Source organism: Drosophila sulfurigaster, chromosome 2R (genome assembly GCF_023558435.1).
Source record: "Drosophila sulfurigaster albostrigata strain 15112-1811.04 chromosome 2R, ASM2355843v2, whole genome shotgun sequence".
Classification (NCBI taxonomy): Eukaryota; Metazoa; Arthropoda; class Insecta; order Diptera; family Drosophilidae; genus Drosophila; species Drosophila sulfurigaster.
In genome coordinates this window covers 133119-205207 of record NC_084882.1, presented here as the reverse complement: position 1 = coordinate 205207, position 72089 = coordinate 133119, and the positions used below count along the sequence as shown (strand labels likewise).

Below are 72089 nucleotides of genomic sequence, written 5' to 3'. Positions count from 1 at the left end.
AGCTCATCCGCTTGGACCACGGTAGAGCTTGGAACTGCCAACTTCCGACTTCTATCGATGAATCTGAGGATATAGGCAGACGTGCGCAGTGCCTTGCCAAACTCAGAGAACTTAATCAGGAAGTCAGGAGTAGGAGGTAACTTAGCGACGTTGCACTTAATCCGTTGCTCCAGCAGAGTCTCCGGAATGGGACTTGGAGACGTTGGCCATTGATCTGACGGGAGATGAAGCCACTCTGGTCCATGCCACCACAAAGGATTACGCATCAATTCTTGTGGCAGGACACCTCCGCTTGCAAGATCTGCCGGATTGTGCTCGGATCGCACATGCGACCAGTTGTTGGCGTCGCTGGCTTGGACGATTTTGGCCACACGATTGGCCACAAAGGTTGTCCATCTGCAGGGTGGCTTGTTCAACCAGGCGAGAATAATTGTTGAGTCAGTCCAAAAAGAAAGTCTGGAAACTTTCTGCTGGCAGATTCAGGAGGAGGGCTGCAGATAACTCAGCCAACAGGACTGCGCCACAAAGCTCGAGACGTGGCACTGAGAGAGACTTGACAGGAGCCACCTTTGTCTTCGCAGTAAGGAGATGTGTGGAAACCTTGTTCGCCGTCTCCACACGGACATAGATCGCTGCTCCATACGCCCTTTCTGATGCATCACAGAATCCGTGGTACTGGAGCTTCACTCGTGTCTGGAATTGGAATCCCGGATCCTTCCCAGAGCAGGATAGCTCTGGAGATACTCCTTCCATTGGAGCGAAAGATCCGTGGGTAGATGCTCGTCCCATTCGAGCGTTCTCAGCCAGATCTCCTGCATGAAGATCTTGGCTCGGATAACGAAAGGGGCCAGCCACCCGACTGGGTCGAAAAGCTTAGCGATTTGCGAAAGCACTTCCCTCTTCGTGTAGGAGTCCTGATGGGCAACTTCTGGTGGCATGAACCACCTGATGCCCAGAGTTTTCGCCGTACTGGAGTCTTCGAGTTCGAGGAAATCTTCTCGAAGTAGATGGTCCTTTGGAATGTCCTTCAGCACGCTCTTATGGTTCGACGTCCACTTCCTCAGCGGGAAGCCAGCGCTGTCCAGGGCTGCACACACTTCCGCAATGGTCCGGATGGCCTCTTCTTTCGTGTGTGTCCCCGCCAGGACGTCGTCCACGTACATGTTGTTGGAAATGACTCGGCTTGCGAGAGGATACTCCAAGCGTATGTCATCAGCCAGTTGCTGGAGGACTCGTAGAGCCAGGAAAGGCGCACAGTTGACACCGAATGTCACTGTGTTCAACTCGAAGACACGGATCTCACCGTCCGACGTACGGAACAGAATTCGTTATAACGGCGTGTGCTTCGAGTCCATGAGGATTTGACGATACATCTTCGTTATGTCCGCATTGAACACATATCGATAGTATCGCCATCTGAGGATCTGCAACGTGAGATCCGATTGGAGAATGGGCCCTGAATGAAGGATATCATTCAGACTCTTGCCATTTGAAGATGGACAAGATGCGTTGAAAACGACCCGCACCTTCGTTGTGGTGCTATCTGGTTTGAACACAGCGTGGTGAGGCAGGTATAAATTAGGAGTCGTGACAATCGCCTGCGGCGATATGTGTGTCATATGACCCAAGTCCACGTACTCCTGGAGAACGGCATTGTACTGTTCCTTTAGAGAATCGTTTCTTGACAAACGATTCTCGTTCTTGAGGAATTGAGCCAGCGCTATAGATCTGGAATGACCCAGTTCAATGCCATCGGGCTTCCGGAATGGAAGAGTCACCCGATATCTGCCACATTTGCTACGAGAAGTATTCTTAATGAAGTTTTCTTCGCAAACGAAGTCTGACTCCTTTATCAGCTTCGCTGGAATATCCTCCACCTCCCAAAATTTGGAAAGTAGGCTGTCGAGCTGTTCGTCTGCTTGGTGGGCGACTCTTGTCGAAAACGCAGAAACAGTTGTCGACATACTCTGGGAGACGGGGCCGGTAAGAATCCAGCCAAACACGGTTTCCTGCCCAAGGAGTGAGCCACAAATGTTTTGCCGGGAGCCGCTCAAGATGACCGACGGAAGGATATCCGCGCCAATTAGAATATCAATCTGAGCGCTCTTGTAGAAGTGTGGATCTGCCAGTTCTATCGCTGGTAGATCCCTTAGGAAAGTTCGCGGCATATCGAAGGAGGGCAGTTTGCCTGCCAACTGTGGAATTACGAATGCCGAAGTCTCGATATGGAGCCTCGGCTTCGTCGGAGAACCAATGCTGAAGTGACATAACTTCTGCGATTGGGCCGCAACTGCGTGATTTAGCCCGGATACCTGGGCTCGCACGGACTGGAAAGGCAACTTAATGCGTTGGAACAGACGCTCAGAAATGAAGGTCGCTTCGGACCCGGAATCAATTAGCGCACGTGCGGTGTATGTAGTGCCCAAGTGGCATACGTTGATGACCGCCGTGCCGAGAAGGACATTCTGAGCATTATTGGCAAAGAAGGACCAAAATGTGTAGGGGGGCGTCTTCAGATAAATAATAACACAATCACTTTGGAATTATTGTATATTTGTAAACTTTACAAAGTCTTTTATTGCACTCTTGAGAAATGCACTTGTTGTGCCGGTCAGAATAGTAGAACATATGTTGTTAGGAAAAAGCACTAAAAGAGGGCAGGGTGACCAACGTGAGGATAAACTAGATCAGTGTGACTGCGCGTGTGACAAGGTCACTAGCTTTGTCACTATCGATATCAATTGATCGCGACCACACTGTCAGCTGTTTTGAGTGGTCACACCTGCCATCATCTGGCATCGACAGGGTGTTATTATTATTTTTAATATGGGTTGGAAAACGTTCTGGGTGTGCTTCAATAATGCTAGCCATGATACAATAATACAAGGAATTCCCGTCGGCAACAGCTGGTACCTTAGTAATCTTGACAATGAGTGCGAGTGAAAGGGTGGCAGCGTAGTAGTGTGAGCGAGACGACAATGAATTTGTGCATTAACCCTTAGACGATGCAAGGGGATTAAAATTGCCAGTTATAAAAAAATTTTCAATTTGTTTTATAATTTAATTTTTCATAATTTTGAATTGGAAATTGGACGTTGCTTTTGTTTTTGGACAAATAATCTTTTGTTTAGGTTCTTAATCCTAAAATAAATTCCAATTTTAAAATAAAATTCTTTTATGCTTAAATTAATATTTACATTTTTTTCAGCTACTATTAATGTCTCCTTGATAATATAACTTAAAAATATATGTTCTAATTCTATTAGTTTTTGAGTGAATTTGACATATGGTTTTTTGAGTCTTTCGTGAGAAACTTCATCCACATACGTAAAAGTTTCATTTCCAGCCAACTCATCAGAAATGTTTAATTTCTTTATTATGTAGCCCGCAATATATTCCATCGCATCCCCTGTGAGCTCGTCTAAGTTTTGATTTTCTTGTCTGTTATGAATATCTATAACAAAGTCTTCAGGCTCATTTTCTTTGTCATGGTCATTTTTTGGAAAGATCCATATCTTCTTCTACGTCCCCATTTCCAGACAACAATTCAGTGTTCTTGGCTAATTAAGAAATAAAAATATTAGTAAATAATAATAAAGAAGCCATACAAAAAAACATTTTGGAGCCCTTTTTTATTGTATGGCTGCTTAATAAAGTAAAAACATAAAAAACATAAGACAACACAAAAGACAAGGCAAACCTAAAACAATCACGAGCTAAACATTGGATTAGTATTAGTTATTATTATTAGTTATTTTTGTAGTGTCTATAATAGGTATATATATTTTCTTAATCTATACTTAAATTGAAGAGCAGTAGGATGGTCAAACTGACCACCTCTTGCTCGGATAGCTCCAAAAAAGTTTTCTAAAATGTCTTGGTTAAGCCGACTTTTTAAAATATACTTCAAATCATATTTGCTGGTCAAATAAGAAAGTAAACCATCCAGCGAAGCATTATTCAGCAAAATTCCTTTTTGAAATGGCAGCATTTGTCCTTTGCCAACAATATCCCTGCACATAATATTACTCATTTCCATTAAAACGGCTCTTTGCATCTCGATGTGTTTCCCATATGGCTGAGTCGTTTCGAGGGTGTTTGATGTTGATAATTTAGAGTTAAAAATGTCAAAACAATCGTTCATAACTTTAAACAAATCCGAGGTATCACATGCATTCTCTACTTCATAGCCCAACTCGTAGCATAGCCTAATGGAATTCGCTGTCGTGTTGGAAAACAATTAAGTTGCAAAACTTCACTTTTTGTATAGCGAGCGACGACATTTAACATTTAAATGGTTATCCGTAATCTTAAATAAGATGGACAGATCAGACTTAGAGCTGTGACTAAGTGCCTGTTAAACTGTCTTCTTTGTTAATTGTTTTCCGTTAATAGCCAATCCGGTGTCGATGTAATGGCTACGAACCAACTTTATTAAGTGTGGTGTATCCGAAAATACATGTATTTTCAACTGATCATCCGCTGGATGACTAAACCAGGTATTTTCTAAAAAACTTTTGCATTTACACTTGTGTTAAATATTAATTTCAAACTCACTTTCCGATATACCCAGTTGTCTCCATAACTTTTGGTTTCCCGGTCCCAAATCAGACACAATGGCTACTACTGGATAACCTCTTCTGTGGAGTTTCTTTACAATGTCATTTAGGGTATCCGCATCCATCTGAGTATCAAAGTCAAAGAAAACTGTCTGTTTTCATGACTTTTTCAACCCACGAACTATAGCCAATTGTACGTTATTACTTGGTTTATAGACCACATCGGCTGAGCTGTCATATTCGAAACTAGCAGCAGTCGAATGATAAAACGCATACCTTATCCTCTTCAATCATATCATCGTCGTGCATAAGGTCAATGACAACATCCAGGGTACCCGTTTTAATTGTGACTTCTGCTAACCACCTATACAACGTGGTTCGACTGGCCAAAGGATAACCTTTCTTGTAAAATGGTTTTACGCACGAGGCCCGCTGTATGCAGACAAATCGCAGCAGAAATGTCGCTTTCCTCCGTTCTCTAATATTTTCAAATGGGTCTCTGTGAAAATGTTGCTGAGAGACATATCAATTGCTTATATTCCTCCAGCTGCTGACGTAAAGACCGAATTTCCTTCTCCATTTCATGGTTCCTTTGCTTAAGACTCTTATTTTCTTTGAGCATTACAAAAGTATTTCTTTAATAACATCCACAATTTTTATTTATAACTATTGTAAATACGATTAAAAAAATTTGTACCCCGAGCGGGCTCGAACCCGAGCACCACAACGTGCTCGGCTTGCACTCCACCACCAGAGCTATCGCAGTGCCTCTATGTATACATATACAGACATCGTCAAAGGTGGCAAATTTCGACACTCAACTCACACCCATAAATTTTTGAGTGCCGGTGCTACTTAGCACTCGCAAACCGAGTGAGAGATACACACTTGCTCAAAATCATGCGAGTGCTGCGAGTATGAGTCATTGTCATAGTCAGGCCTTTCTTGCACTTGCCTATTCGGCACCCGATCATTTTAGGCACTCGGCTTGTACACACTTGTGTCTTGCCGGTGGTTGTTCTTCGTGCACCCGATCATTTTAGACACTCGGCTTGTTGACACTTGTGTCTTGCCGGTGCATTATGGTCCGAATTCCCGATTTGGTGGCATAAAATCGAATATTGCATCTATCGAGCTGAAACTTGGCATACTTCATTAATAGACAACTCTAAATATTTAAGCAAACTTTCAAGTATGTTTGACCACGCCTACTCCAATGCCCATATAGACATCATGACGTATACGTGATATTTTATTTAATTTTTTTTTTTTTTATTGTTCTCTTTTTTGTTGTCACTCAGTGTACATTCATCTATTTGACCAAATACAAGTTCAACCAGCGCGGAAGAGTGGCGCCCGCTGTGCATCCACACGTCCAGCAACATGGCGTGACAGAACTCAAGCACATCTAAATAATTAAAGCATCGGAAAAGCCGCAAACCGGACTGTTATTACAATTTAATATAAAGTGCCTACTATTGTTTAACAAACATTACACAACGCACAAATACGCAGAACACCTTTTTTTCCTCTACAGAAGATGAACACTTTTGTCAGCTTTTTGATTTCCTTGGACAACACAAAACAGTACACATACATATATAACGTTAATCAAATTACCACACAAACTGTGCTCATTATTCGTAATTTACATACCTCCAACTTCAATATCCATTTTAAAAAATAGAAAAATATTATTTAGTTTGGATTTGCCAAGTGCTCAAAGTTATTAAAAGTTTCCCGCCAATTTTGTCACAAAAATCAGCTGCTTAATTACCTGACTTTAAACATCTGTAAAAATTGCAAGGTTGCATTTTTGACAAAAATATACAATAGTGTTATAAACAGGTAATACAATTTTACGGATATTGATGAATGTCAAAAACCCAAAAACTCATAAAACAGGTAAAATTACACTTAAAAACCCCGATTTTCCACATTTCCTATTGAATTATAATATTATTTAGGTATGAATGGGCGTTACATATTGTCGGGTCAGGTCAGGTTGATAAATGTACTTGTTAAACCTTTTGGAATTTTTTAAATTTCTTTACCTAAAAAACAATAAAATCGTAAAAAATATATGCACTTGTCACCAGAGGTATTGTTTTATCTCGTTTTCAATCCTTTCGTCAGTTCGAATTGTGCGTTATGCGTAATCGGAATATAAAAACCCAAAAACTCATAAAACAGGTAAAATTTCACTTTATAAAACCCGGATTATGAAAAAAGTCATTAACATTGTCAGTCTTAAAACATGATTTTCATTACAAATAAATAAGTTAAACAATTTCTTACGTGTTGTGAACAATTTGCAAGTGATAGTTTGTGAAAAGAAGTGAAAAACTATTAATATAAACAGTCCTAAAAGTGATTTTCATTGCGGTTAATAAATAATTGCTTTACGTGCTTTGCGTTCATCAATAAAAAAAAAACATTCGAGAAACATTCGAGTGCATTAAAAACAAAGTTGACAGTGAAGTAGAGCTGCAAAAACATCGATGTTTCCCTATATTGATGTTTTCGATGTTTCCCAGACACAACATCGATACATCGATATATCGAACAACATTTTTGAATTTATAAAACGACCAAAAAGTAAACGAAAAAATGAAATAAATGTATTTCAAAAACAAATTAAAATGAATATAACGGAAAACTTTTTTCAGTTTCTTACAAACTAACAATTCATTTTTTCTTATAAACTACATTTAAGGAGATCAAATTAAATCTATATTTTTATTGAAAAATAAGAGAATGTTTACGTGTTTTGCCTTTAGCGCTGCTCTACGCTCTGATATTAGCTGTCCAGCTTTGCTGAAGATCCTTTCAGATTCGACTGATGTGGCTGGGACACATAGAAATCGACGAGCGAGTGGTTTTAGACCATTGTCATCACAAAATCGATGTCACTTTCGCACTATCGATGCTGAAATTTTTCAGGCCAACATCGATGAATCGATTTTTAGACCATTGTCATCACAAAATCGATGTCACTTTCGCACTATCGATGCTGAAGTCTTTCACTCTACCACATCGATGAATCGATGTTGGCTCCGATGTTTTTGCAACTCTACAGTGGAGCATACCATCTTTGCAATATATACAAGGGAAAAAGTTTAATTTGGAACATTTTACGGGATATTTTAAAAGACGATGAAACCGTAGTCAGTAGTTGGAATATCACATTTCTATACAAATCAAGTTTCTGTGCAAGGAAGTGCTAATTAGGGTCACATGTCATTAATGTCAATTTAGGGGTAATAAAGATGCAATTTAATTAGGGTCATTATTGAAATGTCAAGTGTGAGTTAATAAAGATGCAATTTAATTAGGGTTAGCTGTGGAAATGACAAGTGTGGGATTTGTGTGACGAATCGTACGCGACCCGAGACGGGGCGATGAAAGGATCGGGATCGGGGGCGTTTCGTCAGACAAATCCTTCGGAGTCGGGGTCGGGGTCGAGGTCGCTTGTCCCGAGACGCCCTCGAGGTCGGGGTCGCATTCGGTCTCGCACTCGGGGTCGCAATCGAAAACGATTCGTAGATCGAGGGCGAAAACGTATGACGAACACGTGCTACGATACGCTCTCGAGGTCGAGACGAGACGGTGAGGGATCGGGGTCGGGGTCGCAGTCGAAAACGATTCGTAGATCGAGGGCGAAAACGTGCAACGAACACGTGCTACGATACGCTCTCGAGGTTGTGTGTCCCGAGACGAGACGGTGAGGGGATCGGGGTCGCAGTCGATTCGTAGATCGTACACGAAAACGTGAGACGAAGTCGTCCTACGAAAACGTGATACGCTCTTTAACGAACGTAGCGTATGAACGCGCGAACACCCACCTCGAAAACGTAGGTCGTGGGGCAACGCATCATACTAGATCGAAACGTTACGAAACGAATGGACGGAAACGTGACGCAGCGCCACATCCAAGACGATCGAATACGTGAACGTCTAACACGAATCAACGTTACGAAACGTGACGAAATATGTTCGGAAGCCCAACGCTACCTGAAAAACGATCGAAGGCGCCTTGCACGTGACGCATCGCTACCTGTAAAACGATCGTAGGCGCCACGCTACCTGTAAAACGAACGAAGGTGTGACGCCCACTTCTCTCATCAATTCGAATGTATTCGAAATCGGAGCGGAGGAAGGAAGACGTGATGAACATTAAAAAGGATGGGAACGTGATGTAATTCAGACGAGAGTACAACACCATTTCCAAGACACTTGAAGATAAAATATAAAATCTGAAAGAAAAACCGAATAGTGCTGTAAAAATACCATTTCCCGTAAAGATATAGTAGTCTTCTTTGCATGTTCTGTATGTAACATAATTTTATTTCCAAATACATTGTTTAAAATCGATTCTCTAAACTAACATACATTTTTATAATTTTTTTTGATTTTTGAGAGCGAACAGTATAGAAATGACAGCCACATGTATCGACTCCATCCTCCACATCGTTATGAGCCCAACAGCAGGATGCGAAATGTTGACCATGAACATTAGAAACCAATGGTCCATCACATATTCTATTATTAAAATATTTCAATGATTCTGATAAATATTCCATGTGTTCAGGAAAAATTGTATCGTTAAACATTTTCATAAAATTATTTATTCCAGTTATAAGTTGTTGTATCGAAATATGAGTTGTGGAGTTGGTCTTGTTTTCAATCAATATCATTTTAAATTTCTTTCGATCTGTTGACGTCTACTCGTAATGATTTCCAAAAGGTGAATGAAGAAATATTTTGAGAAAAAATTATACGATACGTTGAACTAATCCGATCGTGAATGAGAAGACAATATACCTTTGTATTCAACTCACTTGGTACTCTTAATTCAGTTGAAATTTTAACATCAATTGGCCTGATTTGACCGACTCGTTTTGATATGAAAGATCAACAACAACAATAGGAGCCTTTGACTTGAAGTCTAGTGGTGATAAAAGTGGACGAGGCTCACGGTTGTAGTAACTCTCTTGGAATTTCACGTACATATCATACAAGGCAGCAAACCGATTTTCATTGAATTTTACATTTAAATCTTCATATGGATAGACTTCAGAATTTAAATACACAAACCTTCTTTGTTAATTGTTTTCCGTTAATAGCCAATCCGGTGTCGATGTAATGGCTAGCTTAACGTTCCATACATGATGAGTCCCCTGTACCAACGAGGGATTTATATAACAATCCCAGCTGCGGAATGAAAGTGGAAGTGTAGCTCCACTTTTGACTACATTGAACATTTTAATTTTAGTAGTATCGCTTGGAACAATGTGGGGTACTTTCCAACTAATGTTCTGTATAGCAATTTTATATTCAACACCTCCGACCGTTTTTTCAAACATATCATTCATATTTTTAGCTAGCAAGAGAATGAGTTCATGCTTACAATTTAATATAACTTTTTTATGATCTTCAGCGAATCCCATTAGCATTTTTAGTGGTATTGAAAAGCTGAAATGACCTCCGGAAGATATACTCTCTCCTCCACTCCACCCGGCATTACGATAACATAGAGACTCCTGTCGACCAATGGAAAGAAAGTTTTTCAGAGTAGATGTGATTCCAGTAAACCGTGTTCTATCCAGTTCGCATCCGTTTAATTCATATCTTATTTCATCCAAAAAATAGGCCATGCAATTATTTTTAAGCAAGTATATATATTCTTGATATGCGTCAACAACTGAGACGATCTAGCCATGTCCGTCTGTGTGTTGTAACGTGCAACGAGAAGAAGCACAAGGCGACAGGGCTATCGGCATTTGCGGGGCACGCTTTAGAGTCCGGCTCTAGCTCGTCGGCTTTGGGGGTTGTGGTCTTGCTTTTACCGATCTGCTCATTATTATTAATATAAGATCCGAAATTGAGCGTGCTGCGACGAAGAAGGGATTGCTAGAAAACTAGCCGGAAAGAGAAGGAAGATCCAAAAATGTCTCAAAAATAGAAAAAAACAAAGAGAGAAAGTGAGAGAGAATAAGAGAAAGAGAGAGAGAGAGAGAAAAAAAAAGAGAGCGAGAATTGAGGCAGGCCATCACAGCTGTTCAGTGATGAATGTCCCCTCCCCTTCGGCTAAATATGGACAGAATTATTCCATGGTTAATACAATTTAATTAATAATAAAAGATAAGTAGTGCATTATAACAAGAAAATAAATTGTATAAAATCTATAATAATATTATATGAGGACAGTTGCAATATAATAATAGTTTGTTTTTAAATCTATATATGTGTTTTAATTTCAGTGCTTTGTTTTATCTAATGTAAAGATTTGTTTTTCTTTTATAAATTCTATTTGAACATTTTTTTTAATACCTAATAATTTGATTTTTCGTATGCTCTTTTAAATTATATTTCGTGGTGGTACATAGCGAATAAAGGTGAAAGTGATAATATGTGTTTTCGAAATAAACAAACTCACCAACAGAACTCCTGCGGCGGCGATCGATCTCCGGCGAAGTTATGCTGGAACCGAGCTAAATATAAATAAAAATAAAATTTTCACCAAAACACTTGTTGTATATTCGCGATATAATTGCACACGTTTTAATTTGTATTTGTTTTTTTTTTTTAAATTGGCACTGATTTTAAATTCCTATCATTCATTGTTTTAACTTAATGTAATTTAATTTATTGAACAACATTTCTTTTAATGTGTACTTGTAAACTTGTTCACGATTATGCTTTAACTATTATTTCATTTTAACTATTCAATTCATTTTAATTCTTGAAACCAGTATTATAAAGTAATACTTTACTTTTAATTTTTGAATAATTTTAAAATTGTACGATTCAGCAACGCTTGGCTTTTTATTGTGTTGCAAATTTTTAAACTGTTACCATTTACAAACGTTTCGTTTTTTATTTTTGTTGTTTTTGTTGTTTTAATTTGAACTTTTAAATATTCTTGTGAACAAGCGAACTTTTTTAATTTTTAAATAATTTTTAAACTTTTAACTTCTTTGTCTTCGTGTGCATTTTTCTTTCAAAATTCAACATAAATTACTTTTCAAATTTTTTGTGCAATTTGCAACTCAGCGCCACTAAATTCCAATAACATTTTTCTTTTTTATAATTTGTGCTGAACGGCGCTACACTGCTAAATTTTAATCTTTTACATTTGTTCTTTTTATTCTCAATCAGTGTAGCGCATCATTTTCTTTCAAACTTTTCGAATTATTTTTCTTTTAATTTGTCACGTATTCAGTTTCACTTTTCACACACAATGTTTTATATACGCGAACTAGTCGCTGATGAGAAGATGCGTAAAGATGAGATGAGCTGAAGATGCTAAAGATGCTGCTGATGAGATGTGGTTACAGGTGCAAATCCTGGACAAGAAGACGAGGCGCAGGGGTGCTGCGCTGGCGGCTCGAGAAAGATCGCGGTAGCCAAGATGGCGCTCGAAGGCGCTCCGCTGGCCGCTGACGCGGTAACCAAGAAGACGCGCCTGGCGCGTATGCAATTATATAAGCATTTACAATAGTGTTATAAACAGGTAATACAATTTTACGGTTATTGATGAATGTCAAAAACCCAAAAACTCATAAAACAGGTAAAATTACACTTAAAAACCCCGATTTTCCACATTTCCTATTGAATTATAATATTATTTAGGTATGAATGGGCGTTACATATTGTCGGGTCAGGTCAGGTTGATAAATGTACTTGTTAAACCTTTTGGAATTTTTTAAATTTCTTTACCTAAAAAACAATAAAATCGTAAAAAATATATGCACTTGTCACCAGAGGTATTGTTTTATCTCGTTTTCAATCCTTTCGTCAGTTCGAATTGTGCGTTATGCGTAATCGGTTATGAAAAAAGTCATTAACATTGTCAGTCTTAAAACATGATTTTCATTACAAATAAATAAGTTAAACAACTTCTTACGTGTTGTGAACAATTTGCAAGTGATAGTTTGTGAAAAGAAGTGAAAAACTATTAATATAAACAGTCCTAAAAGTGATTTTCATTGCGGTTAATAAATAATTGCTTTACGTGCTTTGCGTTCATCAATTAAAAAAAAAACATTCGAGAAACATTCGAGTGCATTAAAAACAAAGTTGACAGTGAAGTAGAGCTGCAAAAACATCGATGTTTCCCTATATTGATGTTTTCGATGTTTCCCAGACACAACATCGATACATCGATATATCGAACAACATTTTTGAATTTATAAAACGACCAAAAAGTAAACGAAAAAATGAAATAAATGTATTTCAAAAACAAATTAAAATGAATATAACGGAAAACTTTTTTCAGTTTCTTACAAACTAACAATTCATTTTTTCTTATAAACTACATTTAAGGAGATCAAATTAAATCTATATTTTTATTGAAAAATAAGAGAATGTTTACGTGTTTTGCCTTTAGCGCTGCTCTACGCTCTGATATTAGCTGTCCAGCTTTGCTGAAGATCCTTTCAGATTCGACTGATGTGGCTGGGACACATAGAAATTTTCGAGCGAGTGGTTTTAGACCATTGTCATCACAAAATCGATGTCACTTTCGCACTATCGATGCTGAAATTTTTCAGGCCAACATCGATGAATCGATGTTGGCTCCGATGTTTTTGCAACTCTACAGTGGAGCATACCATCTTTGCAATATATACAAGGGAAAAAGTTTAATTTGGAACATTTTACGGGATATTTTAAAAGACGATGAAACCGTAGTCAGTAGTTGGAATATCACATTTCTATACAAATCAAGTTTCTGTGCAAGGAAGTGCTAATTAGGGTCACATGTCATTAATGTCAATTTAGGGGTAATAAAGATGCAATTTAATTAGGGTCATTATTGAAATGTCAAGTGTGAGTTAATAAAGATGCAATTTAATTAGGGTTAGCTGTGGAAATGACAAGTGTGGGATTTGTGTGACGAATCGTACGCGACCCGAGACAGGGCGATGAAAGGATCGGGATCGGGGGCGTTTCGTCAGACAAATCCTTCGGAGTCGGGGTCGAGGTCGCTTGTCCCGAGACGCCCTCGGGGTCGGGGTCGAGGTCGCAGGTCGGGGTCGCTCGGTCTCGCACTCGGGGTCGCAATCGAAAACGATTCGTAGATCGAGGGCGAAAACGTATGACGAACACGTGCTACGATACGCTCTCGAGGTCGAGACGAGACGGTGAGGATCGGGGTCGGGGTCGCAGTCGAAAACGATTCGTAGATCGAGGGCGAAAACGTGCAACGAACACGTGCTACGATACGCTCTCGAGGTTGTGTGTCCCGAGACGAGACGGTGAGGGGATCGGGGTCGCAGTCGATTCGTAGATCGTACACGAAAACGTGAGACGAAGTCGTCCTACGAAAACGTGATACGCTCTTTAACGAACGTAGCGTATGAACGCGCGAACACCCACCTCGAAAACGTAGGTCGTGGGGCAACGCATCATACTAGATCGAAACGTTACGAAACGAATGGACGGAAACGTGACGCAGCGCCACATCCAAGACGATCGAATACGTGAACGTCTAACACGAATCAACGTTACGAAACGTGACGAAATATGTTCGGAAGCCCAACGCTACCTGAAAAACGATCGAAGGCGCCTTGCACGTGACGCATCGCTACCTGTAAAACGATCGTAGGCGCCACGCTACCTGTAAAACGAACGAAGGTGTGACGCCCACTTCTCTCATCAATTCGAATGTATTCGAAATCGGAGCGGAGGAAGGAAGACGTGATGAACATTAAAAGGATGGGAACGTGATGTAATTCAGACGAGAGTACAACACCATTTCCAAGACACTTGAAGATAAAATAGAAAATCTGAAAGAAAAACCGAATAGTGCTGTAAAAATACCATTTCCCGTAAAGATATAGTATTCTTCTTTGCATGTTCTGTATGTAACATAATTTTATTTCCAAATACATTGTTTAAAATCGATTCTCTAAACTAACATACATTTTATAATTTTTTTGATTTTTGTGAGCGAACAGTATAGAAATGACAGCCACATGTATCGACTCCATCCTCCACATCGTTATGAGCCCAACAGCAGGATGCGAAATGTTGACCATGAACATTAGAAACCAATGGTCCATCACATATTCTATTATTAAAATATTTCAATGATTCTGATAAATATTCCATGTGTTCAGGAAAAATTGTATCGTTAAACATTTTCATAAAATTATTTATTCCAGTTATAAGTTGTTGTATCGAAATATGAGTTGTGGAGTTGGTCTTGTTTTCAATCAATATCATTTTAAATTTCTTTCGATCTGTTGACGTCTACTCGTAATGATTTCCAAAAGGTGAATGAAGAAATATTTTGAGAAAAAATTATACGATACGTTGAACTAATCCGGTCAGTGGGGTATATTCAACTAGACGATCGTGAATGAGAAGACAATATACCTTTGTATTCAACTCACTTGGTACTCTTAATTCAGTTGAAATTTTAACATCAATTGGCCCTGATTTGACCGACTCGTTTTGATATGAAAGATCAACAACAACAATAGGAGCCTTTGACTTGAAGTCTAGTGGTGATAAAAGTGGACGAGGCTCACGGTTGTAGTAACTCTCTTGGAATTTCACGTACATATCATACAAGGCAGCAAACCGATTTTCATTGAATTTTACATTTAAATCTTCATATGGATAGACTTCAGAATTTAAATACACAAACCGTGGACGTTCTCTATTTGCAGCTAGCTTAACGTTCCATACATGATGAGTGCCCCTGTACCAACGAGGGATTTATATAACAATCCCAGCTGCGGAATGAAAGTGGAAGTGTAGCTCCACTTTTGACTACATTGAACATTTTAATTTTAGTAGTATCGCTTGGAACAATGTGGGGTACTTTCCAACTAATGTTCTGTATAGCAATTTTATATTCAACACCTCCGACCGTTTTTTCAAACATATCATTCATATTTTTAGCTAGCAAGAGAATGAGTTCATGCTTACAATTTAATATAACTTTTTTATGATCTTCAGCGAATCCCATTAGCATTTTTAGTGGTATTGAAAAGCTGAAATGACCTCCGGAAGATATACTCTCTCCTCCACTCCACCCGGCATTACGATAACATAGAGACTCCTGTCGACCAATGGAAAGAAAGTTTTTCAGAGTAGATGTGATTCCAGTAAACCGTGTTCTATCCAGTTCGCATCCGTTTAATTCATATCTTATTTCATCCAAAAAATAGGCCATGCAATTATTTTTAAGCAAGCCGGCAACATCATTTGTTGTACTTGTGCCCGAATTTTGGTTAGTAATTTTACTAAGTGTCCCTTCAAAGTGGAGGAAACTTTCAGACGGCAACACATACAAATCTTGGTTTTGTATTGTAATACGAACTTCATCATTTGTTTTGAAGTTCTGCTGATATGGGTAATAAGTGTGATATTCTTTTTTCGTGATACTCTCATCATTGTGAGGTTTATCTTGCACAAAAAAAATTTCATTCATTTGAAATGAAGGTAGTAATTTTACTGAATATTAAATCCAAGTGATTTTAAAATCAGTTTATTTTTTAATGATACCGCAGGTCGTGGATATGATGGTCCTCGAGATGATAATGATGATGGTGTTTTCACTTCACCTTTACATTTAGTAATGGGAGTTGTGAGGTGATGTAACGACCTTTTATTATAAATAATCATTCTGTTGCTCGTAAATGAAGACGAATTGATATAGTTTCCCCTCGAAAATTGATTAATTCCCCCTCCTGATCAGTTATCCGTACTTCGAGCGTGCTTATTTCTCTAGTGTTGATAGGTAAATAAATCAAGTTTCGTGGTGTAATACTCATTTTATATCCCGGAGGAACATTGATTCCAAATTCATGAAGCACATGATTTGGTCTATTACCTACATATGAGCCACTGATAATGTTGCATTCCAATCTAATTGTATTTACTTTTAAAATATTCACAGGATTATCTGAGACATAAATTTCAGTATTGTGCGGTTTTAGAATACGTGCACCAAATCCAAATAGCTTTCCAATACTTCGTTCACGATTAAAATATACTGTTTCTTTTTTAGTGGTAACTTGAACTTTCAGCGTATTATTGTTGGTTTCTATTTTTAACACATCATAAGAACCATACCCCTTTAGGACATCAATAATATATGTTGCAATCTCTTCGAGTTCATACGATCCAACAGGTATTTCTATACATTTATTTCCAATATGAAATAGATTGTTCCCTCTATCTACGTTTGGTATAGAATTGTATGTGTGAAAGTCAATGAGAGCACACTCATAATTTCTATTTAATTCAATTTGTGGGAAAAATTTTCGGTTATAACTGATGTGTTTCCATTTAATGCAAATGTTAGTGATGTAGACATTTTGAAGTCTGAGTTTGGACTGTTGTTTAATCATCATATCATTAGTTTTATATTCATATTTTTAAAGTATAATAAATTGATCAAAGCCTTTTCTGTATCGCCCATTTTTCATATCATCATCTTTAGAGATTAGTAGAAATCCAAATTTCTCCTCCCAGCATTTTCGTGAAATTTCCATAAATGATTCATAGTCCATGTCACTGTTTACGTGATCTCGATATATATGACGCATGTTCAAATCATCTTGTTTAAACATTATAATAAAATTAGCATTGTCACGTATTAAATGCTTCGGTATATGTGTGTATGTTTGACATAAATAGAATGAATCAATATTCTTATGTCTTCCCATACAAAAATAGTTTCGGATATTATCCTGCTTTTCACATGCCACATCATCGAATATCATAATGGAATTATTTTTAGCTTCGTGCGGTGATAACACTGCATCGTTTCCGGAGAATGTAAAATATCCCATTCCTTGAATTGGTTTGATAAGTTTTTACAAATATTCATATTTAGGTTGGTATAAACTATTTGAAAATACATAAATATTTTCAAATTTGAGACCATTGGGACTCTCTATAAGACTAAGCATCACATTGGTTTTTCCACAATTTGATGGTCCAACAATTAATGCTCTAATTGTATTGGGTAGCAAAACACTATGTCGAAGTTGTTGATTATTCTCTCCATGTCCACCACCCTCAATGTTTCGTACTAGTATGCTTTTCTTATGTCTTAAAAACGCATGTTAGTGAGAGAAGTACTTCATTCAATGGGAAACGTTTGTTGATTGAGGTTGCTATAAAATGGCCAAACGTTTTTATAATTTAATTAGTTCAAAATCAAAATTCAAACAGGGTAGTGGTCTTGTAAACAATATAATGACTCTCTACCTTTTGAGGCTCATATACCTGGATACAATTACTGTGGACCTGGAACAAAGTTAGAGAAACGATTAGCACGTGGTGATCGTGGAATTAATGGTTTGGATGAAGCGTGTAGAGAGCATGATATTGCATATTCAAACAGTAAAGAGTTGAGTGAACGTCATAAAGCTGACTCAGTTTTAATTGAAAAGGCTTGGAATCGTGTAAAAGCGTTAGACAGTAGTATTGGAGAGAGAGCAGCAGCATACTTTGTAACAAACATGATGAAGACGAAGAAAAATTTGGAATGGGATCAAATCAGGAGAGAAAGAAAAGAGTGAAAACATCATTGACTACAATAATCAAAAAGGCTACAAAGGAATTGAAAAAGAATAAACCGCTTGATATCTTGAGTGCAATAAAAGTTGCACGTAAAGCAGTATCGAACTCGATGGGATGTAGGAAAAATGTTGTTATTCCACGTGTTATAAATGTACCCAAGATAGGTGGGTTCTTACCACTTGTCCCAATTTTAACAGCTCTGAGCGCTGTGGGTAGTTTGGCGTCAGGTAGTGCAGCAATAGTAAAATCTATTAACAATGCAAAGATGGCTAAACAACATCTAGAGGAAAACAAGAGGCATAATAAAAAATGGAAACGGTTGCATTGGGAGCTGGCTTGTATTTACAACCATACAAAAATGGATATGGTATATCATTTGCTAGAAATAATCAAAGTCAAAAACGCGTTCAAAAAAACTAATAGGTAAGCTACCCAAGAGAGCATTATCAAACTTTGATATAATGAAGTTTGCTTTTAGAAAGATTCCTCATTTTCGAGGTGTTTATATGAAGGATCAATTACCCAAATTTCCACATCATTTCGAGTGTGGAATAATAAATTTAGCAGACTCAATATCGAATGGAACGCATTGGGTAGCATATTACAAGAGAGGATCTGATTCTTATTATTTCGATAGTTTTGGGAATTTACAGCCACCATTAGAAGTAGTCAGATATTTAGGAAAAAACATTAAGTACAATTATGAACGTTTTCAAAATTTTGGGACTGTAAACTGTGGACATTTGTGTTTAGAATTTTTAATGTGGTGTATGTCGGTTGAAGGGTAGGGAGACACTTATCAGTGGGATGGTTGTACTTCTCTAGCACTTGAGAAGTCCTACAGGTAGCAGCAGGTAAAAAGTCAACCAATCAAAGGAAAACGTCCTTAGGTAATGAAAACCTTTGAAAACAACAGTGGAAGGGGAAAGTGTCAAGTATAAAATCAGCTAGCCACTCGAAGGAAAATATCATTCGGTCATCACCACTCATCACTCAACAACACCAGCAGCAGTATCATCACCGCCAGGAGCACACACGATCAACACTGAAGAGCAGGAGCAGCAGCAGTACTAGACACACACACACACACACAGACACCAAATAATCAGGATGAATCCATCGTTTGAGGCTAGCAACGGAGAGGAGATTGACTTCACCGAAGTTAATCTTCATCTTATTACTCCTCTTGCTGAGGACATTCAATTCCTCGCCAATGACATGGAGATTGAATCAACAGTGAATTATTTGAATGCAATCAAGAAGAAACAGAAGCTCCCTTTCCGCGCTCTTCCAAGGAATACGGAATTCAGAATATATGGAGCGTCTAAGGTTCCTAGTAAATTTAATAGCAATTCCCTAAAATTAACATTGGAAAAGTATTTAATTTACCTCCCGAAATGGTATGATGAAGTTAAATCTGTATACATTAAAGAATTAAATACTGGTAATTATACCATAACAAAACAGGATGATGGAGAAATTGTATTCAAATTGAAAATGTAATAAAATATATGCAAAACAATAAATTATATTAACAAAATAAAATAAAAAAGTTTTTTAAATGGGGACTGGTAAATTTGGGGAATTTCAGCCTTCTTTTTCAGCTTTTCCAGCTTTATTAGTTCTGATACTTATTACAAATAAATGTTATTGAAATATAAATTCGAAATTTTCATTAGGGAATGGGAAATTGGGGAATTTTCAGCTTTCTTTTTCAGCCACTTTTCTCCTTTTTACATTGTGTGAATAAATGTAATTGAAAATTTAATTTCATAATTTTAAATGGGGATATGGGAAATTGAAACAGATCTGTTAACAGAAACAGGTCCGTTATCAGAACCGGATACCTGATCTGTACAACCAGGCCTGTTTAAAAGAACAGCTAGCTGTTCGATACAACCAGGTACCTGATCTCTACAACCAGGTCTGTTTAAAAGAACAGTTACCTGGTCGATACAACCAGGTCTGTTTAAAAGAATAGCTAGCTGATCTATTTAACAGTCTGATAGCTGATCTGTACAACCAACACTCTTCATAAAAACATGCTAATGTATCTGTTTATTGGTTATATATGATTATGTTTCGTAAAATAGATCACAGTACACTAATGACCACAAGACTGAAATAATCATTAATCCACTAACAGTTGAATGAGATAAATTTGAAAGAAAATGAATCAAAAAGTTTTAACTCAATTAACTAAAAGCCGAAATGCTCTAAAAAAAAAAAAATTTTCTGATCTTAAGCAACTCAAAAGTCAGAACAGTATTGGTCTGGAGGAAACATTTAAACCTATAACTGAACCACTACATGAACTTGTGAATGATAACAAAAAATTTCAGACATTGATACCATCAGAGTTTAATAATGTTGAGACTGGAAAAAAACTATACAAAACTACTCTCCAATCGACCGAGAGAGAAACACACCACCTAACAAGAAAAGGAAACTCACATTTCACAGTGCAAAGAGTCAATTCTCAAAACCTAAATATGATATTGAGAAGGCATTGGATTGGGGAATGGATAGTGTTAATGCTCAAGATGATGATGATGATGATGATGATGATGATCAATTCTATTCTCAACCAGCTATAGAAGACACATCGTTTGAAGGCTTACCTCATACCTCGAAATCGTTAGCGAGAGAAGGTTCTCCTTATTCATCAACTAAGTTTATGAAAGAAATATACCCCCACACTTCGCTTCCATTACCGGTTCAAGACTCACCCCATTCATCATTGCCGTTAACGAGTCAAGAGCCCTCTCATTCATCGAACGTGTTATCAAATGAAACAGATATACATTCAACGCCTTCGATAACGAGTCAATCAATCCAACATGAAGACAACTCAAAAAAATTTGAATATCAGTGAACTGGCACGGGAAGATCTTTTGGATAAGACATATGGTCCATACAAAAATGCAAGTGGACAATTAATGTTGGGGAATTCACACATTAATGTGACTCAAAAAAAAATTGAATTGGATGATGGAAAAAACTGGCGTCTTACAAGTGGATTATATTCATTAATATTCCACCGCCTACCTCAAAATTATAATTCAAATAATCTAGAAATATATAATGAAATTTTATTGATAACTAATGTGCACCGGAGAAATTTTAATTCCGATGGACAGATCAGAGGAACAAGGGCAAAGAAATATACAAAAATTATTAAACCACTCTTAACAAAATCACGTACTGCTGAGTCTACACCTAAATTCTCAAAATCAATTGTTTCTGGGACTGGATTCGTGTCACTCGCGACGAATAAACCCAATTATGTATATTGGGACGATCCAAATGAGTTGGTTGAACGATTACAAATCTTAATTGCCTCTCAAACAGCTGGAAATACGAATCATACTAATGAAATTACGTCAATAATTGAAGAATTGAGAGAGGCTCAAATTATACACTAAATTCATATATAATTGATTGATAATATTGAAATGAAATTATAATCATCATGTCTGTTGACAAGTTTGGACGTTATGTAAATGATAAGCAGATCTCTATTCATTTAAAACGACGTGAGAAAATACCAGGACTCTACATTGATAATGATGGAAGTTACAATATACAAGGAAGACGTTTAAAAAAATGGTCGCTTACCAATTGAGAATGCCGACTTGGCGATAAAAGAATATGTGAACCAAGTTGTAAACGATCTAAGAAATTTTCTAACATCAATGATTTCAAGTCATCAAGAAAGGAATGAGAGATTATTATCCGATAAATTGACTATAGTTGATCAGCGAATAATCAAGACTGAGAAAACTACATTAGATATTCTTGATAAAATTGTACGCTCTCATATTCGAAAGTAATAAATATGTCTAGACGGGGAATAATTAATGAAATACATGCTCCTTCACGTAAGCATTTTCTTAGACGTAGAGTCATAACAAAAGGGATAAACGAATTATGGCAAGCTGACTTGGTTGAAATGGGGAAGTATGCACACTCAAACAATGGGTATCGCTACATGCTAACAGTGATAGACACATTCTCAAAATTTGGATGGGGGAAGCAATAAAGTCTAAAAATGCAAAAGACGTTGTTGAGGCCATGGAGAAAATATTTCAATCAGGGAGAGGATTCCCCAAAAATCTTCAAACAGACGATGGGAAAGAGTTCTTTAACACCCAATTTAAGATATTAATGAAACGATATGGAATCAACCACTATACAACATTTAGTAGTCTAAAGGCCTCAATTGTTGAACGATTTAATAGATCATTAAAAGACCTAATGTGGCGTGAATTCAGTTTCAATGGGTTGATATATTCAAATCACTAATTTCCGTTTACAACAATAGACATCATAGAACTATACGAATGCCACCCGTTAATGTAAACACTAAAAATGAGAAACATATTTTGAAAACTGTCTACAACAACATTAAAATGTTTATGGGTAGCAAATTGAAAATGGGTGATTATGTACGCATCAGCAAGTACAAACACGTATTTGAAAAAGGCTATACTCCTAATTGGACAACTGAAATTTTTAAAATAAGCAAAGTACAAAATACTTACCCAACAACATACTTACTACAAGACTTCAATGGGAATCCAATTCAAGGTGGTTTCTACAAAGAGGAACTGAAAAAAACAAATTTTCCTAACACTTATCTGGTTAAAAAAGTGTTAAAAAAGAAAGGCAATAGAGCTCTAGTGCGCTGGTTGGGTTTCCCCAAAACCGAAGACAGCTGGATTCATAAGAATGAAATTTTGTAATATTATAAGATTGAAAACAATTTTGTGTTTTGTATTTTTTTTTTTTCTTTTTATTTTATCTTCAAGTTATTTATAATTTTTTATTTTTCTTAATTTACTAATATGTACACTTAATTTTAAACATTTTTTATTTTTTATTTTATACATTTTAATTTTCAATAAAGTATTGTTTTATTAATCTAAACATCTAGTTTTCTTTTTTTCAACCTATCCATTAACATGAAATATAATACTAATTGTCCTTCGTAAATGTTGATCGCACTTTCATTATTATCCAACTTTCTTTTAAGATTAATTATTTTGTTCACACTAGTTTGATTACTGTGTGAGTTCTCTAGCGCAAACATTTGGCTGCGCCAAACTCTTGACTCCGCTTCTAGAATTGATATGGAACTCTCAATTTCAAAGGGAATTACTAAATAATGTGCTCTTGCTATAGTTGAAATCTTATCTTCTTCTATTATTCGATTATCATCCTCACTATCTAATGTAGTTTTTGTTACTTCGACTGTAGTGATTTCATGCCCTCTAGACCTAAACATCTGCATACTAGAACGTTCATGCTTTCCTGTATACAAAGTATTTGAATAATTTGATAATGAAATGCCCATCAAACAACATGCCTTTACCCCCTTATTTTTTTTTATACATATTTCACCAGAGTTATCGAAATTTCCATAAGTCTACGCATACATTTTTGAGCTTAAACCAACAAACTCAGTCATTGGTTTACCATGCAACTCATCCTTAAAGAAACCCAATCGTTTCTTATTACATTTCTTAAACTTATACAACTCGGCCAATTCATCTGGATATTCGGACGTATCAAACTTTAACTCCACATCATCCCGAATATCTGCATAAAAATCATTTGATTTTATGCTGTAAATAAATGAATCCGTATCCATATAATTTAATTTGAGTGCTTTCCCAAACTTAGGTTTCATGTAGTCATAATGGAAGTCATACATTTTGTATTTTGAAATCTCCAACACTACAAATCCTAAATAAATTGGGGTATCACAAATGTTGTGTAACCTCTTCATTTGAATTGCATACATAGTTTCACTGAACCTTGATGCACTATGAAAATTAGATTTTGATATTAAATCCCTGGCACATAATTTGGGTCGTCCTGACTTCCTATTTTCAATTGGATACTCCCACTCCGTTATTATCCGTAAATCCACCCTTTTTTCACTGTTTTCCATGGTTTTTCCATAAACAGCATTGTTCAATAATTTGAAAAAATCTTTTTCAAAATTATTTTTGGCTCTGGTCCTATGCTCAGTGTTTGTATCAATATATTTCTTGAGCCAGGCTTTCTGCCTAAATTGAAGGATGGAGTGAATTATTTTTAATTCCAAGCCATGTCTCATACATTGTTTTAAAGTCTTATAGTATATGATATAATTCTTCTTTTCAGCGAGGTCGACTATTAACTTTGGAGTTTTACAAGTGCTTGATGGTAGCTTGTTATCCGGACAGAATGGTAGATCATTATGTTCATCATGGATTGAGTAAGGGTAATCTAGATCAACCTCTAGAATATACCCATACTCACTATTTTCATGAATATTTTCTATATTAAAACTCTTAACCTGATTCGTGTCTAACCATTTGAACTCACCGTAAGGTAGTGGTTCAGACATAGCCCATCCATACAAATTGTTTGCATCTACATACATTAAAAATTCCGATTCTTTAGTAGGATCGAAATCTTTTAAGTATTTGTGGTTTGCTTTTGTATGCCTATGACTACATTGCACCAACCCACCCCGAATTCCACTCTTAAAATATGTAATCATATCAATGTCAGTGAGTTACTCGAGTTCAATCTCTGTGGTTTTTAACATAGCATCCCACGACAATCCTGGTGTAGTGTAATAATGGGCGGGGTCAAGATTGTAAATTGAAGAACAAGTTGCTCCTAAAATTTTGGAAAACGTCTGTTAACAATAAAACATCAGTTTTCAAATACAATTCTAAGTATTCCTTCAATGAACGACAATTAAAATGATACCATACTTGGATGGCATGAGCGTAATCCTCTTCTACTATAGAACTTGGATCTTGGTGGGAGAGAAGTTTCATCTAGTTTTTCAATAGAATCTAAATATTCGTAGGAGAAAACACCTTTCCTGCGAAGTAGTTCAAAATCTGACTTGTTTTTGTACTGTGATTTCAGCACATTGAAATTCTCCTCACTCAAATTCCCCGCGAGTGTGTCTAGACTAGAGGGCATGAATCTGATAGTATCCAAAAACCTGATTTCTAGCGTATTTTTCCTTAGAGGGAGATATTTAGAAATTGAAATATATAATTCCTTATTCAAAGGAATAACTTTTATTTCCCCCTCAATTTCTCCAAGTTCTTTAACAAACAAATGAGAATCGTATTTGGAGAAATTGTGAAAGAATACGGGGATAAAATCACCCGTCTTGTATTTAAGGTTACATGAATTATGGGCTGCACCTCTATATCTACCTGTAAAATGACAGTGATCTTTCACCCTATCATTATTTAAAATACCCTTACATATGTGGCAAATGGTTGCTTTCCTAAAATTATCTAACTCATTATGACTCATGTGCATTGGAACCACTACTTTCATGTGGTTCTCATACAAATCGGACAAATCTGACGTTAAATTTTTAATGAAAGTGCGAGCAACATCACCTCCTGTCTTCGAAACAAACTTATCTAAGCCAGAGTCAAATGCACACTTTATGTAGTATGCAAATGCTACTGGCACATGCTTATTAATAATTTTTGTGTTTGCACTTACATCTAATGTTACTGGTTCCAATATGCATTCAAAGTCTGCATACACGACGAACGGAACCTCCAACTGACGGTGATGGTTTTTAAAGGTAATCTTCTGATCCTTCCTTGGTCCCTCGGTAACCACCCGACTATATCTCAATGTATGTTGAGCCGCCCTCTCCTCACTCGTTGAGTATTGTAAGAATTGATTACAGAACCAACGCTTAACTCGATGTTTACCCAGTTGTTTGGCAAGTAGACTGTGTATGAAAATTGAAATTGTAAGGTGATTGTGATATTTTCAAATTTAATGAATGTACTTACGATGAAATATTTTTAATCCACACATAGTGTCCATGAGTACCTGCCGTTGGTCCGTCGACGAATAATAAATTAATGTGGATTCTCATTTCCACTCCATCGCAGTAAAGCGGTCCAATTATTTTGTCAGATTCCTCATCATACCCGAAAACATTTAAACTTATGTGAGGGTTTCGTTGAGTGAACTCTTTTATTTTCGAATTTCCATCGGGAATGCTAATCCATTGAAGTCAATCTTTATGTTATTCACCCCAATTATTGGGGACGTGATCTCAACACCATAACTATTGCAATGGTATGATCTACTTATTGGTTTGAGGGCCGATATAATTGCCCACTTAAAACAGAAGGCATCTTTGTTATGTACATTAACAACTGCCTTTCTATTTTTTAATTTAAGCGGAAGCTCAAAATGGTTAGATCCTTTTGTCGGATCACATTTGTAAACATTAAGCTCCAGCCTAATAATTCGTGTCAAGGTCCATCCACTATCCTTTTCCTGAAACTCACTCATTTTTGCGTCTATCACATTTTTATGCGATTCAAAGAAGCGGGTGAAGTCGGATCCAGTCGTAACCTGAGACATTGTGCTCTGGAACGATTTTATTTCTTGTTGAATATCATACTCTTTTATTAGCATGTACTCAGCAAACAACTCAAAATTGCATTTGGATGATAGGTGGGTAGTCATCACGCATTCCAAGTGAGGGATCAGTGCTAATCCAGCCTCATTTAGGAATTCAATAGGCATCCTTACATCCGCTCCCTCATTCTCAAACATGTATTGGAGAATACGTCCCTTGTATCCATTCACAATCTGCTTGATCCTTCCGTCCACCGGACGGATAGACTTGTATTTATGTATCTCGGCGCGAGCGTGGAAATGCCATTGCATACCTGCAGGTAGGTAATGCTGGCAGGAATAGCAATACTCAGATTGATAGTGTTGGTGGTGTTGTTGAAGTTGTTGGTGTTCTCGGATTCATGTTGATGTTTTTGTTTATTTTTTTATTTTGTTGATTGATTGTAATAAAGTTTAATATATTTGTAGTATTGTTTTTAAAGTATTTGATTATGTATTGTAAAATTGATTTTTATAATGTTGATTAAGAATAATTTTTGAATTTTACAATTTGTTTAAACAAACTTTCGAAAGTTATTATCAATTTTCACTGCACAATTATAATTTGTTTTCGACGAGGGTTTTATTGTTAATATTGAAGGTTTAAACAATTTTTCACTACACAATTATTCACTTAACAAATTTTAAATATTGTTAACTTTGGAGAATCGCGGAGCCGATGTGTGTCTTCGAGTCACAAACTAGAAGTGATTTTAAGAATTTTAGGTTTTTGGATGAAAACCGAGGAAAATTGAATAGTGGGCGAATATCTATGGGTATTTATGGTGTGCTACCCTCATTGCATCTTGGTTATAATATTCAGCTTTTCTTTTAGATTTTCTATTTTATCTTCAAGTGTCTTGGAAATGGTGTTGTACTCTCATCTGAATTACATCACGTTCCCATCCTTTTTAACGTTCATCACATCTTCCTTCCTCCGCTCCGATTTCGAATACATTCGAATTGACGAGACAAGTGGGCGTCACACCTTCGTTAGTTTAATAGGTAGCGTGGCGCCTACGATCGTTTTACAGGTGGCGATGCGTCACGTGTAAGGCGATTTCGATCGTTTTTCAGGTAGCGTTGGGCTTCCGAGTATATTTCATCACATATCGTAACGTTGATTCGTGTTAGACGTTCACGTATTCGATCGTCTTGGATGTGGCGCTGCGTCACGTTTCCGTCCATTCGTTTCGTAACGTTTCGATCTAGTATGATGCGTTACCCCACGACCTACGTTTTCGAGGTGGGTGTTCGCGCGTTCGTACGCTACGTTCGTTAAAGAGCGTATCACGTTTTCGTAGAACGACTTCGTCTCACGTTTTCGAGTACGATCTACGAATCGACTGCGACCCCGACCCCGATCCCCTAACCGTCTCGTCTCGACCTCGAGAGCGTATCGTAGCACGTGTTCATACGTTTTCGCCCTCGATCTACGAATCGTTTTCGATTGCGACCCCGGGTGCGAGACCGAGTGCGACCCCGACCCCGAGGGCGTGTCGGGACAAGCGATCGCGATCCCGACCCCGAGGGCGTCTCGGGACAAGCGACCTCGACCCCGACCCCGACTCCGAAGGATTTGTGTGACGAAACGTCCCCGACCTCGATCCCGATCCTTTCATCGCCCCGTCTCGGATCGCGTACGATTCGTCACACAAATTCCACACTTGTCATTTCCACAGGTGACCCTAACTAAATTGCATCTTTATCACCTCACACTTGACATTTCAACAGGTAACCCTAATTAAATTGCATCTTTATTACCTCACACTTGAAATTTCAATAGGTGACCCTAATTAAATTGCATTTTTATTACCCCTAAATTGACATTAATGACAGGTGACCCTAATTAGCACTTCCTTGCACAGGAACTTGATTTGTATAGAAACTTGATATTCCAACTACTCTACCGCCCACAAAAATCGAGAAAAATTGAATATTTTGGGCAACTTTAGAGCAAAATACCATTCTTGGTAGACATTGTATAAATCCTAGACCGGATGTGCCCTGCAAATTTTGTGTCAATCGGATCGAAAACATGGAAGTTATTCACGAAAGAATTCTTATGCATGATAAGAGGTGCATCTAACTGAATAACGTGAAATCAAGGTACGGTACACTTCAAAAAAGAAAACCAATTTTTGTTTAACATATTTTTTTTTATTTATTATTCAATTTCTTCATTTTCAATATCAATGTTTTCGAGAAGAAATAAGCTGGAGTCTTCGAAACCCCTCTTCTTTGAAACAAATATTGCCATTTTCATATTCACACAAAAGCAACTGGATTACGTCAGTAGGAAGCGAGAGACTCTTATGTATTTTTATGCACCTCGACAAATTTATCGAGGAAATTATTGGATCTGATGAATCCATTGCACGATTGAATACATCCGCGAAGGAATGAAGTCTGCTGTGCTTTCTTGAATGGTGAAGCCTGTCGGACTTATAAATTTTGTTGCGAGACTCGGACGCTTCTTCACCAAAACAGCCGACTGGAAGCACCGTATTTTCCATGATTTGCGTAGAGTGCACAATAATTTTATGCACTGTTGGTGTCATCGGCAGCCACGGATAAGTATCAAGCATTAATTCTGCAGTTTGATGGTAATGATGACGTTGGGGCGCTGAAAGTACCAAGAATTTTCCTTCCCGAAATAAAACACTCGCGGTTTTCACAATTATATATGTTGGCGCATTTGATAGTTATTAGTTAAGAGCATGAAGTACCAAATGAAGTTGTTAGAATTAGGGCGAAGCGAGAGCGCAATAAAGCTTTCGTTTGTTGCTCTCTGAGCGAATTCGCCTCGCTTCGCCACTCTATTTAAGTTAGGCTTAATGTAACTTAGCATAGAATCATAAAAGTAGTTGAAATTGAGAACTTACCAGCGCGTCATCACTTACTCCGTTTTCGTTTTCGTCGTCTAACAACAACAATTAGGTCCAGTCTTTGTGTTCGCGAATAAAGCGGAATTATAATTGCAAAAACTGTGATTTTTCATGGCGCCCCGGGTGGACTTTAATTGTTGTTGAACGCGAGTGTTTGATTTAAAATAGAAAATAGAAAACAAACCGAAACAAATTCGCGCCGGTCGCTAATATAATATAATAAATTTAAATAAACAATTGACTTTGTGCCAGTGCCGTGATCTCCTTGTGTTTGTCATCGGTGGATTTTTCGGCATCATCGCTGGAGGATACCCTGCACCAAGCAGAACACACAGAGGAAAGTGGCTGGGATCATTACAGATCGCCAATTCCAGGTACTGTGCGAAAAATTGAAAGCGAACAACTGAATTGGTTGCCAAGTTGCAAAATTCTAGTGACGCTTTCAATTCTTGGCACATACGTAATAGTAGAGCATTTGTTTTTAAATTTATATTTAAATTTAAAAGTGAACCGCTTAGGCAGAATATTGTTTTTGTTTTCTAAGTGAAAGTGACTAGGAAAAAATTTTATTTCCATTGCATCGAACTTCTTCTCTTAGTTCGTTGCAATTTTCGCTTTCGTCGCCCCCTTTGTCACCAGATTCGTAGCCGCTGTAAGTTGTGTGCTGTTGCTAAGCGCACATACATACGTATAGACATACATATATACCCGCAAGCCAACACTGCACTATGGGGCATTTTCCATTTTAGCTGGCATTTAGCGTTTTTGAAAAGTGTTCCAATTAGAAAAATGTTAATGTCAATGCATTAACAGAACATCAAACTGTTATGGCTCATACCAAAAACATGTATATCTAACAGCTCTTTTGAGCATAACAGCTGTAAAGTCAGTTGTTGCATCCGAAAGCACGCTTGCTAAGTTTGCATATTTTTTTGAGTGAACTTTGTTATTCATTTATTTATTTTGAAAGCTATTAACAAAAAAGAACTGATGGATAATAATTTCGCATGTTTGTACTATATGTTAAAAGTAAATAATTAATCAAATTGTGTGTGTTTATACTAAAATTTTGTAATTTTTAAAAGCTTTTAAGCTGGATTTTGAAGAACAATTTTCAACTTTGGAAAGGATTTTGAAAATGAAGTTAGCAAAAGTTAGCAAAACCTTCAAGTGTATGTTGTAGTGTTGTCAATTAATCCACCAATAGTTGTCTTTTTCTGCACTTTTGCGCACAATTGGCGCAATTCGCATTTTTCTCAGAGAACCTCACGTTTTCCAACACCGATTTGTGCTCTGCACAGCTCTTGTAGGAAATAGAGAGAAGGGCCGTCTGAAGCAATGTTTTGTGAATAACTTCCTTGTTTTTGATCCGATCGGCACAAAATTTGCAGTGCACATCCGGGATAAGATTTACATTATGTCGTCCAAGAATTCGTTTGCTCAAAAATTGTTGGGCGGAAGGGGCGGGGAAAAATTTTAAGGGGCGTGTAAGTATATATTTCATAGGTGTCCGCGCGATTCTTGGGGCAGTAGAGGTGAAACTTGGGAATATAGTAACATAATACCGAAAACTGCAGTAAAAATCTCGTAGCGCACATACACATACATACGTTAGCAAGCCAGCATAGTGCACTGCACCGGTGCATTTCGGCTCCGTGTTGTTGTTGCTTGCATTTTCGTTTTCGTTTTCGTTTACACACATACATACGTTAGCAAGCCAGCATCTGCACAGTGCATTGCGCTCTGTAGTCTGTGTTGTTGCTTGCACTTTTCGTTGTCGCGCGCTTTGCAGCGCTCAGAACTCGCTCCCCTACATTCGTTGGTTGAGCATATCAGTGCGATATCTCGTTTGCTCCCTCGAATTGTGTACTCCCCTATTATTGTCCAAGATAGCTTAGTGGTTGCTAGGACAATTAAAAAATAATAATAATATAAAAAAAAAATAATAATAATAATTAAAAAAAAAAAAATAATAATTTTTTTTTTTTTAATTTTCGTTTTCGTTGTTGTTGTTGGAAGCAACAAGATTTATTTTGTATTTTATTTTTATATTTTTTTTGTCGTCTCCTCTAATAATCTAAATAAAAAATGAATTCGAAAGAAACTCTTGAAGGCTCTAAAAAGAAACTTGCTATTTGCGTGAAGAGCATTTGCAGAGTTAATAATCAAATTCTCGATGACACGATCGGTCGAGATTTGACAGAGCTAGAGTGCAGGCTTGAGATGTTGTCGTCGCATATTGAAAATGCTCTCAAATATCAAAGCAGAATTGAGACATTTGACGAATATGACGATTACCGGTGCGAGTTAGAAGAGATTTGCATTACTGCAAAGGCAAGGCTGAAGGCGATGGTGAAATCGTTGACCGATACTTCATCCGCCAATATATCGATTCAGCCGATTGCCGCTCCTCGTACCCGTCTGCCTAAACTTTCATTGCCAAAGTTCAGCGGAAAGTATTCCGAATTAAAAAATTTCATAAATTTGTTTGAGACTCTTGTTGACAATGACCATTCAATTCCGCGCATTGAGAAATTCAATCATCTCATTTCTTGTCTCTCTGGTGAGGCTCTTGGAACGGTGAGAGCGTTTCAAGTCACCGAGGACAACTATGAGAAACCAATGGCGAGTTTGAAAAGAGTATATGACAATGATTGTCTGATATTTAATGAAAATATCACTGCTCTTTCCAATTTGCCAAAGATTTCGCAGCCCTCCGCTTCAGCGTTGCGAAACTTGATTGACACTGTCTCTGCGATATACGGATCTTTGTTGTCGATAGGTGATGATAAGAAGATTGCAAATGCAATCCTTATTCACCTGGTCATGCACAAAGTTGATGCAATGACAAAGAAGAAGTGGGATGAGCAGCACGAAAATTCCATTATGGAGTGAGTGTGAAACTGTGCTTAATTGTCGATATCAGCACTTGTCAGCTGAGAATTCGACAAAGTCCGATATTCAAGCCGTTTCCGCTAAACAGCTTAATAAAAGCTCGTTTTTGTGTACGACGCTCAAAGATAAGATTGATCAAAAGACCCAAATATGCGAATATTGCAATTCCGAAGATCATTCCATCGTGAGTTGCTCGATGTTTGCTGCCTTGACAGTTAAACAGAGATTCGACTACGCGAAAACAACTGCATTATGCATAAATTGTCTTCGAAAGGGTCACACTGTCGCCAAATGTAAGGCAAAAAAGTGTCGTGTGTGCAGCCGTTCACATCATACGTTGCTGCACATATATTCTGCGACTACAAATAGTAGAGCGTTACCACCCCCGAGTCTCTCCGCTGTTGAGCCTGATCGTCCATCCACTTCACATGCGATGCATGCGACCGTGTCGGATAAAGTGATCCTGGCCACAGCAGTCATCAAAATAAAGACGAGTTCAGGCGATTTCGTCTTAGCCCGAGCTTTGCTGGACTCTGGGTCACAAATTAATTTTGTGACTGAGGAACTAGCTCAGCGGCTGCATTTGCGTAGAGAAGACTCGTGCATCAGCTTGCTTGGCATTGGTGAATCCAATTCTCAAGTTAAGAAAAAGATACACACTGTGGTGAAGTCGCGAGTTGGCTGCAATGAATACGCGATCGATTTATGGATCCTCAAATCGATCTCAGGTTATCAGCCAGATCACACTGTAAATGTCAGTGGCTGGAAGATACCTGACAATATTCAGCTAGCGGATCCCTATTTCTACAAACCGCAGAAAATGTATCTTCTTATCGGCGCTGAAACATTCTTTGACCTATTGTCCGTTGGCCAAATCAAGCAAGGTCCAGAGTGTCCAATCCTCCAAAAACAAGCCTTGGGTGGATTGTCTCGGGCGGTACACTCCTGGTGAAAAATCTCACCAGAAGATGACTGTCAATCTGAGCTATCAGGAAGAAAGTTTGAGCTCGATTGACAAGACCTTGCTGAAGTTTTGGACTGTCGAAGATGTGCGCTCTCCCTCCAAAGTCCTTTCCGCTGAACAACAAAGTTGTGAAGATCATTTCACAAATAATGTGAGAAGATTGCCGTCTGGTCGTTTCGAAGTAAGACTGCCGTTTAAATCAGATTCGCACCAGCTTGGGTGCTCATTTAAAGTTGCTAAACGGCGGCTTTTGTCGCTTGAAAAACGCTTAACTCGAGATCCCAAGTTAAAGCGAATGTACTTGGAATTTATGAAGAATATGTAGAGATGGGCCACATGTCCGAAGTGAGTCACATCCTTCCAAGTACACCACACTATGTTATTCCGCACCAATGTGTACTACGGCTCCAAAGCACTTCGACAAAGCTGAGGGTCGTATTTGATGCTTCGTGTCGCACTTCGATACATAAGGCGTTGAATGACATTCTTATGGTCGGGCCGACCATTGAAGAAGAGCTGTTTTCGACTCTGCTTCGTTTTCGATTGCATAAATACGCATTAACGGCCGACATCAAAAAGATGTACCGCCAAGTTATGGTGCACGAGGCAGATCGAAACTATCAGCTCATAGTGTGGAGAAAAGATCCATCAGACTCGTTGAGATTATTCAGATTAAATACTGTAACATATGGCACTGCGCCAGCGCCATTCTTGGCCATACGGTGTTTGATCCAGCTGAGCGAGATTGCGAAATCCTCGCACCCCATGGCAGCTGAAGTTATCAGGCAAGACTTCTACGTTGACGATATGTTGACTGGTGCCGCATGCGTCGAGGACCTGAAGACAATTAAGTCTGAAGTGTCGCAGATACTGCTAGAGCAGGTTTTGAACTTGCGAAGTGGTTCTCGAATGCTCCTGGGTTCTCCGCATCAGACAGTACACCAAAGCCGATAACAATCTCCGAGACTGACGCAACCAAGACTCTAGGTGTGATTTGGTTGCCAAATGAAGACGTGTTCCAATTCCGGATCGACGATTCATTCATGGGTCTTAAAGCGACAAAACGGAACATTCTCTCGGTGACATCGCGGTTATTCGATCCGCTTGGCCTATTGAGTCCCTTAATTATAAAAGCAAAGATACTGCTTCAAGAGCTCTGGCTTCAAAAGTTGGAGTGGGACGAATCCATACCATTGAGTTTGGATACATCGTGGCAGCAATTGAAGTCAAATTTGACACAATTGCAAAACATAAAAGTGCCACGATATTTGTTCACAGAGCCTACGTCACCGATAGAGATACATGGCTTCGCCGACGCCTCAATAAGATCGTATGGGGCGTGTATTTACGTTCGTACGCATACTGCAGAAGTTAGTAAAGTATCACTACTAACCTCAAAGTCAAAAGTAGCTCCCCTCAAATCTAAGACTCTTCCTAGACTTGAGTTGTGTGCAGCTCACCTTCTTGCAGAACTCTGCCACCGCATCCGAAGGCTGATCCGATCACCAATTGAACGGACGGTTCTTTGGTCAGATTCGGAAGTCACTCTTCATTGGATCCGGTCACATCCTTCCACTCTCGCGACATTCGTGTCGAATCGAGTGGCCGAGATTCAAAAGTGGTCAGAGAGCGTGGAATGGCGTCATGTTCCAACTAAGCAGCAACTAAGAAGCATTCAGCAAAATAGAAGTAATGCAGGATTTCGAATTCAGAGACGGTATAGAAAGAGTTCGTAAGAGTACACGTGTGAGCTCGAGTCTACAACGACTCAATCCTTTCATACATGAGTATGAAGGATCTTGGTGTTCGTTTTCGTTGTTGCGAGTCGGGGGGCGACTGGTAAATGCTCCTATTTCGTATGATGCTAAGTATCCTCTTGTCGAAGCGCTCACAATTTGCTCGCAGCTATGTGAGGTACCTTCACTTGACCAACTGTCACGCTGGCCCAAGAGCGCTCGTGAGCATTCTCAGAGAACGACTTTGGTTAGTCAATGCTCAAGAGCTTTGTCGTCAGACAGTACGATCATGCATCCGTTGCTTTAAATGCAAACCTCGGTTGCTTACGCAAATAATGGGAAATTTGCCTGCTGATCGACTCCGAGCGCTCCGCCCATTTTCAATTTGTGGCGTAGATTTTTGTGGCCCGGTTGAGACAACCTGTAGGATTCGCGGAAAGCCGCCGTACAAGTCGTACATAGCTTTGTTCGTCTGTTTTGCGTCAAAAGCGGTTCACTTAGAAATTGTATCCGATCTGTCATCTAATGCATTTCTAATGGCTTTCCAAAGGTTTGTTGGTCGAAGAGGATGCCCGAGCCGAGTCCATTGCGACAACGCGACGAACTTCGTCGGAGCAAGTCGCCATCTGGAGGAGCTAAGGAGGCGAGTCGAGGCCGAGGAGAACGCAGTTCGCGACTTCGCATCAAAAAGCGGATGCGAATTTGCGTTCATACCGCTGAGGGCTCCTCACTTCGGAGGACTATGGGATGCAGTTGTAAAGTCTGCAAAGCACCTACTCCTACGGACGGTGGGCAACGCCCTGCTCACGGCCGAGGAGCTGCAGACAGTGGTCGTGGCGGTCGAGGCGGTGCTCAACTCCCGCCCGCTAGAAGCCGTAAGCCACGACCCCAACGACGGCGAGGCACTAACCCCAGGGCATCTACTGGTGGGCGGACCACTGGTGGCACCGGCAGCATCGCGGACCCCGGACTAGGAGGGTCTGAATTGCTTAAGGCGATGGCGAGCTGTCTCGTCGCTCAAGCGAGCGTTCTGGCAGCGATGGTCCCGGGAGTATGTGCTGGGCCTGCAGGCACGGGCCAAGTGGGACCAGTTGCAGCCGAATCTGCAAGTCGGAGAGCTCGTCGTCGTCGCAGAAGACAACCAGCCGCCGATGCAGTGGATGGTGGGTCGAGTCGTGGCGGTATACCCAGGAGCGGACGGGGCGGTGCGCGTCGCAGACGTGCGAACCAGCACAGGAGGGCTGTTTCAACGGCCAATACACAAATTGGCACCTCTGCCAATCGTGTGAAGGCACAGCCGTTCATCGGGGCCGGTGTTGGCGCATTTGATAGTTATTAGTTAAGAGCATGAAGTACCAAATAAAGTTGTTAGAATTAGGGCGAAGCGAGAGCGCAATAAAGCTTTCGTTTGTTGCTCTCTGAGCGAATTCGCCTCGCTTCGCCACTCTAGTTAAGTTAGGCTTAATGTAACTTAGCATAGAATCATAAAAGTAGTTGAAATTGAGAACTTATCAGAGCGTCATCACTTACTCCGTTTTCGTTTTCGTCGTCTAACAACAACAATTAGGTCCAGTCTTTGTGTTCGCGAATAAAGCGGAATTATAATTGCAAAAACTCTTGTGATTTTTCAATATATATTGTATATTTTCAAACTTTCGGGTTTTTGGGACGCACAGATTTGGGGGGTGTTTGTAACCGATCGAAGTGAAACGTGGTTCAGAACTGACTATCAGAAAAATGCCGACGGCATTTCGACGATCTAATGTGCCAAGCTGCGCTCAGCGGTGGTGAGTTGTGGGAGAGAGAAGCTGAGAGCACTGGAGCTTGAGTGCATTCTTACGCATTGAGCGCATTGCTAGTGAGCGAAAAAGCTTTGAGTGCTTTTCGGTCGGCGGAGCGGAGGTGTGCCACTCACTTAGCAATGCGCTCGCATCAACATTCTCCCCCTCTTGCAATATTGGGTTTGCAACGAAAACGGCTAGTAGCACGTGACTGACATAATCCAGCCCAGCGTGGAATTCTGTTCCATAGGCAGTCCGCCTTGGCTCGGGAGAATACCCGGCGTAACGTTGCCGTGCACACTCCTTCTGCGCCCACGCGAGTGATGGAGAGGCCCATGGCCACTGCCATCGACTCGCTGATGCCGCTTACTGGACAGCACGGATCCATGAGCACTCGCGCTTCGAAGGCCGTCTTCCCCGTGTCTAGCTAGACCGCCGCGGTGGGGAGAATACTCAGTGCCGTCTCATGGTGTGGTGGTCCTCACCACAATGCCTGCACCGTCCACCGCTGCGGTAAGTGCCCCCGAAGTGCTGATGAGCCAAGCAGTTGGGACAGTACTTATTGACAAGTACTGCCCGGAGTCGCTTCTCTGGCGTCAGCTGGGCAAACCGTGGACACTTGCGCAGTGCATGGACACCGCGGCGGAGTTTGTGCCGGGAGGCACATACCCACCCCGCTTGGGGACGTCCCGGCGAGGCACGGAACCCCCACGCGGAGTAACCGGTGCCACCGGTACAGGAGAGGGCTCCGTCTCCATCGGGGCGACTTGTCTCGGCGGAGAGACGGCTGTCGGAGGCGAAATGAAGCGCGCTGGCGAGAAGAGCCTTCGCAAGCACACTTCGTCAGAGAGGGAGCAGGATGATCTTCTGGAGGACGGCATGGTAAACTGTAATGGGAGGAAAAAAAAAGAACCAAAAAAATGAAAAACAAAAGGAAGAAAAAAAAAAGAAACAATAGATTACATGAAGAAAATGGCGCGGTATGATTTGCATAAGCCGGAAGAGGAAACCACAGGATAGTGGATGGCAGTAGAGAGAGCGTGGGTCCCATTGGAAGGAGGACCAGCTTTGCAACTGGTCGGCGGAAAACACCACGACACGTCTGGATGTCTACCACACGGACCCTTTCATCAGCGCTTGGGCAGCGGTTAGCACACTCCCAAGGCGCCATTCTTGTGGTGGTATATTCTCCTTTCTGATGACCACCATGTCACCGATCTGGAGATCGCGTGAGGGTGACTGCCACTTATTCCGCTTATGCAACTCCTTCAAATATTCGTTTTTCCATCGCACACAGAAATGCTGATGGAGAGCCTTGAGCCGTTGCCACATCCACATCCTCTCTGGACTTTGGCTCCGCCATGGAAAGTAGTGGACCCCCGACCAGGAAATGACCGGGAGTAAGTGCCGCCAAGTCGCTCACATCCTCTGACATAGGAGACAGAGGCCGCGAATTGAGGCACGCTTCGATTTTGGACGGAGGGTGGAAAGTTCCTCGAACGTATGTTTAACGGAGGAAACCGTTTTGTAGAAATGCGTCTTGAAACTCTTGACGCCTGCTTCCCAGAGACCCCCCATGTGAGGGGCTCGCGGTGGGTTGAAATGCCATGCAAGACCTTGATGGCTGTGAGTGGTGAGAATCAGGGTGCGGGTGCTCTCCACAAAATCTTTGGAGAGAATGAAGGAGGCTCCGACGAACGTTTTCCCGTTGTCAGAATACATGTGAAGAGCGCACCCGCGCCGTGCCACGAATCGGGAAAAAGCTTCCAAGAACTTTTCCGCTGTCAGATCAGTGGTCGCCTCAAGATGGATTGCCTTCGTGCTGAAGCTCTTGACGTCGAAGGGACCGGCGAAGTCTACTCCGGTGTTAGTGAAAGGTCGCGAAAAAGTCGACCGAGCGGTTGGGAGGTCGCCCATCAGCTGCGACTGAAGCTTGCGGCGATGTATCACGCAGGTCTTGCATGCACCAATTACTGTCTTCACCAAGTTCCGTAGCTTGGGAATCCAGAACTTGGTTCGGACCAGCCGCATCACCAATTGGTTGCCTCTAGGAGGCGTGAAAACACGCAGCCGAACGGGAGTATTATTGGATGCCGTTCGTCGTAGGATAAGGAGGTGGACGCTCTTACGCGTCCACAGGAACGCAGGACACCTTGCTTGTCAAGGAACGGATTCAAGCTTAGGATATCGCTTGACCCGATTAAGCGGTTATGGGATCGGAGGGAAGCACACTCTTTCGTGTATACCCGGTTCTGAGCCTGTACTATAAGCTTCTCCTGAGCTTCTGCAAGCTCTTGAGAGCTGAGCGTCTCTGGAAACGAGACCTTGGGATGGCGGCAACGCTGGGCAAACCTTCGCACATACGCAAACACTCGGAGCGCTCGATCGAACCTGGAGAAACAGTCGAGGAAGTCCTCACACAGGACTTGCGCTGCATGGACCTTCACCGCTCGACACTTCAATTCAGTATCGAGCCCAATGACTGATGAAGGCCACTGCACTGGTGAGTGCGTCAGCCATTCAGGCCCCTGCCACCAAAGGCGACTGGCCAATAGCTCTTGCGGCGAGACACCGCGGCTCGCCAGATCGGCTGGATTGTGTTCGGAACGCACATGTTGCCAAGTGCCATTCACCGAGTGAATCTTGGCCACTCGGTTCGCCACGAAAGTGGTCCACTTGCATGGCTGCTTATCCAGCCATGCCAGAACTATAGTGGAATCTGTCCACAGCACTATGGTCCCAAATCCCGATTTGGTGGCATAAAATCGAATATTGCATCTATCGAGCTGAAACTTGGCACACTTCATTAATAGACCACTCTAAATATTTAAGCAAACTTTCAAGTAAGTTTGACCACGCCTACTCCAACAGCCCATATACACATCATGACGTATACGTGATGTTTTCTTAAAATTTGTTTTCTTAAACATATTTTTATTATTTTCTTTTATTTTATACTTTTTTTTATATTTATAATAAAGTTTTATTGCTTTTTGTTTATTTTATTCTATAGTAATCTGTTGTTAGAAGTCAAAACTAAAAATATAAGTGTAAGCATATAGATATGTATTCAGTAGTTTTCTACGGCTAATTCAAACGAAAATGGATTTATTTCATTTGATTCAGAATCATCTGAGTCATCTGAGTCATCTAATAGATCATTAAAACTTTCGTTATTAACAAATGACTTTGTATTGCTTTGAACAATATGATGGGGTGCTTCTAAGAGTTCGATTACATCTTGGGGAAGCGGTTGTTTCTTATGACGTGCTGTCCTTTTCTTAATACCCATACTTGAAATAAGTGGATCTGATGAGTCCATAGATCTGTGGAAAACATCCATCAAATTATTAATTCGGGAATTTCTTCGAGCATGCATTTGCCTATCACGTTTGTACAATTTATTTCGTGCTTCTGAAGCATTTTCCCCAAGACAGCCAACCGGGACTACTGATGCAGCTATTATTTGCGATCCATGTATTAAAATCTTGTGTAGAGTTGGTGACATCGGATACCACGGGTAATGTAATGTGTATAGTCGAATAGTTTTATCGGAGAATTTTTGAAATTTTTGAGGATCGATTGCAAATTCACAGTTAATAGCTACTAGAATAGTATGCAGACTATTAATTAGCTCCAAGTCAAGTTCTAAAATGGATGCAAATAATTTTGTATTAGAAAAAAGCCTTTCTAGCTGTATTGCCATCGTTCGTGTTTCCGCTGCCATTCTGTTTCGGCTTATCTACATGCAATCCCATTTCTTGCCGCATTCGCTTTTGTATATGTTCTTTTTTTTAGAAATCATATCGCGTTTGTCACTTTCGAGTCGTGCTTGCCACTTTTTAAACTTCAATCTATAAGATATTTTTAGGAGTAATTCAAAAACACGTATCCACGCGTGTAGTGGACTTATTCCATACTGAAGGTGTCCAGGTTTCGGCTTAAAAGAATTCTGGTCAATAGTATCCATAAATTGTTTTGGGCCTGCTCCACAAATTGAACATAATTGGCAGGAATTCGTGCCCGTTAAAACGTTTAAAACTTTTCCGTCTATAAGTGTCATATGCATATCAAATGCGATAGTGATTTTCCTTTCCTCGAAAATGGTTAATACGAAGGGAATCAAATGTTCTATTTGCCTGTCCAAATCGTTTTTCTCTGCAAGAATGTGATCTTTTGTTTCTTTTGCGAATTCCATTTTTAGAGGGCGACAAAATCTTACAGATTGCGGAGTTCTGTTATTCCAAAATATGGATCCTGCATCATCTATAAGCTTCAGAGGTATAATGGTAGTAACAAATAACGACTGATCTGAGGTGTCTTTTTCGTTACATTCAAATCTTTGTTTGTACATACTCTGTCCAGATGATCCATCAAATCCGTAACTTACAATTAATTTAAGGCTTGACACAGTTTTCAAATTTGCAAATAGTTCCTCCTGCATCAATACAATTCGGCTCGCAGTATGATTTAATAAATCCTGTAAAGCAACCTTTGCAAATGTTTCTGTCGCTGTTATCCCCACAGGTCTCAACTGTAATTTAGCTTCCAGAACTTTTTTGTAGTTGGGGTATTATGCAGTTTGCTTATTTGACGAATTTCTTTGTACAATTGTTTGCTTAATGAATTGTCTATGCCAAAGCCTCTGGTTCTGCTGTATGAAGCTTTCTTTTAGCTTCAGTTGCCTGTGCTTCAGACCTTTTACAATTTGCAAGTAAAAATGCAACACTATGTTCACTTGATCTCCTTGCTGATATTGAAGCTGCGTGTATCAAAAGTTGCGTATCATTTTCATTCTAAGCGCTACTTCACCCAATAAGGCGCGCATAAGTCAGTTTTGGTCTTCCCTTCTTTAAATTTTCCATCTCCGAGTGATTTTCCGAGACACCGCTTTTCTCTGAATGTTCGCATATTCCGACTGCACCACGTAACAAAAATTTCAAAACTTCTTATTTTTTATTTATTTCACTCCTTTTGTCGTCGCTTAGTGTACATTGATCTATTTGACCAAATACAAATTCAGTCAGCGCGGAAGAGTGCTGTCCATCCACACGTCCAGCAACGTGGCGTGACAGAATCAAGCACATCTAAATAATTATTGCCCAAAGAAACTATTATTAAAATTTAATATAAAGTGTCTACTATTGTTTAACATACATTAAACAACGCACAAATACGCACAACACCTTTTTCCTCTACAGAAGACGAACACTTTTGTCAGCTTTTTGATTTGACAACACAAAACAGCCGTTAAACAAATTACCACACAAATTGTGTTTATTATTCGTAATTTACATACCTCCAACTTCAATATCCATTTTAAATAATAGAAAAATATTGTGGTTTCCACTTCCCGCAATCACAAAAATCAGCTGCTCAATCACCTGCTTAAACATCTGTAAAATTGCAGCATTTTTGACATTGATACTTTCTATCTAGGGTATCTAGAATTTTCTTCCTGGGACTTTATGCCACCAAATGGAATCATGTGCACAGGTACGTCTCAGCGTCGGGGGTGGGAAAATGTGGTAGGAGGGCGGCGGATAATTCTGTAAACAGGAGAGCTCCGCACAGCTCAAGACGAGGTAGAGAGACCGTCTTGATAGGTGCAACTCTAGTCTTCGCTGCTTGGAGGCTCACGGACACTTGTCCAGCTGGGACAAGTAGTTGGTCCACCTAGGAAATGCGGATGTCCTGCAAGGACGAATAGTTCCGCAGAAAACTGGTCCACTGCTCTGTGAGATCCGCCGGCAAGGAGTCGTCCCAGCCGATTTCTTGCTTCCAGATTTCCTGCATGAAAATCTTGGCCCAAATTACCACGGGAGCAAGCCAACCTGCAGGGTCGAACAACTTGGCGATCTGCGACAGCACTTCTCTCTTGCTGAAAAATGGTTTGGACACCATCTCGGCGGGGACGAAAAAGTACTCGTCGGACGTGGCCCGCCATCGAATACCTAGCGTCTTTGCGACACTAGCTTCGTTGATCTCGAGGAAGTCTGCACAGAGCAAGCGATCCTTAGGGATTCTTCTCAGCACATCTTTCGAGCTCGAGGTCCACTTACGCAAAGGGAACCCAGCACTCTCGAGCGCCGTTCGAAGCTCATCTATAGCAGACACCGCAGCCTGCTTAGTGTGAGCTCCTGCTAGGACGTCATCAACGTACATATAATTGGCGATGATGTCACTAGCTAGGGGGTACCGGTCGCGAACATCACTCGCAAGTTGATGCAGAACGCGGATAGCCAGGTACGGAGCACAGTTCACTCCAAAGGTGAATGTGTTGAGTTCAAAGTCGCATAACTTCTCGTCTCGAGTGCGGAAGAGCAACCTTTGAAACCGGGTGTGTTTGGGATCCACAAGTATTTGCCGATACATCTTGGTGATGTCGGCGTTGAAAACGAATTCGAAAAACCTCCATTTCAGGATTTAAATAGTTAGGTCAGATTGAAGGATTGGCCCAGTGTGGAGGGTGTCGTTCAGACTCTTCCCGTTTGAAGTCGGGCTGGAGGCGTTGAATACAACACGAAGCTTTGTGGTGGTGCTGTCGGGCTTGAGAACAGCGTGATGCGGCAAATAGTAGTTGCCGGAACTGGAAAGGGGGGACTTAAGTCATATGACCCAAATCCAGATACTCTTGAATGACGGAGTCATATTGTTCCTTCAGAGAGTCATTTCTCTTTAAACGGCTCTCGTTTCAGGAACTGAGCGAGAGCGGTAGCTCTCGAGTGACCCAGGTCAACGTGACCAGGATCACGGAATGGGAGCGTGACCATGTAGCGACCCGTTGAGGTTCGCACGCTCGTGGCATTGAAGATAGCCTCACAGAAAAAGGTCAGATTCTTTCGCTGGGCTAGCCGGCAGGTCCTCCACCTCCCAAAATTTGGAGAGGAGTTCCTCCAATGGCGGAGTTCGCTCGACGGACAGTCGAGCCGAAAAGGACGAAATGGACTTTGAAATGGATCCCGACACAGGGCCAGTCAGGATCCAACCGAAAATGGTCTCTTGACCGAGGAGGGTCCCATAAATGTTAGGGTGAGAGCTGCCGAGCAGAATGGACGGGAGGATATCAGCGCCTAGTAGCACATCAATCTGCGAACTCTCAAAGAATTTGGGGTCTGCCAGCTAGATGCTTGGCAGATTTTCGAGGAGTGTTTGTTGGACGGAACATGAGGGCAGATTCCCCGCTAACTGGGGGAGGACGTACGCCGACGCCTCGATCTGCAAATCGGGTCTGACCGGGGAGCCAATTAAGAATTGGCAAAACTTTCGAGGCTGGGCTGCCACAGCTTGAGTCAGCCCAGAGACGCGGGCTTGCACGGATGTATACGGCATCCTCAAGGGCTTCAACAACTTTTCTGAGAGGAAGGTGGCTTCTGATCCGGAATTGATCAGAGAACGAGCTGTATAGCGGACGCCGAGATGGCATACGTGCATGACAGCTGTGCTGAGCAGAACACCTTGTGTGTTAACTGCCATGAAAGATTGAACGTTAGCTGACTGGGTGAAAGTATTGGAGATGGAATGGGGGTTGTGACTGTCGGCGCCGGGTTCACTCGATGCAAGAGTGTATGATGACGACCCTTGCAAGTAAAGCAGCTGTCCGCACTTGTGCACTCGGCCAGGATATGGCCTCGTGCGAAACAATTTAGACACAGCTTCTGTTGCTTTATATAATTGACCCTATCATTGATACCCATCTGGAAGAAACTAGGGCACAATCGAATCGGATGATTCTCCCGGGAACAGAAATTGCAGGTCTGGGTCTTAATGGTCAACCTACTCTCAAAAGAGTTGACCTGCCTGGAGACGGGGGCCTCCTTGCGTGAGGCCCGTGAAACCGTCGGAGCGCTCGTGCTGGCTGACACTTCCGCTATCGCTTCTAGGGTGCGATACCGCTCTAGAAGAAAGGCGTTCATGTCAACCCACGTTGGAATGTCGTTCTTATTTTGTATGGACTATTCCCAAAGAGAAAGGGTCAATTTGGGGAGCCTCGAAGAACACAGGAAAATCAGGATGCAATCCCAATTCTCCGTGTTGATTCTTGAGTGCTCTAAGGCCGTCAAGCACCCTTGAATGGTGCTCTGCAACTCCTGAATGGCTGCACCCGACTCTTGCCCAATGGCGGGCAAATTGAAAAGGATTCTCAGCTGACTGTTCACGAGCAACCATTTGTTCTCGAAACGCTCAGTCAACCTGGACCACGCCGACTGAAACCCTTCATTGGTCAAAGGAGACTTTGACACAATGGCATGGGCTTCACCGCTGGTCTTGGAGTTGAGATGGAAAAGTTTCTCAACTTCCGGCAGTCTTGGGTTTTGGATGGAAATAGCCGTGAATAAGTCTCGGAAGGTGGGCCAGCGAGTGTAATCGCCTCCGCAAACTTCGGTGTCGCACGGAGGTAGGCGACACCCTGTGGACATGAACTGCACGGCTTGCGGTTGTACGGGTGTACGGGGAGTGAGTGCCTGGGAGGCATCAGCTATTTGCTCACTTAACTGAGCGGAACACTGCTCATAGAGAAGATAGCAGTAATCATATTTTGTCTGAATAGTAGGCAACTCGTCTGTCGTCATTTCATCTGACATGACGCAGGAGCAAGCCTCGTACTCCTTCTCGACCTTGTCCCACAAGGCACGCATCTGGTCCCTCCGGACCTGGCACGTGTACAGGGACGGGCTGTCAGTAGAAGGCTTGTTAAGTCGCGCCGCAAAGTGACTGATACGGTCAGTCGCGGCGATGAACTTATTCAAAGCCGAATCTACTACATTGTGCGCCATTTTGCTTTGCGAACGAGTAACAATTGGCAGCCGAGGAATTGGGACGGAAGCAACCTTGGTCGTAGGAACAGATGGAGGTTTCGTCACGAGGATCAGAGGCTTGGTACCGGAAGTGGGCGAAACACTAGCTGACCGTGCGGGGACCTCCCTTTTGGTGTGAACCGGCGATGTGCTGGATGCACGAAGAGCCGACTCCTTCTTGGATCTAGGCAAAGGGGGGTTAATCGAAACTCTAGCGGCGCTAGTAGAAGGCACGGACAATTTAGCTTTAGTCTTATCGTTGACATGCTACGCACGGAAGATAGGAAGCAGCTGGGTTGAAAACCAGAAAATCACAGAAAAATATACCAAAAAAAATACCAAATGGAACTTGGTTTTTTTTTTATCAGGAAACGGCCCAGATGGTGGAAACGAAACGGAAAGAACGTAGCAACTAGTAAAAAATATACCAAACAAAAATACTGGAAAAAATACCACAGACTGCGCTGAAGTATTTTACACCCAAATGGGTACGGACTGCGGACACAGGCAACGAAAGCAAAGGGGGCCGGGGAAATTTCCCGCGACAACCAAGTAAATGATTGTCGAAAACAAGAACAAAAAAAAAGCACACAAAAAAAATACCAAAAAACACAATATGCTGGAAAAAACACAAATGGGACACTTGAGCTGGGAGTTGCTCTTAAAATACACACACTAAATATATCACTTGGCAAAAAAAATCAAAGAAAGGGTAGGGTATGTCGAGTGCGACTACCGCTGCCCTGCCAATCTGTTACTTCACTCGCAGACCCAGCCAGCAATTGGAAGATCGTTTTTGAATTAATCACCTTGACGAGTCTTCTTCGAGTCGTTGAAATGATTAAAAAAAGATTCCTTTTATGCGCGACTAGAAAATGAATCGAAAATGAATCGAAAATGACTCGAAAATAAGTCGTAAATGATCTTCATATACGATTTATAAAATAACAAAAACAAAATTGTAAAACAGTCGAAAATTGGTCATCTAGATGATTGAAATGAGATTATTTGTTGCTTTGCACTAACATTCGGTGAGAGAAGTGGTGGTTAGTCGCGCGCTCTCCTTTGGTTTTCTGCTCTCTGCCTTATTCCGTTAATCTTTTTCAAACGGTACTTTTCACCAAATTTTAAGGGGTTGCTGCAATGTTCTGCATTTTTAAACTCAGTTTTAGTAACTTTGTGAGCTCAGTGAGATTAGGTAAAGTGAAAAGAATATGTCGTGCAAAAATATTAGAAAATTGGCAAAAAAAAACAAGCCAAACAATTATTAAGCAAAGACATTGTGTTGTCTGCATTAAAAAAATAATGAATACATGGCAGATGACACAAATGAAGAACTTGTCGCAGAAAATAATATTGAAAATTATAACGACTCAAGCGCGTCAAGTGAAAAAAGTTCTTTTATGAGTGAGAGTGAAAATGAAAGTGAAAGTGAAAACGAAAAAATAAGTTTGGTGGAAGAAATGTCAAAATGGGCTACCGAATTTGGAGTAAGCTTTGCTGCACTTAATGCATTGCTCTCAATCTTACGAAAGTGCAATATAACAGTGCCAAAAGACGCTAGAACCATTTTGAAGACTCCTGGCTCTGTTACTCAGAGAACAGTTGGAGAAGGAACGTACATACACTATGGAGTAAAATGCGGACTAACGGACTTTTTAACTGTACAAGATTGGAAGTTACCGAACTTGGTTTTGGATTTCGGTATTGATGGCCTTCCCTTGTTCAAAAGCAGCTCTAAACAAGTATGGCCAATATTGGCCAACGTTGCAGACACAAACTACGTTTTCCTTGTTGGCGTGTATGAAGGCAATTCTAAGCCAAGTTGCGCGATGAATTATTTACAAGAATTTATTTCTGAGTTGAACATTGTTATGCAAGAGGGTTTTTTGTTTTCTAAAATTTTGTACAAAATCTCTGTTCGCTGTTTCGTAATGGATGCACCGGCAAAGTCTTATATTTTGGGAACTAAGGGACATAGTGGATACTATTCATGTGGCAGGTGTACTCAAAAAGGACAAATGGTTAAACATCGTCTTATTTTTCCACCAGAAACCACTAATTCACCTAGAACAAATTATACCTTTAGAAATAGGACTCAGCCAGAACATCACCTAAAGCAATCTCCATTAGAAATGTTAAATATTGATATTATATCACAATGTTCTTTAGATTATATGCACGTTATATGTTTAGGTGTGATGCGGACATTGTTGAATGCATGGGTAAAAAAAAAGGGTGCAGACTTTTCTTTAACATCGTGGAAAATCGATTCTATTTCAAAAGAGTTGCATTTTAACAGAAACAACATGACAAGGGAATTTAAAAGAAAACCTCGAAGTTTAAAAGAACTAGACAGATGGAAGGCAACAGAGCTTAGACAATTTGTTCTTTATACTGGACCTTTTATATTAAAAGAAGTTCTTACTGCAGAAAGATATGCTCATTTTTTAAAATTATCTTTAGCCTTAAGAATTCTTTTAGATAAATATGACTGTAAGCTTAACAATTCATGTGCTGAAAATCTTTTAAAATCTTTTGTGTTTGATACACCAAGGCTTTATGATTTATCCTTCATTACTTATAATTTTCATTCATTATTACATATTCATGAAGATGCCAAGCTTTATGGATCTCTAGAAAGTATAAGCGCATTTAAATTTGAGAACCATTTAAGTAAAATTAAACGAAAGGTTAGGAAAGGAGATAGTGTAGCAGTACAAATATATAAGAGACATGTGGAAAGTAGCTATAATTTAGAGAAGGAAGTAGGATATAAATTGCATGCTAGTTTTGGAAAAACTAAAAAGGGAAAAATATTAAATGTAAATGTGAAAGGTGTTATTTTCTCAGTCCGAGAACCAGATAATTTTTATTTAGTAGGAAATAAAATTGTTAAGATTACAGAAATACAGAACTGTAATAATATGCCAGTTTTTTTTGGAATGGCAGTAAATAACTTGACGCAAGCTTTTCTTCAATCAATTGAGTCAAATAATTTTCAAATGTATTGTGCGGCTGATATAACATTTGATGACAAAATTGAGTTTTCAGTAAACGATATTCTTAAAAAAATTATATGTTTACGTAATTCTGCGACCCTTAGTTTCTTTTTTACACCCCTTGTGCACAATGGCTGAAAACTATTATTCATCGGAAAATTTTCAATACACACAATTGAACAATTCAACATCACGTAAGTAGAGCATAATTAAATACAATATCTTTCAATAACGATATTATTTTTAGTGCAAAATGATGCCAGATTTGACAAAATTACTGACATATTACTAGAAATACAAAAAGAAAATCGAATTTTAAAGGCTGAAGTTGTGGAGCTTAAGCTTTCTATTACCAAATTGGCAGAGGAAGTAATTACCGTTAAATTAGAAAATAGAAAACTTCATAGCACCAGAGGGCAACATACGGATGATTTGCCAGACTTCAGAAGCCTTCCATTCACCAACATTAATGAAATTACCAACTTTAATAACGATGTACAGCAGGATAATGAAAAATTACAACAATTTGAAAGTATTGTATATATCAATCAATTTTAATTTGTTATAAATAACCAAATTTTTAGAAACAATTTATAGGGAAAACTGGTGGAGAAGGACCAACTCAATTTTTGAGAGCAGCAATTAGAAAAGTATTTTCTGACGAATTGGCTACCTTATATAGTTGGAAAGGAACCAGCACAAAGCCAAGCGCTGAAAAGTGCTTCCCTTTAGCAATAATTAAAAGTAAGAAAATATTTCTATTATTGGTGAAATAAAATTAATACCTTTCTCCTCCTAGATATTTGTCACATAAAATTCAGTTGTACGGATAAGGACATGAACATGGTTTTACAAAAATTTTTCGTACATGCCAAAGACCGTGTTAGTAAAAGAAAGCGTGTGAATTAGTTGCTATTTATTTATTTATTTATTTGGACGTTGACGTACTAACGGCAGTACCATCAAGTGGCCCAGCGATACCAAGCACGGGCTTGTTGACGCGCGGACAAAACAAAATAAATTTGTAAACAGCATGCATTAAACGAAAACCGCGAATAAATATTAAAAGACGCTGGACAGCTAATTAATTTAGATTAAAAATATGTTAGAATAAGTGTATAATAAAATAAATAACAATTAAATACTCGATAAATAAGCTAATAATAAGGTTTTAAGCAAAGGAATAGATTTACTAGAGCAAACTACGTTATTGAGATTATTATAGTTCACACACAGAATACGGAAGGGATTATGGCAAGCAAAGTTAGTAGATCTACGTGAAATGACAAGAGGAAGAAAATTCCTAGTGATCCTGACAGGAACTGCAAAACTAATTTGACTTAACAGCTCCAAAGAGTCTATTTCACCATTAATTAGTCTCTGTATAAAAACAGCACCTTGCATAGTTCTACGGTCAGAAAGAGAAGGAAGGTTTAGTAATAAAAGTCTACTTCGATACGGTGGTAATCTAATATTAGGATTCCAATTTAAACTACGAAGAGCAAATAATAAGAATTGTTTCTGCACCGATTCAATCCTATCTTGATAAACCCTGTACTGGGGATTCCAGACAAGAGATCCGTACTCAAGGATAGGACGAACCAGTGAGACGTATAAAGTCTTAGTGATGTAGGGATCATTGAACTCTTTCGACCAGCGTTTTATAAATCCCAAAACACCCATGGCCCTATTTAAAGCAGACAGAATATGTTTATCGAATTTTAGTTTTGCATCAAGCAGAACCCTAAGTCATTCACACCTTCAATTCGCTCAAGAGGAGTATCATATAACATATAGTTATTTAACTGGGAAGAACCCCTACAAAAGGTCATAAACTTACACTTATTGCAGTTCAGATGTAACATATTTACTCTGCACCAAGATTCTAGACGATTAAGGTCACATTGTAACAGTGAGCTCGCAAGACTATCATTAAATGTCAGGCAAAGCTTAACGTCATCGGCGTACATAAGTACACGGGAATGCTCAATAACAGAAGGAAGATCATTTATGAACAAAGTGAACAATAGAGGACCCAAATGACTGCCCTGGGGCACACCAGAAGTGACTTGAACACATTTAGATACAAAACCATTAAAATAAACATTCTGAATTCTGTTGGAAAGGTATGAGGATATCCACTCAATTAGACTATGAGGAAACCCTAAAGCATTAAGCTTATACAGTAAAAGGTGATGATTAACAGAGTCAAAAGCTTTACTAAAATCGGTATAAATGACATCCGTTTGCATTTTATTTGATATACATAATTTGTTAAAATTTAATTATCGTTAATTTACTACATTATTATTACTTTACTATTTTCTTACTTAATTACATACATACATTACATTTCTTTAACAAATTTTGTTTGTACATACCAAATCATACAAAACATACCATCGTGCAACAAGAAGAAAGCGCATGGAATAGTTTAGTTTTTATTGATATTATTTGTTAAATTTGTTGTTACTACTACATTCTATCTAAATATAATATTGTAAAATTAATATTAAGTAGTAAGAATATATATATATACATATATATAGAAGAACAAAATAGTATTGAATATTTCACTTATTTTTGATTCTTATATGACTCGAAAATGATTCGTTTATTGCTCGAAATATGACTTGCAAACGAGCGAATTTCGATTAAAGTATGACTCGAAAAAGACTCGCGTCTTGCGAGGAAAATGAGTCGAAAACGACTCTTCCTGAGGAGTCGAAAACGACTCTTCTGGAAGTGTCGCGGCTAGGGTTCCATTTTCTCCCGAACAGAGTATCTTTTTCGATCAGAAAACGAGCGCATTTAACATATGCTTATTTTAATCTTCTAGGAGAGTCGAAAATGACTCAAATTCGATCAGAAATCTCATAAAATGCTGGCTGGGGAAGTACTTATGCACGCTGTTAAGCATGCACAAGAGTATGTACGTATGTATGTATGTATGCTTGCACTACGCTGCCAACGTCTAAGCAAGCGAAGTGCACGTATGTAACAAAAAGAGAGCGAGAATGCACAAGAGTACGTGTGTGCGTGGTGAGAGAGCGCGGCTGCAAACCGGTGCGCTTGCGGACAAAAGAGAGTGCACAAAATATGTGTGTATGTATGTATGTCGGCAATTACCGCGACATACAAACGGACAAGAATTAAGCAAAACGAAATGCTGGTACACAGCAGAGAACGGCACGGGTATACACACTCAACGGGTGCACCCGTTACTCATAATGCCTTTTCGGTAGCCTTAACTCGCGAGTGCGAGTGGACACTCGCGAGCCTTATACTCAAGCAATAAGTGTATCGCGAGCCTTAACTCGCGATGCGAGTGCCAAGGCATACTCGCCACTCGCGAGCCTTACACTCGCGAGTGCGAGAGGCATACTCGCCACTGCGATTCGCCAGTGCGAGTGCCGAATACTCGGCAATTTGCGATCGGTGAATGCACTCGGGTAAAGCCGGTGCCGGTGGTTATGGGTATTATGTGGACCGGCACGATTGTATGTATGTACATACATATGTACGTTTGTGTGTATGTATGTATATTGAGATGCAAGAAATGCCGTCGGCTTTTTGTATTGTTCTTGTTATTGCTGGTGCGCTGTTCGCACTCATTTTATTTCTTAAAATTTAAATTCGAAAACTATTTTTGGCTTTGTGTAGTGTATTTATTTGATGTCTTCTATAATAAATAAAAATTAAATTTTAATTTTAAAAGAATTTTTATATATTGATAAGGAACAAAACATGTAAAAATACAACTAATCAGTTATATTTAAATTTTACCTGTTTTATGAGTTTTTGGGTTTTACATTCATCAATAACCGGAAAATCAGAAATGTTATTACCTGTTTATGCACTATTGTAAATGCCTATATAATTACAAAAGGGTATTTTGCAAATTCGTGCAATTTCCATAAATTTCAAAAAACCACCTGATATTTTATTTGACCATGCAAAGTAAAAACACCCAAAAATCATTCAAAGAAGTCAAAAGTCATAAAATCTACCCGCGAGCCGCGACACACAAGCATCAATACTGAGTATTTGCTACTCGCGAGTGTCTGATTCGCGAGTGTCGGCAAAACACTCGCGACAGCAAAACATATAATTTCGTCAAGAGTGTCTAAAATGATCGGTTGCACGAAGAACAACCACCCACGAGACACAAGTGTGTACAAGCCGATATGTATGACAATGTATACTCGCAGCACTCGCATGATTTTGAATAAGTGTGTATCTCTCACTCGTTTTGTGCACGAGTAGCACTCGCACTCTTAAAAGTACGGGTGTGAGTCGAGTGTCGAAATTTGCCACCCGTGACGATGTCTGGTACACAGCTTGGATTTAAATTAATTAATTCGTATGCTTATATATGTATGGAGTATACAATATATAATCTTCGCACTTTAAAATATGTTTCTCTCTGGATTATTTACACTTGTCACTGCACTTGCACTTGCAAAAAAAAAGGAAAAACACACATGCATACATACGTACGCGATTGGCGGAAAAAACAGATATAATTATTTATTATATATGTATGTATATAGGCAAAAATCCATGGAAAAGGTCGTCCGAAGATAAAAGAAGGCAATTTGGCAAAAGCTATTGGAAAACTTTTGCGCAATATGGCGGAACTCAAGGGGCGGACGACCGTGGAAGAAGGAATAGGAAAGAAGAAAAAACTAGTGGTACTTATCTGCGGATGTATGCTGGAATACCGATGATAATGAATATCCGGCTCGAAGGACCAAATGATGACGTGGGGGCGCTGAAAGTACCAAGAATTTTCCTTTCCGAAATAAAACACTCGCGGTTTTCACAATTATATATATTGTATATTTTCAAACTTTCGGGTTTTTGGACGCACTATCAGAAAAATGCCGACGGCATTTCGACGATCTAATGTGCCAACTTGGCACTTGGGGGAGAGAAGCGCACTGCACATTGGGATGAAATGCCTTTATTTTGGCCATAACCGTAATTTTAAAGCTAGAAAGTTGAAACTTGGAGAATTTGCTATTTTTTTTTTTTTTTTTAGTTTTTATTTTTTATTTTTTGTTTTTAATCACCTCTAAATCGTGAAAATCATTTGGAATTACCCAGTCAAAAGAGGCCTTGACATTGCGATTTGAATCCAGCCTTAGTCACCCCGACGAAGAGAAACCTTGCTTGCTATTGAAATATTTAACCCCCGCAAATTCCCGCAAATTAATTAAATGCTATCTGAATATACACATAATAACTCATACGTTGTTATTTGTTGTCTGTTGTTTTTGCTAGATATGCTCCACGAAACACAAATATTTTAAGGTTAGAACCAACAAAACTAATGCTTACGTATTTCATTAAAAACATGTTGTGGGAGAGTCAAGCTGAGAGCACTGGAGCTTGAGTGCATTCTTACGCATTGAGCGATTTGCTAGGGACATTTCTGAGCGAAATAAAAGCTTTGAGTGCTTTTCGGTCGGCGGAGCGGAAAAAGCTTTGAGTGCTTTTCGGTCGGCAGCGGAGGTGTGCCACTCACTTAGCAATGCGCTCGCATCAACAGTAATATGATTCAAATTTCTCCAAATTTATTGGCAGCTGACAGGACAAACATATCAAATTGTAGATAATTTGTTTATCAATCCCAGTTATTTCTGAAAAACTTTCATAATTTTAAAATGCGCGACATGCGGTGTTCCCCGAGTTGGTATTTCCGAAGCCTGCCTGTTTAGGCTGATCGACTTTCAACGAGAGCTTTCCCCAAAACATTTTCTGTATACATATGTTATGTATGTGCCTTACGTTCCATCATCGCATTTGTCTCACTTGTATTTGTAATTCGCCATTTTTTTTTTATCTCCATCTTATACCCAGCATGCAGGATGAATTCAAACAAGTAAGAAAGCTACAGTCGAGTGTGCTCGACTGTGAGATACCCGCTACCCATTTTGAATAAAAGCTAAATATTAAAAATAAATATGCATGTATTCTCGATCGGGATTTGAACTCGAGTACCACCGACCGGATGGTTAAAAAAAATTAAAAAATTAAACTTTGTACCTCGAGCAGGCTCGAACCCGAGCAACACAACATGCTCGGCTAGGACTCTACCACCTGAGCTATCGCATTGCTTATGAACCCCCCTATGCATACAGATACTAATATAGACGAGCATGTATGTATATACGTATACGCATACATAAAATACATGCATAGAAGGCGTTTTTGCCTATACAAAACTATTTCTTTAATAACTTAAACAATTTTTATCTGTTCGCAACTAGGAACAGGAATCACAAACACCATTGTTATTATTGTATATACCAAAATTTGCACGTCTAGCTTTAATATTACTCTTGTTATTATTGATTTACAGGAGCGGGAGTGGGCGTGGCAAAAATTTGAAACAAACTCTACATGCAAACATAACAAATGCTGTCGAAAACAAGTAGAAAGCTACAGTCGAGTGTACTCGACTGTGAGATACCCGCTACCCATTTTGAATAAAAGCAATATATTTTGCGGTATTATTCTCAAAATATACCAAATATACTGCAAAATACTTAAAATATACCAAATGGTATATGAGGTATATCGATATAGTACCGCATTCAAAATATACCATAGACGGCACAATATACCAGATTGTCAGCCAAAGCAACTCAGACCCCTAGTAAGTAGGCGTTTTTGCCCAAACAAAAGTATTTCTTTAATAACTTCCACAATTTTTTTGATCGCAACCAAATTTTCAGGGATCATAACTACTATAGTTATTACTGTATATACCAAAATTCGTATCTCTAGCTTTAAAATTACGCTTGTTATTCGATTTTTGATTTGCAGGGGCGGAAGTGGGCGTGGCAAAAATTTGAAACAAACTTGATCTGCGTGCAAGCATAACAAATGCTGTCGAAAAAATTATAGCTCTATCTCTTATAGTCTCTGAGATCTAGGTGTTCATACGGACAGACGGACAGACGGACAGACGGACGGACGGACAGACGGACATGGCTATGTCGTCTCGGCTGTTGACGCTGATCAAGAATATATATACTTTATAGGGTCGGAGATGCCTCCTTCTACCTGTTACATACATTTCCTGCCGGCACAAAGTTATAATACCCTTCTACCCTATGGGTAGCGGGTATAAAATTATAGCTCTATCTCTTGAAGTCTCTGAGATCCAGTGTTTCATACGGACAGACGGACATGGCTAGATCGTCTCGGCTGTTGACGCTGATCAAGAATATATATACATACTTTATAGGGTCGCAGATGCTACCTGTTACATACATTTCCTGCCGGCACAAAGTTAGAATACCCTTCTACCCTATGGGTAGCGGGTATAATAAGAGAGACAAAATTGTTAAAAAATGATGCATTGTTGGCAGCGAATTACATGGATCCTCGGGTAAATTGTATGATGTCGAACTATTTGAAATCGTTAGCAAAGGCTAATTAAAAAAAACAGACTTTCGTTTATATGAGTTGAAAGTAGTATGCTGTATGTCGTAGAATGTTTGAAATTTCGAGTCCTGTTTTGTTTATGTTGTTGTTTTGAGAAAATAATTAAAATTGTCTTCGTCAAAAACTAATACTTGTACTAAACTAAAATACAAAAAATATTTCATACTTAATATCGCTTTATTATTTAGGGCACAAACACAAAATGTTCCAGCGCTCGAGACTCCTGTCTCGTCAATTCATTCAACCGCATCCTCATCTGAAGAGAAGTCGCTGTTCTCGGCAATTTTGGACGATTTGCTGACAGTTTCAGAAAGCAAAAAAGATCCTGTTCTACAAAACTTGCCAAAATTTATGCTGACATCGAAAACTTCGACGTAACATTTGGTCGCTTGCCATTAAATTCAAATATTTTGGTTTGTTTTATGATTTGCAACTTAACATTCCGCATATATGTAAGTGCACTAGCGCAGGTTGTGCTGGCTACACCTGCAACGCAAGTGTCCGTTGAACGGGCACTCTTGGCCCTACAATTTGTATTAAGTGAACAAAGAAGTTCGATTAGTGCAGAAAATCTAAACTCCTTACTAGTTATAAAGCTTAACACATAATATCTAAAAAATGTTACAAAAAATATATATATAATATATACAAAAATACAAAAAAAAATTTAAAAACAATATTGTCAGAAATTTTTTTTTCCTTTTGATTGCATTTTGTTATATGGAATATGGAAACTTGTTAACAAAAATATTTGAAAATAAAATTAAATTGTTTTATTAATGAAATTGTATTATTTATTTGCATATGTATTGGTATACATTCACAACCGTTCGTTTTGCAGACAAAATACATATATTAATTGCAACAACAACGAAAGTAAATGTGAAGACCGTTTGCGTTGAGTTTTTCGGTCAATCGGTCGTTTGCTGACTCTCTTTGTGCGAGTGATTCTCGTTCCGCTCTCTACGCACTGCTCATTGAACGGCCGAAATACAAAGAGCTCAACGAAAATCGCTCAACAGAAAACAGAAACAGTGCTGCCAACTTTTGACCAACAAAAAAAGGTGTTTTTGACGGAAATAATGGAGAAAAAACTTAAAAAAAAAATTATAAAAAAATAAAAAAAAACTGAAAACAAATGTATGTATCATCTGCAGATATTTTACAGACACTTCATAGTCGACGCAGCATTTTCCCATCCTTCGCATCCATTTCTGTATATTAAAATAAAAATAAATACAGTATATCTTTTGCTTGAAGTTAACACTTTACCCTATGCTTAGAATGCATTCCTTAATTTAGATTTAATTAGGTTAACCTGGCTATTTCCGCGTATGACCAGAGCAAACACAATATCTGGATGGCCACAGTTGGCAACTTAAATAAATCGCTGCGCGAATATATCGCGGAGGCAGCAGCTCAAATAAATTACAGCGGCAGCGGCGCGAATAAATCGCGGGGCGCATAAATCGCGCGCGAAAAAATCGCGGGGTGAATAAATCGCGGAGCGAATAATCCGCAGCGGCTCTATCTCTTATAGTCTCTGAGATCTAGTGTTTTATACGGACGGACGGACTGGCGGACAGACAGAAAGAGGAAATGGCTAGATCGTCTCGGCTGTTAACGCTGATTAAGAATATATATATATATACTTTATAGGGTCGGAGATGCCTCCGTCTACCTGTAACATACATTTCCTGCCGGCACAAAGTTATAATACCCTTCTACCCTTTGGGCAGCGGGTATAAAAGGCCAGAATTCCCGCTTTTCACAATTCCTGCAATTCACAAATTCGTCCCGCAGTTAGCCTTAAAAAAAGCCAGTTTTGACGGGAAAAAATCCAAATTGGCAGCACTGTACATGCTTACATCGCATACATTGTTTTTAAGTATACATATGTACATATGTATATGTGAGATGAAAATCAAAACCGAGTTTTGCTGTTTCATTGCGTGTATTTAATTTTAATGTTTTCAAGAAAGTCATTACATATTTTATATGAATTTGAGATCGTTCATGCAGATAAAGGAACAGGTAATTCAGTCGTTAATAGTTTAAAAGTAATTGCCGTCTTCAGTGACTAATATAAAAATAACAAATCCTTATAATTATTACAAGTGAATGCGTCTTCAATGAGTAGGTCTTACAATATGCTTAAAAATTTAGTCTCCAATGACTAGTATTAAATAAAAAAAAGAGAATGAATGAAATTGAGCATGTGAATTATAAAAAAAAGTAAATATAACTTATTCTGATTTGTTAATATGCTTGTAATACGAGTGCAAAAATAGTAAACTGTCAATAGATGTTGGTCCCAACCTATTCCGCTTTTCAGTAATGACATTGCCTGCCTGCTAATGAAAATACTCTTTCAGCCGGTGCACTATGTAACGAACCGTCACAACGCCGGGGTAACTAGCGCTGTCCAGGGGTGGAAATAAGAAATTTATTTTTGCTGAAACCTAACAAGCCGAGTATCACAAGGTGTGAGACAATCTTGGTAGCCGAACGGAGATCTCGATGCGAAAGAAAGACACAGTAGTTTTGAGTTTTTATTTTTCTTTATTTCTTGTTTTACTGGTTCTGGATAAATAAACAAAGATATAGATATTTACGCTTCTGGGATTGTCCTCAGATCCAACGTCGATGGAAATGTTATGCGGGTGGGTGTCACGGGTGTCAGTGTGCAGCACACTGATTATGTTGCACTGTACGCACTATTACGGTGTCGACTGTAGTAGTTGTAGTCACCCTACTACAGCTAATGGGAAAGTTCGGTGTATTTCGCGAAGAATCGTACCGTGTAGGTGAGGCGAGTGTTGGTGTGTAATCACACTGGCACAGCCGCACTATACACACTATTCCAGCGTCGAGTGTAGTAGTTTGTAGTCACACCACTACAGCGAACGGGAAATGCATGCGCGTTGTGCGAAAAGAAAAGACGAACGAAAGACGCGGCGCAAATGAACAACGTTTAGCGTATGACGTTAGTGTGGTTGTGTTAGTGCGTTGTCACACTCTAATTGGATTATGTAAAAACAATGCTTATTGGTTATGCGTAATCGCATATGTTAAAAAGGGGGGCAACGGGGGGAAATCAATGAATAAACGAGTATCAAGCATCAAGCTTAAACGTACCTGCAGAATACGCCTTGGCTGCGTGGTGAACTTGTCGTTGGTACGTACACACGTCGTTTTGGTACAAGACTTTAATATCAGAAGCACTCGCGGGTAAAGATCTACGCACCACTAAGTTCTAATCAGAGAGTGAGAGTTGCTCCTCCTAGTCTCGCTTTTATCACTAACCATACAATACATAGATGCTACGCCCAGTTCAATTTTTTTTATCATCAAAAACAGTATTATTGCAACCCCAGTCGGGCCGTGCGCTGCGATTCGAACACCGAGCCTCTTCGGCTCATTCGAAAATTCGAAGTTCTAACGCAGCGCGCAGCGTTGGGTTCAGTCGCAGATCAAATGCGGAGCGATGAGCACGGGCGCATTTCGGTGCGCTCTGCTTTCGTTTCTATGTATGCGTGTATGTATCTACATGCTCGCCTATATTAGTATGTGTATGCATATGAAGTTTTGCAACGTGCAGTTGCCTCGCTGACGAGCAGCTAGCGCACGTCAATTTTGATTGCCGCGACGAAAGTCTCGCAGAAGAGGACAACAACAATTGCTCGCGTTCTATATGTTTGCAGTTAAATGGCACTTGCACAAGGACCGCGTGGGCTCTGATGGTGGTTTGCAAGCTCAACATATTTGTGGTTCCGGGTTCAACTCCCGATCGAGAACATATGCATATTTTGTTTTTTTTTAATGCGATTTAACTTTTTTCATTCCCTTTCAAGTTTACTGACAGAAGTAAAATCTAATAGCGCATTGATTTTTGATGATTTACAAATTCCTTTTTGCAAACACTTTTTAAAACTCTATTTAAAAAAGTTTTAACTTTAAAATTTTGTTTTATACATTTTAAGATAACAATAACATTTCAGAAAATTAGAGAAAATATAAATAATACAATTATTATTATTATTATAAAGATCAATCTTTTTTTAAAAGATAAATTCATTTTTGTAATTTAGTTTTAATTTTAATTTTCGCTAAAAAAAATTTTCTAATAAGTTAAAATTAAAACTGGTAAGAAATTTAAATATAAATATTAAAAAAATAGTGTTACAAATATAATTAATATTTTATTGTAATTATGGTTTTAATATTTTTATGTAATTATATTGTATTGTATAAATTGTATTATTACATGATTTACAAAATCTATCGAAAATTGAAATTAAAACTAAGTTACAAAAATGAATTTATCTTTTAAAAAAAGATTGAACTTGAGCTATAATACTTATGTGTGCGCCCGCAGGAATTGGAGGTTAAACATTGTGTGAATCAGTCCGAGTATTCGTTTAAATATTTAGGAGCAGATTTACTAAATACACTTCGCTTAAGGTTTACAGACCTTAAGCTCTTAATTATTGATGAAATCTCAATGGTCAGTGCCAAAATGTTATCTCACTTAGATGCTGGTCTTAAGTAAATTTTTGCTAACAGGGAAATCTCATTTGGAGGAATTTCAGTAATTGTTTTTGGCGATCTCAAAGAACTACGTCCCGTTGGAGATCGATGGACTTTCCAATCCACTACATCGTCGCATGATCCATCCAGTGCTATATTTATTTGGGTCTGCTTTGTTGGATATTTTTAAGTTTTTTGAGCTCACAGAGATTATGTGACAAGGAGACGATCAAGCACTTGCGCTAGCGCTTAATAAAATGGCATCCAGTCAAATGACAATAAATGACATAAATTTACTTAGAGCCAGAGTTTCGGTCTTAGACCAATTTCTAAACGATGCCATTCATTTGTTTTTGCGTAATGAGGATACAAATATCTGCTCTTGACTCATTTAAAGCTGCACATCTTAATTCAGAAGCTAAGTGGAATCCGTAAAGGATTTCAAAACATCTCAAGCTCAAGGGCTTTGCACAACCCTTATTCTGAAAACCACTACTAAATACATGATGACGGTCAATATAGAAACTGCAGATGGCCTTGTTAATGGTATACTTACGGAGAAAAGTTTTAATACATCCAACTCCCCGCATATTCTTTGGATTAAATTTTTAGATGAAAGTGTTGGATCTAATGCTCGATCTAGGTGCACTCGTCGTGCTGAATCCTTTTGGACCCCTGTTCTGAAAACTGTGAAAAGTTTTCAATACCATTCAAATGAGCAAGTTTCTATTGACCCAGTTGTACCTTCACAAGGTATAACTATTCATAAAAGTCGAGGTGCTACATATACCAACGTGGTGATCCACACAACTCCTCGTATGCAAAGGGAAGCTTTGTATATAGCTTGTAGTAGAGCAACAAGTGTGGCTGGCCTTTATTGTTGAGCTATTTGTGCCCCCGAAAGCTGACCGTCAGTCAGTGGTCCAAAAAGTCCACAAAATTTTTATTGATTGCTAGTCGACTTCTAGTGGATCTCGTCCAAAGAGAGGCATTCTTATATTCGTCAAAAACGAAGTTTTTTTGTTAGTCTCTGCTCAAGCGGACGATACTATTCTGACCCCAATAATTTTGCTTCCGCAGTGTTCGGTATTCAGCGTTTTAATATAAGTCTTTAGAAATCCTCATTATGTCCAACATATCGATTGCATAAGTTCGAAACTGAATTTGAAAAATTATTTCAGGGATTTCCGTTTTTGGATAGCAGTAGTATAGTGCTAGGAGATTTTAATTTGTGTTTACGGAGCCTATCTGGTAGTTGTAGAAAGGTTTTCGATTTTTTGGCAGCTAATAGTTTTAGGTCTTTGTTGGATTTGAACTCGTCCACAAGCAATTGTGAATCACATATTGATTGGGCGCACGCACATATGAGACAATTTATAGCTATCGTAGTGGTATTTTAGTTAGCATTGACGATCAGGTTTTGATTTTTTTTTGTATTTTTAAAAATATTTGCTCCCAATTTAAATATTTTAATTTTAGTCTTTAAGATCAAAATTTTTTGTTTATTATTATTATTATTACAATTTATATTAATTATGATTTTATATATACAACAACTTGGGGAATTATGGTCTTGTTTATACACAGCACAAGGCGATTCGTAGGCCTGCCGAAATTAGATTTCGGGAAAGACCCCATTATATTTAATGGCCTCCTCGTAGTGTTCCCTGGGTTTTGCTGTAATAAATAAAATGTATGTATTTTATTGAAGCAGGAGCTGATTCGAGCGGCGACATATTTCTAAAACAAATTTTATATTCAATAAAATTCATATGTATTGTATCTTAAAATAGGTAGTTGCAATTTTGGGCACATTTTCCTCAATTCTTTATTATGGGCAGCGGGTATCTCACAGTCGAGCCCACTCGACAGTAGCTTTCTTAGTTGTTTTTATAATTATTAGCAACATTTTTTCCCAAATCTAGCCACTTTTACTCCGGAAATTCTGGCTGCACTGTTTAGGGTTTTTTTTTAAAACACTAAGTTTAGAATTCTCAGCAGCGTAGCGCAAAATGAGTAAAAAAATGTATGCAAGATTTAATTTTGTGTCTGCAAAATGAGAGCATGTGAATGAGCTGGAGAACTTGCGAGCCGAGAAGCTCACGTGTCCAATCTACCGCACAAGCGAATCGCTTCCCAAGTACAATCATGTGTATGTCTTTTGCCAGAAGCAGCTGGAGATAGAGAACACCAGTTGGGTGGAACATTATGCGAGTCACACCGGCAAATTCAAATTTCAGTGTTCGAGCTGTAAAAGTCCCTGGTATCGGCAACATGAGGGGGATCAACATGTGTCGAGAGCCTGGAGCGCACTTAATACCTATATCGATCGTCCTATCGACAGACTGCATCGGTTGCAGTGCTGTCAACTTTTGAGCATCAAAAAAAGCTGTTTTTGACAGAAAGAATGAAGGAAAAAGATAAGAAAAAATGATAAAAAAAAACCACAAAAAAAAACTTAAAAACAAATGTATCATAAATAGAAAAAAATGTCACAAAAAAAAACAATTTATTAAATTCATTTTTGTTTAAAAGATTTCCATTAATTTATCTATATCGTCTTGGTCTGTCTTATTTGAATATGACATATTCGTGCCTTTCATCTGCAGATATTTTGCAGGCACTTCATAGTCGACGCAGCATTTTCCCATCCTTCGCATCCATTTCTGTATATTAAATTAAAATGAATAGAGTATATCTTTTGCTTGAAATTAACACTTTACCTTCTTAATTCTGATTTAATTAGGTTTACCTGGCTAAACAAACTTTCTCCGCGTTTGACTAGGGTAAACAAAATATTTGAATGGCCGCAGTTGCCAACTCAAAAAATCTGCTGTTTCTACCAGAATCGTTAAGGTTTAGTAAACAAAATTTGTTTGTGTCGCTGTTGTTGTCCCACTTAATAAAATTTATGTTGTATTGGCTTTCTATTTCAGCAATATTTTTGCATTGCACCGCGCCCAATATCTTAGTGACGGAAAAAACATCAATCTGTTTAAGAATCTTAAAATTATCCGGTATCCTAGAAGTAATAACCAAAATATTTAGTCGCTTATAAAAAATAACAAAAAATTGCTAACCTCTGTTTTAATTGCTTATTCAATTCAATTGTGAAATATGTGCAGCGCTCTCGAATTTCTTTTTCTTTACTTTCATTTATATTCAGGGACTTTAACTTTTTTTCAAAATAATAGCCCTTCTGCAAAGTTGTATCCATGTATCGTCAGTTTCGAAAATATCTAATTCAACTCCTGGTGGTATAACTACTTTCTTTAGCGAATTTATGGCAAACTCCAAATCATTTAGTAATTCTGTTGCGTTGGCGTTATTGCTTTGAAATGAATTGTTCACCTTTTGTAAGTCGCAAAGAATTGGCTTTAAAAATAATAAATAAAGACACTTAACGTCATCGCTGAATTACTAGTGCAGCATGTGCGCTTTAAAGCATTTTTCATTAGTTGTAGCTAAGCCAAAGTGCAATTTCAGCTCTTCCCACTGATGCAATATTCTCGATTCCGCGAATTCAATCGACAACCATCTTTTTAGAAAAAATTGACATAATTAAAATAGTTCCATAATTATAATTTACACAATAAAAATTATATTGAAACAATAATTTACTTTGTTAAAAACAACATGCAGGACAATTCACACATAACAAATAGAACATAATTGGCACAATAAAGATAGTAAGCTAAATACTTATGGACACTTAAAAAAACAATATATAAACGTTAAGATAAAAATTCAAATGTCTGTAACAACAGTTTGAAATACCTTATCATCGTTTAAACATTTATAAATTTTTTGTTACTCTATTTGACGGCATGAACTTTTAGCAAACCAGTTGAACGTTTCATAAATTAAGAATTCCAAATTCTCTGGGCTAATAGCCAGCTGTACAGAATGGCACACACATCTTATTAAAATTAGGGTTGAAGTTTCCTTTTTTAGTTCTGTGAAAACACTATGGTTTTTGCTTGTCATGACATTGGCATTGTCCGTCCCAATACCAATGAGATTCTTAATATCTAATTTATAGGAAGACAATACATTTTTGACGCTATCTACAATGGCTTCGGCATTTCCACATTCTAAAGCTACAATTTTTAAAAATGTAGAGACGAATATACGCCGCCGCATCGAAAAATAATTGATAACCACACCTACACAAATATATAAACATTCACAAAATAAATTTATAAAATTTTATTCAATAAAAGTAACGAACTACACACAGATGCCAGTGCAGTCGGTTTAGCTGGAGTATTGCTGCAGAAAGAGGCTAGATGAAACCAATCGCGCAATATAGTCGAGCAACTTCAAAAGCCGAGAAAAACTATCACAGCTACGAGTTAGAAGCCCTTGCCGTTGTTGAGTCGTGAGATTCAAGTACTACATTTATGGTTAACAGATCGGAGTTGTGACTGACTGTAATACGTTAAAGACGTCTATGGAGAAGAAATATCTCATCCCTCGCATGGCCAGATAGTGGTTACGTATCCAGGAGTTCGATATCGAAATTGTACATCGAGCTGGACGACAAATGGATCACGTAGTTGCACTGAGCCGTACTCCATTTGAAGATGCGCATGATATGGCCACATCCAGCCTAAAGATAGCAAAGACTCTTTTGGACGAGACCGATTAGCTATTTGCCATACAACTACAAGACAATAAAATAAAAGGCATTGTCACCGAGATAAAAAACGACAAGAAATCTGAGAACGACGACTATGTGATCGGTAGTCCCAAAACAGTTAGGGTTCCATGTTCTTCATGAATGTCATGACAAGGCTGGCTTTGTCACGGATTCTAAACTTATTTTGGTTTCCTCGCATGCGTAACTTTGTGAAAACGTATGTCCAGTCCGGAGTGCACTGCGCATTTTATAAGATACCAGGTGGCCGCCAGGAGGGCCAATATCACTTCGATGACATCACCCCAATACCGTTCTTCACATCACATGATAGTCGATGCATTCACGAAATTTACTGTACTGAGAGCTGCTAAAAGTACTGCAACGAAACATGTCATTGATGTTCTTCAGAAAATAACAGTCTACGTTGGAATGCCGCATCAAATTGTTACTGACTGAGGAACAGCTTTCACTTCTAGAGACTTTGAGAAGTTTTGCAAAGCAAATCATGTAAAGCATATTTTAAATGCCGTACGGACTCCAAGAGCAAATAGTCATGCAGAGCGAACAAATAGGACTATACTGTCAATGCTGCTCCCGTCGAATGAAACTGACAAGCGTTAGGACGAGAAGATGAACACCATCCAATGCAGTGTTAATTCCATGACAAACACCACTACTAAATGTTCTCCTTTCCAGCTGCTGTATGGTTATGAGCCCAGAGATGTACTTAAGAACACCCTGACGAGTGTGAAAACCCTCGAGCAGACGAAGCAACTCGTATCAACGACCATAGAGCCGCAGCTAAGAAACGCTATGACGCCAAGCATTCCAAGCCAACTACATACAATAGCGGAGATATTGTTTTGGTCGAGAATGTGCCTTCCAGTACCGATACCTCACGTAAATTGGAGCCACGTTATAAAGGACCGTTTATAGTCACCAAAGTGCTGCCCAAGGAGAGATATCGAGTGGAAGATATCCCCATGCACAGCGAAAGCAGAGACACTACAAATCGGTCTACTCTTCCGACAAAATGAAGCATTGTTGTCAGCTGCCGTCGGATGAATCAGACGACGAAGAAGACAATGGCAAGATCACAGCAAACGACTCTTGTGAGGACGCTGCGATTTGTCAGGAGAGGCCGACTGTAACGCTCGGGTAACAGAAGCTGTTACCAACATATCTTTACAGTGCCACATGAGCCCTGCAATGAATGCTACGGTATCGTTTGATTTACGATATGCGGTCTCTCGGAAAAGAAGCGAATAAGGGAAAGAACGCGAGAACAAGATCTCTTATATACGTGTACTTAATTATAATTTCATCATCATATTTTAATATTCAAATAAACATCCATAGTAACAAATACAAGCCTACTTAAACAAAGCCATCCCTTCACACTATGAAAGGTTACATCTCCGCCGATTTATTAGCAACTCATCTCCCAATAGAATAAATTTAATGTTTTATAATTAATTTTATACCTAAAGTTGAATGGAAAATCTTAATAATTTAATGATAATATAATCAATCCCTTAAAAACGCAGTTTCCCACAAGTCTTTATCTAGTATATGTATTATTATTTTATTTATTTTTATATAAATCAATTCAACTTATATTATATATTATACATGTGGGCAAATCTCTGACAGAATTTGTGCGACCTATACCAATTTTAAAATAATGTAATGGACCCATACAGTAAACAAAAACAACAATACAATTTAAAATCTTAAAATAACCCAAAAAAATAAATAAGACGTTAAAATTTGAATTTAAATATAATATTTAGGCGCGCATAGGCGTACGTTAGATATGTGGGTGACAGTGGAAAGTTACAGCGTTGTAAGTGACAGATGTAAATTCACCATGTGGTAAATTTCGTTCTCACTGGGCTGGTTAAGATCTGCACTATCAAGGTTAGATCTTTTTCTATCAAGATCTCAACGGGAGCAGACGCCCTTGAATATTCTGTATATCCAGCCAGAACACCAAAAGCATTAAGGCCTCGTGGCCAAGAAGAAAAAAATTACTTAATCTTGGATAATCTTGTCCATCCCGCCGCTTTTGCCACAAAAGCTGGCATTAACAGAATACTTCAAAGTGCCGTCCAGGCAAGGTAATTATTATAAAAATAGATAAAAAAATAATTAGTTGCGAAAATTTCTTAAAAACATTTTTTAAAATCAGGTGTCCACATATATAACACAATAAAAAAGAATCATCTTTGCTACCAGCCAACTGGCTAAGGAGGCGACAGACAGCAGCAGCAGGAGCGACAACGACACGGGGAGGAAACAAATTCAATAAAATAAATAATAAAATAACAAGTTATAAAAAATAGAAGTGCAAGTGTGTGCATAGCAAGTGCCAATCGCTAAGAAAATGAGCCAACAATTGCGGCTGAATATCAGTTTAAAATAAAGCCCAAAACCATATTAACAAAGTGAAAAAAAAAAATAGTAAAAAGTATTTGTGAACAAAGTGAGCAAAAGAGCAGAAAAAAAAAAAAAACTGAAGCAGCGAGATACACATTGTGTGTGTGTGTAAAAATATTAAGTGAAAAAAATTAAAAAGACTACACTCGACAGAACATTTTTGTTGTTTTTTCTGTGCTTAATAACGTAAAACCAAAGTGTCGTAAAACAATCAAGTGCAAATCATGAATTGGTCAAAGAATTTAAAATAAAAAAAATTTTAAACAAAACCAATAACACCACATCGTCGAGAAGGCGTTCATCGAGGAATTTTGGGTGAGTGAAAAAGGAAGTCGCAAGGCGTTAGCTACCACATCGGTAACACTTTTGTGTTGGCCAGTGTAGCCGCGCTGTGATTGCCGGCGGCTTGCGCACTTTTCTTTTCGTTTAATATTCTATCCCTTCTTGCTAAGAAGGCGGATAACGAATATGTCTGGGACGAGTATAGGTCTCTCCTGAAGTCGTACAAGAAGATGATCCGATCATCCAAAAGGTCTTCATGGAGAACCTTTTGCTCGGACCTGGATAATATCAAAGACACCTCCAGACTGAGGAAGCTGCTGTCCAAGCAGGCTTCCAGTCCTAGTCTGCTAAAGTCGGGCGATGGAGCGTGGATGGAGAGTAGTGCTGAAACTCTTGAAGCACTGCTCTCAACTCATTTCCCGGGATGTATTGGAATAGAGAACAGTGACTGGCAGCTCTTTCCTAGTCTCCCAGTAATGAGACCTCCTGCCGATCTAATTACAGATAACAAAATAATTTGGGCTATCGACTCCTTTGCGAAGGTCAGGTCGCCCGGTCTCGATGGACTTTCGCCAGCAATGCTGCAAGCCACCAAGCCCACGATTGTTCCGTGGCTATTGAGTATCTATTCGGCGTGCCTCTCATGGGGTCATATCCCCACTCTTTGGAAGACCTCAAAAGTCATTTTCCTGCCCAAGGCGGGCAGGTGGATCCAAATGACTTCCGGCCTATCAGCCTAACCTCTTTCCTGCTAAAAACGTTGGAAAAGCTACTTGATTTGCACATCAGAAGCAACTCAATGCATCTGTTGTCCCCAAATCAGCATGCGTACACAAAGGGCAAGTCCATTGAGACAGCTCTCCATGCTCTAGTGGCCTCCATCGAAAAAGCAGACCATTACAAAGAATATGCTTTGGGAGCATTTCTTGATATTTCAGGCGCCTTCAATAACGTCACTACGCTACGCTATTATGAAGGGCCTTACCTCAGTAAACACGGCTCCAGCGATCCACAGGTGGGTCAACTGCCTTCTTTGTGACAGGCGGGTGGTGGCTACGTGTGGCGATGCGGCCATTACAAAGGAAGTGCGAGGTGGCACTCCCCAGGGTGGGATCCTCTCGCCTCTCCTTTAGCATTTGGTCGTAAATAGCCTACTTCAAAAATTCACTAGACGGGCCCCCAAGTTAATTGCCTATGCCGACGACATAAGCATTTTGATAACTGGGAAATGCCCAACCACCCTTAGTTTCGTAATGGAACTTACTTTACGGGAAGTTAAAGCATGGGCCGAATCAGCCGGGCTCAGCATTAACGCGGACAAAACGGACCTTATCCTCTTCACGAAGAGGTATAAGGTACCTGCGTCGTCCCCCCCAAAAATAGGCTGCACTATGCTAAAGCCAAGCCTAGCAGTAAAATACCTAGGTGTGGTCCTGGACAGCAAACTGTCATGGAAGCTCAATGTGTTAGAAAGGGTGAAGAAGGCCACCGGAGCCTTGTACATGGCGAAAAGATGCTTAGTTGCACTTGGGGCCTCTCTCCTAATCTAATGCGGTGGATATACATCTCAGTTGTTCGCCCTATCCTCACCTACGGTGTTCTAGTGTGGTGGCAGGCCACGGAAAAAAGGACGTAAATATCCCTCATGGAAAGGACACAGCGTCAAGCGCTACTGTGTATCACAGGCGCTCTCAGGTCGACGCCAACTAAAGCCCTCGAGGTAATAGCTGGTGTCGAACCGTTAAACCTATACGCGCAATCCATAGCCGCAAAATCGTCCCTACGGATTGCCGCAACTGGCAATCTGGGTCTGCTAGGGAGACTAGTAGAGACTTGGACTATACTATCCCCCTTACCAGTACTGACCATATTAACACAATATTCTTGGAACCGGAGCGCTGGCGGGAAGGGTTATGCATTCCCGAAGCCCTCAACCTCTTCACCGACGGGTCGAAGATGGATGATGGTGTCGGAGCGGCCGTATACTGCCCAGACCCGGTCTCCAAACAATCCTATAAACTCCCAGACCATTGCAGCATCTTCCAGGCGAAAGTTTTTGCCATTGGCAAGGCTACCGAATTGGCTCGGGGTTTACAGCGTAATCACACCTCTATTAACATCTTTGTTGACAGCCAGGCTGCAATAAGATCAATGCACTCTGATGTGGTCAAGTCCAAAGTTGTCCTGGACAGCAGAAGAGCAATAGAGTCGCTGAACGCATCTGCGGTCGTGCGTATCTATTGGATCCCAAGAAACCAGGGCATCGATGGCAACGAGATCGCAGACACTCTCGCCAAAGAGGGAGTGGGGCTCGATGTCGGTAACATGTGCAATGTTCCGATATCCCTGCGAACTCTAGGCAGTGAAATTGAGGTGCGCTCTAGACTTCAGTGGGACGCGAGCTGGCGTAATGCCAACTCGTGCAAAACTGCAAGGCTGATGTGTGCCTCTACTAACAAAAACTTAACCAAATACGTCATGCAGCTTTCAAGGAAAGACTGCAGGCTAATGCTAGGCATTTTAACTGGTCACTGTCTGTCAGCTGTCCATGCTGTAAAGCTGGGCGTCACGAACAGTGATCAGTGCAGGAAATGCAACGAACCCGGGGTTAAGGAAACACTTGAGCATCTTCTCTGTAAATGCCCAGCGTTATCCCGACTCCGGCTGAAATACCTTGATTCGCCGTGCCACAACGATCTTCGGGACGTTTCACGGCTACCTCCTAGGATGCTGCTGGCTTTTGCCAAAAACGCATCCATACTGTGCGACTTCTGAGACGATGATACGCTACCGGTACAGCTACGGACCTCCACTGGACTATGCTTTGCCCCGTACAGGGGCAGCCGGTTCCACCTAACCTATCCTATTCTATCCCTTGTTATGTATTTGCCTTGATTTGCGATGACAAGTGCATCAGTTAACTCATCTGCCTAGTGCAGAGATTAATAAATACAAAAACAAAGAAAAAGCAGAAATGAGTTAACTGATTGCCTTTTCATTAATATTCGGATATTTTATTGCCATGTATCGCTATTGCGATTTCTTTTTCAGGCGCGGAGAAAGAACATAAGAATAAATGTTTTGTTGAGTGTATCTTGCCATATTATTTAAATTAAAACAAAACAAATACAATACATATAACATTCAGTGAAAATTAACAATAAAACCACATAATGACTTTTAAACTGCTCAGTGAAATAAAATAATACAAAACTGTATCAAATCAGTTGCTCTCAAAATCAGTTGCTCTTAAATTAAGTCGTTCTCAAACCTACTTGCTCGCATACGTACTTGATCTACCAAATGAAATTGTTCTCAAACCTACTTGCTTTAACCTAGTTGTTCTTAAACCTCGTTGCTGAGAGCAAAAACATGAAACATTAAATATAAATCATGAAAAGAATAAATAGTTACAACTAAAATAAAATAGTATAAAATGTATAACTTAAAATTTTAAATACTATTGAGAATGTAGTAGCCCAAACACATTAAAATTCTAAATACTTGATCGATTTTCTTACACATATTTACGGGCACTCATACTGATACTTATACTTGTACATGTCGGGTTGTTATTATTATTTTCCATATTTAATTTCGCAGATTGTATACGGCGAATAAACTTGATCACGCCACTGCCAAGTTAAAAGTGTCCGCCAACCTTCTAGCATACCGAAAATTCTGTCCAGAAAAAGCTGCAACAAACATACTTCTATCTCTGTCTCTCGCAGTGGCTCAAGCTTACACGCACAACAATCGTAGTGTGTATCTCTCTTTCAAACCTCTATCCTCACGCAACATCTCTCTCTCTCAAACCTCTAACCTCACGCAACATTTCCCTCTCGTGTTCGCATCGAACTGTCCTGACCATCTGGCGAATAGAAGGATCAAAGCGTACTAACAAACAACCGTTATAGTGTAGAGACAAGAAATGTCACTTGGTACGCGTATTTGATTTAAGTCATTTACACTGACTATCATAGTTTAAGATCCGACATACACATATTCTCATAATATTAAGTTATAATCTAGTTTATTTTTCATATGGATACATTTTGTTAAAATAACTATTCGTTATTATGCATATACTGAATTGACGTTTATTTCTACTTG

General features: G+C 39.3%; 1 long non-coding RNA gene across 1 annotated transcript; it reads left to right on the top strand.

Annotated features, from left to right (window-relative positions):
* The first annotated feature begins 28471 nt into the window (after window positions 1–28471).
* Window positions 28472–56310, top strand: LOC133837628 (uncharacterized). The gene is made up of 3 exons (XR_009893837.1): window positions 28472–28670; window positions 28771–29167; window positions 56272–56310. It is a non-coding gene; the product is annotated as an uncharacterized LOC133837628 (long non-coding RNA).
* The last annotated feature ends 15779 nt before the right edge of the window (window positions 56311–72089 follow it).